The sequence below is a fragment of the Lolium rigidum genome, chromosome 5, assembly GCF_022539505.1.
Source record: "Lolium rigidum isolate FL_2022 chromosome 5, APGP_CSIRO_Lrig_0.1, whole genome shotgun sequence".
In the NCBI taxonomy this organism is placed as follows: domain Eukaryota; kingdom Viridiplantae; phylum Streptophyta; class Magnoliopsida; order Poales; family Poaceae; genus Lolium; species Lolium rigidum.
In genome coordinates, this window is record NC_061512.1 from 151,880,322 (window position 1) to 151,951,984 (window position 71,663).

Below are 71,663 nucleotides of genomic sequence, written 5' to 3' on the forward strand. Positions count from 1 at the left end.
TCACGCATCTGGCGGTGGAGTCTGGCGGGCGGCGTCGCAGGAGCTTGCCGGCGGCGCTGTCCCCGCGCTTCCAGCCTTTGCCGAGAAGCCTCGTAGCGCGAGATCTCGAGGGCGTGCTCGAGGTTAGCATCGTTGACAAACTCCCTCTGCTCCTCCTTCAACTTCCGGAAGCGCTGCGTGTTCAACGACGCTAGGATCACCGCCTGCTTCGGGTCGGTGGGGGCCTGTGGCTGCTCGCCCCACTACTCCGCCTCCTCCGCCGCATCAACTTCTGTGTCTGAGACGTAGGCCTCGTGCCATGCCGCGAACCGTGGGTCGTCGTCGTCGGAGTTGTATTCCACGTCGGGCTGCGGCTCCGGCTCCGGCTGCGGTGGTGGTGGAGGCGCCGCAGGCAGCGCGCGGCCGTTGAGGCCAAGCATGGAGTACGTCGTCTTAAGGCGGCGTGGAATTTTTGAGGTGGAGAGAAGAGAATGGCGTGGCGGCGATGGTGGAGATGAGAGGATAATACCGCGGTGGTGGATGCCATACGTACTAAATAGTGGTGCCAACTACCCGCATTTACGGCGGCGTAGGCGACTGGACGCCACGTGGCCAGTCGCTGCCCTCGTTGCCGCCTCGGCTTCCGCATGGGAGACCATTAAACGCCGACGACCAACCTTCCCGCGTCGCGGCAGATGCAAACCATCGCGTCCTCTCACTGACAAGGCGCCCCCACCCGTAAAAACCGTCGTGCCGCAAGGCGCCGGCGCGCCCGATTCGGCCCTACGCGAAGGGGCCGGCACAGGGATGCCGGCGATTCTATTGGGCTCGATGCCGTTTAGGGCGCACCGGTGCGAGCCCAAAAACCACGCCGGCCCCAAAATCGCTATCGGGGCCACTATGGGGCGCGCCGGTGGAGATGCTCTCATAGCCTTGTTTCAACAGCACAATCAAGATTCAAGCCCCCAATCTGAACAAGATAAAAAAGACTGAAAGATGGTGGCTGCATTTGGCATTGCGTTTGATTATTATATTCCCAATTGACCGTGCCACTTTTCGTATTTTACAGTTTGTCTACCTGGTTTGAAATGCTTCAGAGAAAATAAATTTGATGTCTGGCTATCAGACAAATACGAATTCTACCTTTGTAAAACACTACTAATTCTACCTTCAAGGTAACACAACATCTGTGACTAATTGTCGGATAGCACCATTACCACTGTTTTCCAACAGGGCGTCAACTTGTCACAACTACTGTTCCGTAGAGCTTACAAGATAAGTTTCAGCACAGCACAGTTCAACAACTGGAAACTGAGCCAACATGATGTCACAATTGTTTATCACATTTGATTAGTTGCACCCCCAAACATCATTAGAAATATTCTTCATTGGCAAAAACTATTCCTAGTCTTGAGCCACAACTAAAGCTCACCATCGCAATCCAAAAGAGCAACATCCAGTGCAGAGGTAGTAATGCATGCCATATTATCTTGAGAAGAAAAACATATTGCTCATTAGTTCATTACTCAAAAGCCAATTGAATTACTCTGGGATCATGGTTCTGTTGTGATGAACATATTGGCTCAGCAATGTTTCATGATTTCAAATGGTCAAAACCCCTGCCATATCATTTTCTCACAATTTGTACAAAGATGAGCATGCTAGTAAAAGGCCAAAAACCGGAACATGTGGGAACAGAAAAGACAAAATATAATGATATCGCTGCAATGAATTCCTCAATCTTGAATTGGTATCTCCTATGCATCTAACAAATCTAGAATGCAGCGAGATTGGCAGGCAACGGGGATGATCCTACATTAGTCTTAGTACTAGTGTTATGCGCAACCTGTTCCTTTTTCCCATAGTATCAAACAGTTATGATCAGTCGATCTCAAATATTTCAATCTGTATATCAACATGAACAATAGCTTTTCCTGGAAGCCTCAAGCCTTGGGCTCTGCACAAATATATCCTTTCCCACTTGAAATCAGAACCGGAAAAAATACTTATGTGCCAAAAGCAGGAAAATTGAGGAAAAATCAAACTAACTTGAATTCGCTCATGGATGAGGTTTTGTTATTGGTGTGACCAGTCAGACAAATAATGGGCCTATCCTACAGACTGGAATGTGGCTGAAACCTAAATGATACCTAATTTTTAGGTATCTGAGACCAACTAGAGAAAAGAATGAAGTCGAACAGAAGAAGTGAAGAACAACCAGGATAAAGTTGGAAGTTCGAATAAATGTTAAATCTTAAAAGTAACCTCACAGATCTTGGCAGAGTGGTAATGATGCAATCCGACTGCTAGTCGCAGATGTTATGTTTCCTTGAAGGTAGAATTCAGTAGTGTCAAAGCTGACATGCTGACATTTTAAATTAGTAGATAAGGAATTTTCCCAAAAATTAGTACTACATAGCAGCCTTGCTGCTGGAGATAACTGGATGTACTAATAATTGCATGCATAAGTGCATTAGCAACGTCTTCAAGTGAGACTCGGCGATTTGTCCATCTGTAACACCGATATTCAATTCAAAGGAACTGCCTGAATACCAATTGCCTAACTAACAAAAATACCAGTTTGATTGCACATGTGCAACGAACAAGAATGAGAAACAGTCAACAACATTGAAGTATGAGGGATAGAGTTCTGCTCAGCTGAGAAAATAGCAGATAGTTGGGCTCCATTTTTCCCATGCTGACCAAAGTTTAGCATGGAGACCCTGCTCCTCCAGAACACGTTAGGCCACGGCAGAACACAGATGGCTTCATTGAGGTCTTAAGACCCCACCGCACCAGAAATTTTGGGGGCGCCGAAATGACGGAGCCGAAGAATCAACTCAGCTCATCCTTAGCGACTCCTCCAGTGGTGTCTTGATTACCATCCGCACCGTTCAGGTCGGCGAAGGAGCAGGCGATGGTATCAGGATCGAATCCGAGATGAACAGAGACAAAAGTCCGGGGTGGGGGGGGGGGGGGGGGGCAGCTGGGACCGTCACTAGGAAGCTAGGACGATGCTAGCGCAGGAAGAAGAAGCAGGCAATGCCAGGAAGGCACGAAGGGGGCTCTTTCAGGTAATCAGGCATCACATTACGCAGGGTTCTGAGAAAAATGTGTGGAAAATAACAACCCTTTCCAGAGAGTTCAGACGCATATGACCCGTCTTCTGAACTGATCGCCGATCTAACCTTTTATCCTATATATGGAGGCGTTGAGGTTGAAGTACTCCTTCGGTCTCGCCAATTATACAAAGAGCTTAGGCCCGTTCCACAACTGTACAAAGAGCTCGTTCTTGCCAATTCAGTAATATTAGCACTTACTAATATGGTGCTAAATTGATGTCATTAAATTCATATGAAAAGTACTCAGCGATGCTTACGATCTGTGGAAATTATATCATAAAACAAGTTCCCACGATGCACACCTGTGTATTTGATTCCATCCTATACTTAGTGTTTCATAAAACAAGTCAGATCATAAGAGAAATTTTGAGCATTACCCATTTTCACGATCGCAGACTTCTATAATCAACTACATGGCATGGATCACAGGCAGACGTATTGGTCTATGCAGCCAAAAGAGCTTACCTACAATTATCCTATGTCTATGTACATACAAGAAAGAAGGAAAAAAAAATCCCTACGCACAGGAGTTAATCAACCTACATGTCCCACTGGCCACTGACCACTGCACATTTGGCTCCCTGAGATCAAAACTCACAAGAAATGTGGAAATGATGAGATGCGCGGCAGATGGGTAAGGAGATCCCCAAATGGTTCTTGCCTTGGAGGCAATGAGCCACTGTCCTCTTCTGCTCCAACCGAAGGCGCATAAGGTTGGGGCTTTCTCTCATACATCTCATTATCACCATGAACACCAGCATTTACCTGGCTTTCACCTGAATCTCTGTGGATCAATGAACACAGAGAATTGACCCTTGACATGAGCATCCTCTCATCGGCAGAGGCTGTGATTTGGGAATCATTCAGAAGTTGTCGAGTCACCTCATCAAATGCTAGTTCACCCGCTGAGTCAAGGTCACCGTTGATGATCTGAGAGTCACTCAGTAGGTACTTGGTGATGTCGTCTAACACAAGTTTACCCGATGTGCCAGCACCACCATGAGCTGTAGGCAGGTTCCCTGAATACATCTGTCTGTAGATGTGGTTCCCAATGTGGTTTGCTATCTCACTCTTGGACATGGATCGCCGGATCCCAGGCAACTTAAAACCGTTCCAGCTAAGGATGCTTGTTTGTGGCTCGCACATACCAGAAGCCCCGTCTTGTTTAATCATTTCACTGCCAGTAACTGGAATGGAAAAAAATGATGAGAAAAGACATTCATAGTACATGCCACAATGATCCTAGTGGTAATTTGTGCCATTGGTAGTACAAGAGAAAACAATTTCAAATTGGACAGCATCTTTGATAACATAAAGAACTTATTTGCTCCTAATGCACCTGAACATAGACCTCGTGAGTCAAGAATACACATGAAGGTTAACATGGATACAGTATAGATTGAGCAGCACATTATACCATGGTTCTGTAGCATAACTCGGCATAAATTAGAATTGCAATTTTTTTCTTCAGAAACCATTGCATTTTAGTGAGAATGAACTAAGAGAAACTACTTTTATAATTGTTAAATTCACCTGAATTCGAGAAATGTGGAGGCAAGCCATCTGATGCTCCAGCTTCCTGTCTTCTTTCCGCATCTAGCCTGCTGGATGCAGAATGGTGCGATAAAAGTTCTCTAAATCTTTGGGGTCCTAACTGATCATCATCAAGTCCATTAGGATCAAAATCTTGGCACTTTACATCATCTGGATCTTCAAATATAGAACACCTTGATTCAAAGTAAGGATTCTCCAAGGTGATGTCATTTTTCTGGCTTAGCGACAGTAGACGTAGGTCACAGTGAACAAGTTTCTCCATGTGCCTATTCATCATTCCTGGGGCACACTGAAGAAAGTGTCTCCTGAAACAAATAAACTTCAGAAGTTAAGGCACCAGTGTCACTTAGCATACTATCACAATTACTTGATTGTGATGTCAGTCTGAATCTGTTTTTCACTATAATTTCTCAAGAAATCGGGTTAAACTGCACTATTTTGGGCCAAAGAGTGGAATATTTAGATGTGAAATCATTGGGTCTAAGATAAAAAAAAAGATCATTTGGCACAAGAATGACTTCATGTACCTGTGCATGCTGGCCTGTCCAGCGGTAAAATCAGAGGTTGCCTGCCACAAAGTGTGCTTCCTTGGCTGAGGGTTGGTTTCTCTGAAGAAAAGTGGTTGCCTGGACAACTGGACAAAGCAAGAAAAACATGATGAGCAACAGGAACAGTGCCCCCAGAAGGCCAAAATAGACATAAATTTACTACTCTACAAGATCCTTAACACTCCTGTTAATACATGATGATGTGATTCCTTGTGGGCATAAACTATTTTAGCTTTGCCGTGAGTTGCATTACTGATTCAGTGTATCTACATGTACTTACTGCAATCTCCAAGGTTCCAGGTTCAGTTTCTGGACAAACCAGCTTAAGTGCACAGATATCAGACCACTGTATCTCAATTTTGCTCTTCAGACCACCATCCAGTACTTCCCACACGAGTTTGTGCTTTGCAAAATAACATTTCACTACCAAATCTCCTTCGTATCTTGATACCCACTGTGCATGTACGAAATAAACCTTTAGCATAAATGAACCAGTTGAACACAAATGAGAAAGCAACTGATGAATAATGACACGAACTGAACACTTATATTTATGAACACATTTACTGTGATTGTTGAAATGAACAGAGGATGTATATGCAGTGAGAATGAGCACATGGGAAAGTGCTAACCTCCCAAGATCCGATTCTTAGTACAGAACCGGGGAAATTAGAAGCTTTCAATTTCTCCGAGGCACTAACAGTGCTGCCATGCTGGGCATCTTTTGCCTTACCGGCCTGCACAAGCTTCATTTGGATCAAATCCACCAGAGACGGGCTCTTCTTGAGCCGCAAGCCGAGTGGGCTAGGCTCCTCGAGGAAATCATGTTGCGCTGGCTGCTGATTGGACACACTAGCACCACCTGTGCTCCATTGCTGTATGACACAAGTGAAAACACAACAAACCGAGATTAAAATAAAGCACAGTGAAGCATGATTTTATCTATATGACCTCCACTCACAAATACAACCCGTTTCTCACCTGCACACATTTTTTTACGATAATAGTATTGTGGATTGATACATAATCATCTAATGTGAAACATAATTTTATTCTTATTCCAAAATCCATGGAAAAAACTTGAAAGTAGTGACCGTACAGAGAGGACTAATTATTTTTGGCGAGGACGAAGTAGAATCTTGTGGTATACATTAAGGTTTATCAACATGCGGGTTTAGCATGTGTGGAAAGTGAAAACAGGGGAAATAGTGACCGTAGAGAGAGGAGGGTTTTTTTTTTTTTGGCCATGGACGAAGTAGAACCTTGTGGGATACATTAAGGTTTAAGAGCAGGAGGGGTTTAGCATGTGCGTGGTCGGGACAGTTTGGAGTGTTACTGAAGAGATAAGAGCACAGTTTCAGGAATCTGTCCATTTCTAAAGCTAAACAACGAAACGGATACGATTAGTTAGTAATAATATCTTTGCGAGCAGGGAAGATTCCAGGTGACTTGACTTCACCAGATCCTTTTTTTTTTGCTTTAGCACACGTATGGCATGTCTATCCTCGACAAGTTGCGTGCCTTTTGCACAGAGACGCTTTCACGCTGGCACAACAGTTGAGAATGCCATCACGCTGAAGCCATTCGTACGATTGGAAGCGTACCATCGAGTTGTAAACCACTCCCTTCCCCTCTGCTGCTTTTTTGCTTTTGTTTTCTGGCTTTTGAGCGCATGTGACGATGTGTTTCGTTATCTGATGATAATGAAATTCGATCCGGTGGGATCGCTTGGAAAAAAAATGAAATTAGCAAAAAAAAAAACATAGTTACGCGAAATCGACCGCCACATGGATTTCCGAGCAAATTAGAGCCAAAATGAAGCCAGAGCCGAATACGAATACTCCCTCCGTTTCGTAATTTGAACTAGAACCAACCACTGCAAGGATTAGAGAACGGAGGGAGTGGATTATAACTTCCTAGATTATTATCACTTCAACACGCTTGCTCGTCTGCTTCCCAATCGACCGCCACATGAACGGCCAGTCCGGATATTACGATGCAAAAACAAACTTCAGAATTAAGTTCATATCAAAAAGTTTTTTCCTGTCATCGCAAAGAACGGCGAGAGAGGAGGGGACGGGGAGACACACCTGCTGCTGCTGGGCGAGGCGGGACCTCTTGTGGAACGGCGACGCTTCGGCCCCCGCGGCGGCGGCGGGACCGTCGGCGTCGAGCGCCTCCTCCTTGACCTCCCGCCGGAGCTTCCCCAGGTGCGGCAGGTGAACCATATCCTCTCCCGCTCGCCGTCACCAGCGGCGCCGCTTCCTTCTCGCCGGAGGATTACTGCTGCTGAGGCGGTTGTCGTACGGATGCGGAGGCGTAGAAGGAGGAGGAGAGCTGTTTGCACAAGCAAGCGAGCGAGCGAGCGGCACGGATCGGAACAGAGATAAATATCTCGGGGGCCGCAGGAAGCAGGATTAGATTTCGCTGGGAGCACGTGCCAGCCAACTGGATCTGGATTGCGGCCACCGTGGCGCCTAAAACGGATCTGACCGTTTCACCCCTCACATCATCCAGCTAGGAATGGCAACGGGTCTGCTCCGCACCGGGAGTGCCATCTCATTTCCATCCCCGTTTATAGTAAGCGCATTTTCAACGGAGCGACGCAAACGGACGCGTCAGCCGTGACCGAAAATACGTTTGGGCTCTGTTCCAGTGGGACGATGCAAAGTGACCGGACCGTTCGTGACGACGCAAACCTGGTCCAAATATGCGTCAGGTTTGCGTCCGCGGTCGCGCTGAATGTCCGCCGAAAATGACGTAGGACCCACGTATCGTGGCAGGAGGCCGATATTATCCCGCAAGTGGCCATTCCTTGCGCGAAAAGTCAAAATAGACCGGCGCGAGCAGTCCAGAAGCGATGAACGTCCTCGTCGCCGCAGCCACCATCATGGATGCCGAGGAAACCCTGGCACCCGCCGCCGCCCCACACTCCCCCATAGCCACGACCATAGCCACAATGGAGGCTGCAGCTCCGGCGGAAGCAAAGCGGGCCGCCACCAGCGGCCGGGAGGATGGACGCCGAGGCCAAGACCCGTGCAGAGGACACAAGGATCATGCTAGCCGACTTGAGCAGCGTCGACGACAACACCATGCCCTGGTTCATGAAGAGGCGCGCCGAAATCCACGCGCGAGACGCCTGATCGCCGGCGCCATGCGCCCAGCACCTTGCCTCCTTTTGGACTTTTTTTATTGTTGTTCAAGCCTTGTTGTACTCCTTTTGGACTTCACTTTGCGCCCTACCAAGTGCAAAGTGTGATGAACTTATTTCAGACCTCAATTTGAGGCTGTAATTTCGTGAAAATTTGAGGCTACAACTTCTTTTCTGAATTTCCTAAAAATAAACTGGCCCGCGTCGAAAATCGTCGACCCGCTGGAGCCACCCCTTGATGCAAACGGACGCAGGACCATTTCCGCGTCTGCCAGGCGACGCCAATGAACACCCGCAGACAATTTGGGCGTCCGAAATGCGTCGCCCAGTTAGAGATGTCCTAATTGGGAAGACGTTTTTTCCATCCCATCCCACCGGGTTCGGGGAGAGGACCGGGTTCCCCATTAAGAAGCAAAATTCAAACGATCTTCTCGGGATGTTATATATTTTGCACATAGAAATAAGCAACTTTGTAATATGTACGAGATAAAATGACAACATATTAGTATAATATGTTTAATAATATTAAAATATACTACATTAAACACAATATTACAACGTATTTCATATAAAAATATATCAATTTACATGTATATAAAATTATAACAAGAGTTAGCGAGGAGCTAGGATGGGGAGACCTTTTAATCCCCATCCCCATTTTTGCTTATGGGGATAAAAGTTGCCCACACCCGTCCCCTAATAGATGAATTCCCCACGGGTTTACGGGGAACGCGGCCCCATTGACATCCCTAATCCAGCCGCGTCCACCGAAACTCCAAACGTATTTAGGGCGTCGGACAAACTTTCGTTCCCAGCCTCGTGCCACAGAGGCCCTTTCCATCCGGCGCGGCCCAATACGGTGTCCGGCGCTCCGAGTCCGTCCATGATCCACACGGGATGCTTCGGGCACGCCAGACACACGAAAAAGCGAGGCGGGGAGTGGTGGGCCCGCCCATCGCGTCAGCGACACGGAAGTCTAAAACCCCGTCGCCTACCTCTGGTCAAGCGACGTTCATGGCGCCCAGCTTTCCCAGGCGACGCAGTGACGCGTTTCGTCGTGCATGGCTGCGTGGCCATACGCGCCGGCGTTTATTGCGGCCAATGCCCCGATGTCGCTTCGCCTGCCATCGATGTACAATAAGAGCGCCCCTCCTTCTTTCTTCATTCCAATCTCGCCATTCCAATGTCGTCGCTCCCAATCTCCCGCCGCACCTCCTACCTCAGCGCTCCCAATGTCTTTCTCCCGCAAAAACGTCGCGGTGAACGGCTTTGGCCGCGGCAGCCTCAGGGTGGCAGAGGCGTGGGCGTTGTACCGTGCGAGGTATCCTGTCCCGGCGGACATGCGCTTGCTAAGCGGCGGCGGCTGGAGGATGGTCTTCAACGTCCCGCCGCCACCGCAGGGCATAGAGCGCTGGAGGGACGCGATTAGGACCTGGCTTGCTCGCCTCAGCGTCGAGGAGCGAGCCGATCCGACCTGGACCCCCACCGATAACGACGACTGGTGGGCGGACTACTTCCAGGCGCAGCACGACGCCGCCGACTGCGTAGGGTTGCACGCGGCGTTCGCGGCGTCGTTGAATGACAAGGACGCCTGGAGGGGCGACCTCGACGCGGTGATCGCAATGTCCATCCGCGACGCAGGGAAGCCGCTCGTCGACCTCACCGGCAACGGCGAGGCTAGGCAAGCGGCGCGGTGAAGGACGAGCCCATCGACGAGCCCGGCGAGAAGACGGTGTCGTTGACGACATGTACATCTTTCACCAGTACTACGACCTCTCTGACCGCCGCAAGTACTACTAGGTTTAGGTTTAAATTTCATCGTTCGAATCTATGTAATATAGCAAGTTTAAATGAATTCAACTATTTTTCTATTAAATTTTAAAAATCTTAAATTCTGTGGGGACGCGGGTGAGAGCGACGTCCCAAAACGCGACGTGATAAAATGCGTCCCTCGTACACTAAATTGGAGGCTGTTTGGAGCACTCTCGCAGGTGTACTTGCCTCGCTTCCAGGGGCAGAGCCGTCCGGCGAGACGGGTCGGCAGCCGCGCACGCGCGCGAGCACCTGGCGCACGGACGCGTGGGGGGCGACACGTGTCCCGGGCCCCGGCGAGGGCGGCGTGGGTGACGTGGTTGGTGCGCGTGTGACCTGGCCGCTGGCCGCCCATCCCGGTCCACACTCCACTGTACCGCCGCTATCCGTTCGCGTCACCATCGATCGCCCTTTTGTTTGTTTTGTATCTGCGTGCTTGTGGATAAGGCCGTGGGCTGGCTGTGCTGGATGCCCGCCCACCTCGCACAGCACAGGCACAGCACAGCGCAGCACGCCTAAAGCGACAAAGGTTTTTGTAGGTGAGGAGAAGACTTGACTTTGGATGGACCTCCCAGAGATTGCTCGAGGGTTCACACCTTTCGAAAATTTGATCCAGTTTTAAAACCAAACGGGGGCGTTTGTTAGCCAATCTTCCCTTGACACACTCCAGAGAATGTATCGTAGTACTAAACGCACCACTAGAAAGATCCCTACACGACAACAATAAAAAAATCACCTTGAGACCAACGTAATTTTCTAAGCGAGTTTAATTACTGAGAAAAACATAACAGATGCACCATCATACTTAACCTTACTAGTTTTAACCTTACTAGTCTAAGATGGAAGATGGGAAGCACGTACATAGCAACCGAGAAGATCGCTACAGCTAGGCGCGGACCTTACTTGGGCAAATTCGGGGGGTGTGGGGTGGTTGATGGGCTGGTTTTGGTCATAAGACAAGACTTTTCTATTTGTTGCTGGGTTTGGGGCGACGGCTCATTTCGCCCCCGAGAAGGTCCACTAGTGGCTCCAGCATTAAGGTCACCATGGTCATTGCTACTGTCACCCATCTTGTGGTCGGATTCGCCGGATCTGTCGATGAAGCAGACGGACAGGGGCGAGCAGTCGTGTCGAGACACTCCCCAGAAAAACTTGTCGCCCACCTCACGGTGCAAGATCTCGACTGACGAGGTTTTAGAGGCCTCTCTGGCCGGCCATGTAAACAGTCACCGGGATAGGGAAAAGCAGAGGACGGCGTAGCACAAGGAACTCGCGGTGAAACGAAGAGAGGGGGATAAGGGAGTGGAGAGCTCTAGATACATTCCTTGTCTCGTCACCTAGTATAGCATGGGCGCGGAGCCACGCGCTAGAAGATGGAGACGTGCGGCAAGCATGCACACGCACGGCCGACGCGTACCCCACTCAGTTGGTGCACCAAGAAAAAAAATAGGATTTCACAAACCGGTTTCAAACTCGAGTCGCCGATGCATGGCGGGTGAGAGGAGGATTGTGTGTCAACTCATCCTCTTCTCACTCACTAGGAGAAAAGTTCACCTTATAAACAACTTCAACTTTATCCCAACTAGGACCATGAGACCAAAGGTATTCTTAAGCTACCATGGTGATGAGTATTGAGATTTCAGAAATTATAAGTTATATGGACTACACACATAGGGTGGAGCAACGCATCTACATCCAACATATACAATAAATTTCAAATTTTGAGGTTCTAGATTCCGAAATTCCTAATAAAAACTACGAAATAATATAAGACGCACGAAATTTGTGAAATGGCTCTCGTATGGTGATGATATGGCTTACATTAATGCTTGGCAACTGTGGCATATAGCTATTCATTCTGGGAAAAAGAAATCACAGGTAGGATTGAACATGCTATATGACTTTCAGTAGCTACGTTTTTCTTATTCCCACTTTTTTTTCAAAATAATACGAACCAGAAACCCTTAGAAAGTTTGAACAAACTTGTGTGTCACTTTCCTTTGTTTCTTTCTGGCGCGGAACTGGAGAAGGTATGTCAAAGCAGCGTGCAGTATGTGGATGGTCTTCAAGGTCTTAAATAAACAGGATAATACACTGTACCTTGGAGAAACAGGTGATATGAGTAAAAAATGGGGCCATTTCCATTTCCTCGACACCTAATTTCAAGCTCAATAGCCATTAAACATCGTTGCAAGCTCATAACAGTAACAAATGATACACCAACCAATTTGTCACCAAGAAAAGAGTAACTGAATATATTAGCAACTAGGCATACATCTTTGGTGCAGAATAATAGCTCATGGATTCTTCATACTAGGACGACACAGAATGTCAGCAGCGTTTCTCAGAAGAATGACTTGATCCATTTGAATATGCCTCGGGAACTTTTACCCTAAACACAGAGTAATGGTGATTCAAACTCTTCTGCCCATGCAATCTGTAAACGCTGCCCAGCGCTCCAGTAATTGGATTGGGTAAAGCGTAGAAAACACGCTTGAACCTTTGATGTACAAGTGCCATAGCACACCTTCAAAATAAGCAAGCATGTCACCAAACTGAGCAGTCGGCGACAAAAGAAAAGTAATATCATAGTCTGATAATAGAGAACCTACATCGCGCATGGTTCCCAAACAAGATAGATGTCGAATCCTGTGCAAAGATATGGTCTGTTTCTTTCAGACAAGTCACTGCAGCATGCTGGATCTGCAGATTGTTCTTTATCCTGAAATTTAAACTTGAACTTGTTAGGGAAATCGGACAGAATAAATACACATCAATTCCAGTCTTCTGCTACAACACTAATCGAGTTATTAGAGGAGATGGCAACAATAGAAGGGTAGATATAAGTAAGAAGGCTCACTTCTGTAACTATCTTTAGCCGCTTTGCCGGTTCATCATCAGAACAGTTCTCCACGTCACCATTTAACTCTGGTTCATTTGTTGAAGTAGGGAATAACATTCTATCTCTCACAGCGGCATTTTCAATGGCAACTACTGCAGCGTGTCTCAGAGGATGCCAGAGAAAACCATCCTGAGAAGTCAATGGCTTCTGCTCAGTAGACCTTTGTTTCATCCACCCAAATGGGTTTATACATGAGACCTCCCTGTCCAAGCCATTGCAAAATCGGGAGCTTGACAGCAACAAAGCGTTGGCTTTATCCTCAAATGCTTCAGGTAACGAGCAGGACTTATCTGTTTCCACTCTGGCGCAATTGTTTGCTTTTAGAGAAGTATCATGCAGCTGTATTTGGTCTGTAGCCTTTGAAATTATTTGCATGTTTGATGGATCGACAACAATGGCAGCATTGCCAACCTGGCAAAAGCTCATCCATGTAGAAGTTAACCAAAAATGCCAAAAATGTTGATCCACACTAGATAACCAGCACATTGAAATCACATCAGGTAAACAGGAAAGAAAAACATGACAGGATTTAACTCGCTTTCACAAAAATGATGGCTGTCACTACTTGCCTATTTGTCATTAACCAAGTTGGTTCGCAGAGAAAAAATCACAAGACTGCAAGAAGGGTTATAGGCACTAGTCATATGAAATAAGTTTAATACAATATGAGGAAAACCTGCAGTAATTGGTGAGAATATTTCAACATAGCGTAACTTGTGCATTTACAGCTGTAATAGAAAATAGTCTACTACTACTACTACCTCCGTTCCGAAATGTAAGTCTCTAAAAAGGCTTACATTTCGGAACAGATGTAATACCATTTTCTGAACCTTGATTTACATTCTTGTTATCAATCATATATTGAGAAGCTGTGGATTGTGGTGTATTAGGCAAACGTGTGTTTGTCCATGACATTAATACTTCACTGCTAGTGCAAGACATTAACTTGATATCACAATTTTGTACTTAGGCGCTTAGGAGAATGGATAATTTTAAATTCTCCAGAAAGGACTGGATATTCCTTTTTATTTAGCCAAATATCCAAATAGTACGTCAATATTGAATGATCATGAGTAAGAATGTAACCATGTATCAGATGACAAAAATAAACAGGAAGCATCACTTCAATCCAAGTATATAGTCTTCCCGTTGCTGTTTATAGTGACAACCTATTTCCATTGCTTAAACTTCGCAGACGAAAAATAAGAAAGTGAAGAAAAGCTACACAAAACAACATTCCGACTATCTCTAAACAGTTAGTAAAATAACAATACTGACTAGCATCCGAAGGAATCATGAAAGTGTAGGATGTAGTACTCCCTCCGATCCATAATAAGTGCCATAGTTTTAATTCAAATTTGACTAAAAATGAACTAAAACCACGACACTTATTACGGATCAGAGGGAGTAGAATAAAATAACAATAAACAGGAGAGATCACCTGTGATAACTGCATAGCAGTCCTCATGCAATCAAATATTGCTGGTAATTCCTCCTCTTTGAATCCAGACACACCATCAATGCTGCAACATTAACAGAGAAATCCATTGGAAAAGCTTTTAGTGACACAACCGATACTGTATTCACAAGTTGCAACCAGAATTGCAACCTGTGGCAATAACCAATGTCACTAGTCCTAATTTTCTAGTGGGATGTAGATGGCATGTAATCTCAGTCTGCCCAAAATTCCCAAAAGGAAAGATTATAATTGATTGTTTGACTATAAGGCAGTTTTACAGTAAAAAGCCGGACAAGAAGAAAGTTGCTAACTATGTTTACACCTACAATCCCAAGTCATAAATTCTACATTGACATACAAGATCTAGATATTCTAACACAAAATGCAGTCAAACTTGTTGAGGTAATGGTGCACTGTGAAGAAACAGATTTAAAAGTATCACGAATTTCAACTTTGCTTTTGTGACACCAAACCAAGTACTCTCATAAATGTGATGAAACCGGAAAACATTCAGGCTAAGCGTATTTTTCAAAGCGCAGCTCATTCCTCACGAAATTGTATTTATGAATGATACTAATAAGTAAGAATCCATAAACTTCAAAATAGGCCTTCCCTTGAAGAGAATTACCCATGTTTGTGTATATCTCTAGACTCTAGGCTAGGCACATCCTTGTTTGGCAACGGCATTCAGTAGTTGTACACAAGGGAAGGTCTACGAAGAAATACTTGCCACGCGAGACAGGCTAGGTTCGGCATACATTCTAAATGAAGTCGAATAGTTCAACTCTCTAACTTGAACGTCCATAGCCTCTTATTTACTTGTGCATAGAAGGATTTAAGTAACCTTGAAAAAATATTCATAAAAGCTGGGAGCCAACAACTTCAAAAATTCCCGAGAACAAAAAAAATAGATAACATGATCCATTATGACTAGACGGAACATACTCATGAGGGGGATGATAAGATGTTGGCCAAAGCTTGCACTGTTCCTCCCACTCTTCTTTTGACGTAGCACAACAACTGGCAACCTGTTAAAGACCTTCGCCAACAGTCAACATTTGACAGGCTTGTAAATGGCTAGCTAAGCTGAAGTTCCTCCTATGGAGTTCCAAGTGATTCTTTATCCATCAAGAGTGAGGCATCTTCAAATGTTTCTTTTTTATGCATCAAGAGCGACAATTATCTCTCTTAAGTAACAGTGCATTCTGGGAGATGGAATGTGTTTCTTTCAGATTGTTTACTTGTGACACACTGAACATAAAGAAAACATGAAGACACTACACAAATTCGGTGGTAGTTGCCATAGAGCTGAAACCAGATATCGTGATTTTCATCCATGGTGGATGCATTCCAAAATTTACAGTGAGAGTAGAAAACAAGCAGTTGAAGCTTACATTTACTATTTTTATCTTAACACACAAGAGGAAAATATTACACTAGAAGGTCATAAATTATAACTATTATGCCTGGAAGCAGTGTTTTTAACATTGCCCCCAGGCCAACAAAATCAACAGATTTGAGTTAATTTCTCGAGGAACATACAGGAATACTTACTCTTGCAATGAAAGGACTCAGATGGTAGTTGTCCACTATCTTTTGTACTTCTTCAGGAAAACCTTCACTACAATTTTCAGGCCCAGTGGAAAGGCATAAGATGATTGATAACTCAGAATTTTCTGTCAAAGAAACCATGACAAAAAATTAGAACAGAGACAATAAACTGTTCCAATATGTTAATTACTGGTCTAATGGAAAACTTGGCTTAAAATACCGCAAGATGGTCAGTTTAATTTCCACAATCTATTGATTGTACTCTACCATTAGCTGATTATTAGGAGCTCATAGCATATATCTATGGTATGGTTCGCTTATATAAAATTATTGCGTAGTGCACTGCAATCCTAAGACAGACAGAAAATAACTGAGAAACAGATAACAATGCATATACCGCCACACCCAACACGCCGACGCACCCGCTTCACATGCCGTAGATTCTCAAGTGGGCATACCTGATTCAATTGCCTGAAAGAGCACCAGTAAATCACCGTGTCCAACAATTTGAAAATAATAACATGTAAAGTTTGTCAAAAAGCAAAACGACCCAGCAAGAACTGCATATTAATTTCGTACAAAATCTCAAAACAGAAGACCAAAACTTCAATTAGACTACATATCATTCAGACAACAGAAATTGAACTTGTAATTCTGAAAAACAAAAACCAAATTTCTATACAAAAGATATTAAACAGCCTTTAGTTTGTCTAAGTTCATACAAAAAAAAAAATCTTGGAAAGAACAGAAGCACTTCTCACACAACTAAAATGTAGAGTCACAGTTCCCTGGAAATTGCACAACTCCACTTTGAAGAATTACTTTGCCACTTAACAAATACAATTGTTTATTAACATCTAGAACATTTTCAAATTATTTTATTAACTTCTGTTAAATTTATATCCACAAGTTAAGGTTTTGAAAAAACTGAAAACCAGAAGATTATTCAAGTGTATTACCAAATATGATCTGAAATTGATGAACTCTGGATGTATGACGTGATGTACTAAACACAAGAACTACATCGTATTCAACAGAGCTGAGATCTCAACACAAACATCTGCTAAGTTCTTGGTACCAAACACAAGAAATATTTCATATTTAACAGAGTTGAGATCTCAATACAAACATCGGTTCAGTTCTTGGTACACCAGACTCAAGGTAAAGCAATCCTCAAGCCTCCTTATGCTCTTTCCAACAATTTATCCACGAAAAGAACAAGAAATGGTTTGTGCTACTATTGACTTTAAAACCATGTTAATTGCAGTTCAAGATTCCTAAACAGTAACAAACCATTTGAATAAAACAACTAAGAGAAGAAGCTATTTACCTGATGAGTGCATTTGCTAACTTGGGTACAATGTTCGCTGCCACCACATCAACTAGCAAGAAAAATAAACGAAAAAAAATGAAACAAAAAAGTAACAAGATCAACAAGAGCACTTAAACAAGATACCTGTAGAATGTTGGGGAGGAGATGGATTGCCAGGCACCTCAATAAGCTCCCACACCATGGCGATCAATTTCAACGGAAGCTGAAGTCCAAAAAAAAGCAGACATCTTTTTAAGACAATAATTCGATTAAGCTTAATTTGCAAGTTGCATGAAACAGAACAAAGCTGCCAAGAAACAGGTAAGAACAAGAAAAGTTATAAATTAATTAATAAATCTGGCAAAAAAAAAGGAGGCAAGGAACAGCGGTGTAGGCGTGGAGCTCAGAGCCAAAGAGTCATTGTAGGTGTTGGGTGCGAGCATCAGCTGGGTTTGCAGTGAGAGGGGGAGCCAGGATTCGGTTGTGCCTCAACCTGCAAAACTACTTGCTGCAGTAACCCTACGAACAACCAACACTTGGACACTTGTAAATTCTAATACAGGCTGAAACTACTTTTCTGTATAACCATGTTTCAGGAATGAAGCTACGCCAGATAGGATCACTTTTCAGAAGAAAAAAAAGAGAAGATAATCAGTATATCTTCATCTCCAAATTGCCTTGTTGTCTAAGTTAATCAGGTATGTGGTTTGCAGGTTTACAACATTGGGATCTGCGGTACACATCTACTGCAGATTCGCCAGGTCTCAAGTGACATGCAGCCATATTCAAGGAACATCAAACTAAGCAAAACCCATTTAGGACATTCTCCCAAGTATCACAGGCTAAGATTGGGCTACGTCTTTCTACAGAAACGTTAACACAAATGCAAGCAGCCTACAGGCATCAATCGATAGAGGTTGGAGCACTCTCTCCTCTTCGACAAAAGCACAGCTAACAGAAATATATATGGCACCATAACTGTATATGTACCACTATTTCGTTCAGCACAAAAATATACGCTTCAAAAAAAAAGCGGGCATCAAAGCAAATGTACTGTAAGTGAATTGGCATGCTGATACTCACGAGGTGAGGAGAGGAGAGGCGGATGGTGGAGAAGCCGGCAGGGGGCGAACCGCTGATGGAGAAGAGGACAGCGTCCTCTAATCCGACGAGCTCTGGCCGCTCCGGGTCGCGGCGTTCCGGCGGCTTGCACTGCTGCAGCGGGCAGCGGCGAGGATGACTTGAATACCGGCGACAAGAGGATAGGAGAGAGAAGCCGACAGGGGGTGAAGCCCTACAGGCGAGCTCCGCGGCTGCGAGCGCCTCCAGCGCGTCCCGGCGGCGGCGTGTTCTGGTTGAGAGGGGCGGGGGATTTGTGCCAAGATTCAAGTGGTCCGGTTCGTCCCGCTGGACCGCCCCTCTCTTTTGGCACCAATAGGGTAACCGTTCGGCCCGGAAAATATTAGGCCCGTTCCGTTGGACCCTCTCTGTAGAGGATACGCCGCCTCAGGAACCGACCAAGCCGCCGGCCGCCGGGAAGCGCTCGCAGCCGTTGAGCGCCTAGGGCTCGTCTAAGTATAGCCTCGCCTTCCTGCCGTCCCCTTATTCAGCATCTCCTCGCCCTCCGGCGGCTGATCACCGCCCCTGCGGTTCCCGCTCGTATCTAGGTCGCTGGAGCAGGGTAAGATGCCGGCCACCGGAACGCCGCGTGCTGGAGGCGCTGGCAACTGGCTGGATGCGTACAAAGCGTCAAAGCTTGATGGAGATTGGAGTGTTTTTTATTCAGAATCGCTGCTGAAGAGCCTGCCGGCCACACCGGAGAAGCGACAGGGACGAACCTAGGATTACCCGTAATCCCTCCAGCAGAGGTGCGGTCCGAACCTTGACCCCCGAAATTTCGTATAGGTGCAGCGGTCCAGTAACAGGGCCGCGTCGGACCGGACCCCTTGCATCTATAGATTTGTGCGTTTTTTTTTTTGTTGTTGTTGAGACCGCGACGATAAGTGCATCTCCAACGCGGCGACCCATCCTGCGCCCGCGTGTCCGAATGGATCCAACCGGATAAAAACAAGGTCCAGCGCGCGGACCCATCCCTAAAACAGATGGCCGCGGCGTTCGGGACGACCCAAACCCGGCCCAAATCTGGGACGAGTTTGCGTGGCCGCGAACGCCGAAGGCTGGTCGCTCGCGTCCTCCCCTTGTTCGCCCCTGGCCCGCCTATCTATCTCCCAAAACACAAACACTCCACTCCACTCCCAAAACCTAGAGATGGCCGACGAAGCGACCGCCACCGCCACCACCGTCACCATCGGAGACGAGGCACAGCTCGCGGCCGTTGCCGCTCCGCCCGTGGAGGCGGCTCCTCAACTGGACGCTCCGGTGGTCGTGGAGCCTGGGCCGCCGACGAAGAAGGCGAAGCCCGAGCTCACCGCGGAGCAGAGGGCGATGGAGACCAAGAAGCGGGGGACCGGCGCAGGGTGCTCGAGCAACGGAAGAGGGACGTCGCCGCCGCGGAGGAGCGGCAGCGGGCGGCGGAGCAGCTCCTCCAACTCCAAAGTCCAAACGCAGGCGAAGGCGAGTGTCATTCAAGAGCAGGCGCAGGCCATGCTCTTTTACGGCCACGCAGCGCTCGGCCAGCACATGATCATCCCGGGCACCGGAACGGCCTTGGGGGGAGCTCGGCCTCGTTCGTGACCCGGCCCCTTCCTCCAAGGTCAACTGCCCCGCCGACTGCCCCGTTTGCGTACACGCCCAGCGCGCACGAAATGGGGGCGCAGTCAGGGCGATACGCGTACCCGTCACGTGATGGGTCACCGGAGATGGGCGAGTCTATGACGGGGCCGTCACCTTCGTCCATTGACCTCAACCGTGCGCCGGCGAACTCCAAAGGCCCCAAGCACCTGGGAGCAGCAGCGATGGCCGGTGCACGCAACCTGCTCGATGATTTGTCGGCCGAGCGCGCGCAGCCACCGTTGCAGGCACCGTCCACCGTGCAGGCCCCTCCGTCTTTCCCGTAGACAATGCCGACGACCGTGCCATATCCTTCGACACAGCAGGCTCCCCAGCCACCTCCCATTGACACACAGGAGAACACCACTGCCTGTCCCGGCATCATTAACATCGAGGAGGAGCCGTTATTCGCTGAGGAGCTCACACAAGCCGCAGCTGCACAAGCTCGAGGTCACCGGGTAAGCAAAAGAACCACCAACTACACGGAGGAGGACAAGGTGCTCGTCGAAGGATGGTTGACCATCGGGCAAGATGCATTGACGGGTGCCGAGTAGAACGGGACCGCATTCTGGCGCCGGATCTATGATTACTTCCATGAACTTCACAAATACGGACAAGAGCCATTTGAGAGCGACCGCAGCGAGATATCGCTCCAAAAGAGGTGGGGAGCAATTCAAACGGAATGCAACAAGTTCCAGGCGGCGTATGATCACGCGAAGCGGATCCCCGTTAGTGGCATGGGTGTGAAGGAGTTGGTATGATTCTTAACCTCAACTTATTCATCCAATGTTTGCACATATGTTTATCATTGTTGTCTCGCTTTGCTCTAGGTGTGGCAAGCTTTGGAATTCTACAAAACCAACAATGGAGAAAGGACCTTTGCCTTCCCTCATTGTTGGAAGGAACTCCAAGGCACCCCCAAGTTCCTGGAGGGGTACGAGGGGTACATGGCGACCTTGAATGGCAACAAGACCGCCAAAGATGCCACGGTCATTGACCTTGATAGTGGGCAGCCTTGCGGTAGCTCCGCTTCGCGTGCAAGTCGTCCACGCGGCCACAAGTCAACCAAAGCCGACATGAAGCGTGATGCTTCTTTCATGCTATTGTTTGACACTTTGAAGGAGATGCATGCGGACAGAGATGTGTCCACGGACAAGAGGGATGAGAGGAGGCGCCGGGAGAAACAAGAGGACAGGAATAACTACTTTGATGTCCAAAAGAAGAAGCTTGAGATTGAAGAGGTCAAGACCAAGACCAAAGCTAGAGAAATTGAGCTCAAAGAGAGTGAAATTGAGCTCATAGCAATGGCAAGGGCCAAAGAGGTGGAGTTGAAGGCGAAAGAAGTTGAGCTCAAACGGCAAGCCGAGGACAACCTCATCATGAACGCCGACTTGACCACCATGAACGAGGCGAAGAGAGCTTGGTTCGAGAAGAGACAGAAGGATATCCTAGAGCGCCCAAATTGAGTTGACAATCTCAACTGTAATTTTTATATTTTTCTCAAACTATGGCACATTTTAATTTCTTTATCATGCTACATTTGATATTATTTTATGTTATTCGATATTATTCTATATTTGTTAGATATTATTCTATATTAAGATATTATTTATAAGCATGTGTGGCCAGAAATAGGCCATATGGGCAAATGGGTGGCCGTTGCGTTGGGCCCAGCGTGCGACTCAAACGGACACGCGGACTCGCGACGCTGTCCGTGTATCCGCGCGGCCACCCAAACGGCCCAAAACGAACGACCCAACGCGTTCGTTTGGTCGCTCGGTTGGAGATGCCCTAAGTTCTAGAGACCAAAAAAGACAAGTCCCAAGTGCGTCGCGCGTCCGCGTATCCGCGCGGCCACCCAAACGGCCCAAAACGAACGACCTAACGCGTTCGTTTGGTCGCTCGGTTGGAGATGCCCTAAGTTCTAGAGACCAAAAAAGACAAGTCCCAAGTGCGTTCCAGTGGGCCAACAGCCAGAATCGAGCGCCCTGGTCCACAACCCTATCCCATCCAGCGCCCTGGTCCTCCTTGTTCTCCTCGAAAGAATATGCAGACGTACATACATGCGAATTAAGCCAGGGAGAGGAAACCCGGAAGACGATGAAACGAGTCAAGATTTGGGTTTGCTTTGCGTCAGTGTAATATTAGGCGTCATTTTGATTTACGAGTACATCTGAATTGTTTTGTGCAAGGTACTTACATCCCTTTTGTTTATGGTTCAGTAGCTGGTAGGATTTGGAGTCTGCAGATAATTTTGCATTGTCTTCGGCCAAAGGTAAACTGATGCATGTGCACTGTGCATTCTTCCAAATGGTACGTTCTTTGATATCAAATAATCTGGGACATCAAGGCAGTAGAGCTGTGCTACTGATATGGTATAAATATGACAACTTCCTCTACCCTAGTCATAATCTGACAATATTTACTTACTATCAAACTAGCACTTTTCAGTCTTTGCACAGAAAACAGCAAGATCAGCATGCATTTTATCTATCAAAAGGAATTCAAGTATGAAAACTGAAATGACCATAGTCTATCGACTTACAGTTCTGCAGCTTGGTTGTGAATTTGGACTTACAACTTCTTTTCTACTGGATACTGCTGTCGAAACTTTGGTGTTAGATAAACCTAGCATAACAGCTGAAATTCCATCATTGTTTCTCTGCAGTGCAGCATCATGTTTCTGATGTTCTGTTGTTGGACGAATTAAATATAAGAGGTTAGAGCATACAGCTTACCTCGTTAAATACTTCTGGTTAGATCTTGTGGCTGCTGTTCAATACTCAAACTTAAGCTATACTGCTGTTTATCTAATCAAATTCGATCATAGGAATATTGCTGCTGCTGCTGCATCTGAGACACCTTATAGTTTGAGACGGTTCAGCTTTGTTACTTGATAGTTATAGTTCATCTTAAAAGTGGAAGAGAGAGTATTGTTCTAGATGATTCAGCTGTTAATGTTGTTTGTACGGAAACAGTGAAAATTTGATCGTTTGTCTTGTCTTTGTAGGAGGGCTGTGGGTTGCACGGCTCTGCAGGCGCAACGGAGCGATGACACCAACGTGCGCCCCGCCACGTAGCCTCCGCCAACTTTCTATCTGCTTCTGCATCCATCCCTCTATGCCGCCTCACCTTCTTATCTCCCCAAGCTGATGGAAGTTGAAGCCACCTTGTCTCTGATCTAGCCTTTGCCTTGTTTTATGTGCTGGTGATCAGAGTGTAAAAATCAAACTTTTATTCGAATTACTATGACCATCCTGGGCATTACTGTGTAAATTGAATGTTTGGTGCAAAACTATCCCTACCTACTCCTACCAAACAGATAAATCAATGGAGAGTATTGATGAGGAAGTGGTTTGTGGTGTAAGAGAGTGTTTTGGGTGACAGGAGTGTTTTCACCCAATCCCCTAGGAAATACCCACAAATACTCTGTGATACACTTCTGCCAAACAAGGCCTAAATAAAGAAATACAATGCAGGGTTAGATTCTCCCATGGATTGTTTTCGCGTGTGCCGCTATGGTGGTCAACAGTCAACCAGACCCCTTTCGGCGTTTACTCCACCACTAGGAAAACTAACTATCCCATCCCAGAGTAGTCAAACAAAAGCTCTAGGGCAGAAGGTGCGGGCTTGTTGTGCCCAAGAAGAATGCAAGAAATGTTATGCAAGCCACATTTTATGTCGATTTTTCATACGTTGAGTGGCCACTGAGAAGAAGGTGTGGAAAAAGACAAGAGTCAAGTCAAATCACTACAAAACCACTGGCATAGAAGGGAAATCTTGGTGCTGATTGCCCCGCGCCTAATATGATCATGCACAGAGGAAACTTTAGAGTGTAATACTCCCACAGTTCACAATTACCCTGGGTTCTAGGTTCAGTCAAAGTTAAATTTTACAAAGTTTGACTACAAACATAGAAAAAAATATTAATATCTAAAATATAAATTTGTAGCATTAGAATCATCTTGGAATGTATTTTTATATTATGTAGCTATGCAATTATAGATGTTTATTTTTTTTTCTATATCTTTGATCAAATTTTAGAAATCTTGACTTTGACTAAAGCCAAAACACAGGGTAAATAAAAACGGAGGGAGTGTAGATTATTTATTTACCTTGTAGGGTTCTTTCCAAATTGCTCGGGCGGCGGTCTTACACATTTCTTTGTTTGCATGCATATTGTCTAAAGTTTGAAAAAACACTACTTTGTACTAACTCAGCAGATTCCTATTGACGCGTTGCATTCCTTCTAGACGAGTTCTTAGAAATACACTAATACAGGGCGTCAGTTGTATATCAAATAAATTAATGGAAATGGAGACCAAATTGTAAGCGGAAACATACCTTTTTATTACTAGAAACAAAATGAAGATACTAGTGGGGCAAATCGAAATTCCATTGCCATACTTCGTTTGTTTACTATAACCCTTGCAAAACTAATCAAAATGTTTAATGTCTGCAGACAAAAAGTTGCTTTGGTCGGTGCTGTTTTTCTTTTCTTATCTTAAATTTACCTATGTGAGACTACTTGATTATTGAGAAAAAATATAACGGTCAGATGTTTGAACTAGAGATTGTCTTGGAGCAGCTCCATAATACAAGTCCAGGCTGATGACTGATGAGCTACTCTAGAAATGATGCATTTTCTTGTTTTGTACTTTTTTATTTGCTGAGATCACATAACTCGCTCTATTTCTAGTTATTTAAGTTTTATTCCACCTAATTAGTATTTAATTATATGCAACACTGCAGCCAAAATCCAAATCCGGTTTCTCAACACGAAGTATCTGTTTCCACGTTGCCTAGGTTTCTTATTAATTTTAGAAAGTCCACATATTGGCACGTTGCCTAGCTAGGAGTAGTAGCATACATATATGACTGCTATTCAGAGCTGATAGTAATGCGCAGCTATCTGAATCTTCTTAAGCATTTCAGTGAAGACTCATCGCGCGCACTACAATAACTATACCGTGGACTGATTTTTCCAAGTCGTCTCTTGGCTACACCGGCGTACACGCACTTAAATTCCAAGTCGTCTCTTGGCTACACCGGCGTACACGCACTTAAATTCCAAGTCCTCCATTGATCGGATAGCGCACGCATCAGCAATTCTCCCCAGCTACAGACCTCCACAGCATTAGCCAATATTAATCCTCCACCGATCCGTTCTTCTTCCCACTCCTTCAAGCTTCAACTAGCTAGCCATGGCTTCCAAAACAACCTCATGCTTTACTTCCATAAAGGAAGCCCTGCTAATCCACGCGCAAAACCCGGCCAAGCTCTTTATGCTCGTGCTCCTCCTCTTGGTCGTCACCGCTTTCCTTGTCCCCTTAGACACGTGTCAGCCGAGGAACCTTTTGCACCGGTTTGTGTTACGAACCGGTGCAAAAGATACCTCATTTGCACCGGTTCGTAACACAAACCGGTGCAAAAGGTCCCCAGCCCTATTTCAGCTGAGCTACCCGGCCAAACAGCCCACTCACTTCATTTTTGCTAGGAGAAGGTGTGTGTGTTGAGTGCTACCTTGCATTTCTTTGGCATGCACACAAGGTGCTCGATGAAATGTCTGAGAGAATGATTTCGCTTGATTTTACACAAAATAAAAATGAGATGAGGTGCCGGAGCGACACTTAAGCTTTCTCCTCTTTCTTTCCCTCCTCGATCAAGGTTAAACAACTTTACCCTTTCATTTGTACGGTGCTAATATCCACTATATATATTATGATGTTTTGTAATGGTTTTTTGATAAACTTAATATTTGATGCGGATGAACCGGCGACAATGGATGTACGTTGACCGACGTCTGCCCGAGTTCACTTCGGGCCTGAAAGAATTTTTCCGTGTGGCTGAGGAAAACCCACAGGCGGATGGTTATATGTGTTGTCCATGTGTTGATTGCCGGAACTTAAAGCAATACCCTGAATGGCAAGTCATTCACTCCCACCTGCTTTGGAAAGGTTTCATGCCCAGCTATAATTGTTGGACCAAGCATGGAGAAAGAGGGGTTATGATGGAAGACGACGACGAAGAAGAAGAGGATGATGATATGTACCCTAACTACGGTGATACTGCAACAGGGCATGATGAAGATGAGGAGGCAGGTGGAGGTGATCAAGATGAAGAGGCATCAGATGAGCCCGTTGATGATGATCTTCGTCGAGCCATCGCTGATGCACACAGAGATGCAGAAACTGAAAACGAGAAGCGAAAGTTAAAGGGCATGTTAGATGATCACAAAAAGAAGTTATACCCAAATTGCGAAGATGGCAACACAAAGCTCGGTGCCACACTCGGAGTTGCTGCAATGGAAGGCGGAGGCTGGTATATGTGACAAGCCATTTGAGAAGTTACTGAAAATAATGAAGAGGAGGTTTCCAAAGGATAACGAATTGCCTGACAGTACGTACGAAGCAAAGAAGGTTCTCTGCCCTCTAGGATTAGAGGTGCTGAAGATACATGCATGCATTAATGACTGCATCCTCTACCGCGCTGAGTACGAAAATTTGGAAGAATGCCCGGTATGCAATGCACTACGGTATAAAATCAGGCGAGATGACCCTGGTGATGTTGAGGGCGAGCCCCCTAGGAAGAGGGTTCCTGCCAAGGTTATGTGGTATGCTCCTATAATACCACGGTTGAAACGTCTGTTCAGAAATAAAGAGCATGCCAGGTTGTTGCGATGGCACAAAGAAGACCGCAAGAAAGACGAGAAGCTGAGACACCCCGCCGATGGGTCGCGAGTGGAGGAAAATCGATAGAGAGTTCCCGGACTTTGCGGATGACGCGAGGAACTTAAGGTTTGGTCTAAGTACGGATGGAATGAATCCTTTTGGGGAGCAGAGCTGCAGTCATAGCACCTGGCCCGTAACTCTATGTATCTATAACCTTCCGCCTTGGTTGTGCATGAAGCGGAAGTTCATTATGATGCCGAGTGCTCATCCAAGGCCCAAAGCAACCCGGCAACGACATTGATGTTTACCTACAGCCATTATTTGAAGAACTCTTACAGTTGTGGAGCGAAGGTGTACTTGCATGGGATGAGTACAAACAGGAGTCATTCAACCTACGAGCGTTGCTTTTCGTGACCATCAATGATTGGCCTGCTCTTAGTAACCTTTCAGGACAGACAAACAAGGGATACAATGCATGCACGCACTGCTTAGATGAGACCGAAGGTGCTTATTTGAAGAAATGTAAGAAGGTTGTGTACCTGGGGCATCGTCGATTTCTTCCAAAGAGGCACCCCATCAGAAAGAAAGGCAATCATTTCGGAGGTGAGGCAGATCACCGGGAGAAGCCTGAACTCCGTACCGGTGATGCTTTACTTGATATGGTCAAGGACATAAAAGTAATATTTGGAAAGGGTCCTGGCGGCCAATCTGTTCCCAAAAAAAGGCTTCGAAGAAAAAATCTGTTCCCAAAGACGTTGTTACCGGACACGCACCCATGTGGAAGAAAAAATCTATATTTTGGGATCTACCCTATTGGAAAGTCCTAGAGGTCCGCTCTTCAATCGACGTGATGCATGTGACGAAGAATCTTTGCGTGAACCTGCTAGGCTTCTTAGGCGTGTATGGGCAGACAAAAGATACACCAGAAGCAAGGGAGGACCAGTATCGTATGAAAGTCCCAAAGAACAAGCAAGAACTGAATTACAAGACGGATACAGAGAGTCGCTTAAGTCCTGGCAGCTACGCTCTTACCAAAGCAGAGAAGGAAATCTTTTTTGAAGTCCTTTACAGTATCAAGGTGCCGTCTGGATTCTCATCAAATATAAAGGGAATTATAAATATGGCGGAGAAAAAATTCCAAAACCTGAAGTCGCATGACTGCCACATTATTATGACGCAGCTACTTCCGGTTGCATCGAGGGGCTTACGCGGAAAATGTTCGAATACCCATTGTGAAGCTATGTGCATTCCTTAATGCAATATCTCAGAAGGTAATCGATCCGGCTAGTCTTCCAAGGTTACAGAAGGATGTGGTGCAATGTCTTGTTAGCTTTGAGTTGGTGTTTCCACCATCTTTCTTCAATATTATGACACATCTCCTGGTTCACCTTGTCGAAGAGATTGCCATCCTCGGTCCTGTCTTTCTACACAATATGTTCCCCTTCGAGAGGTTCATGGGGGTCTTAAAGAAATATGTTCATAACCGTGCTAGGCCAGAAGGAAGCATCTCCAAGGGCTATGGAACGAGAGGAGGTCATCGAGTTCCGTGTTGACTTTATTCCCGACCTTAAGTCGATTGGTGTTCTCGAATCGCGACATGAGGGGCGACTAAGTGGAAAAGGCACGCTAGGAAGGAAATCAATGATATGTAGGGACGGCATTTCTTTCACTCAAGCACACTACACAGTCCTACAAAGTTCCACCTTGGTGGCCCCGTATATCACTGATCACAAGAATATTGTACGCTCCGAATATCCGGGGCAGTCTGAAGACTGGATAACACATAAACATATGCAGACATTCGGCGGTTGGCTCCGAACACATCTCATTAATAACAACGCTATTGAAGATCAGTTGTACTTGTTGGCCGGGTCACCATGTTCGACTATACTGACTTTCCGGGGGTACGAGATAAATGGAAATACCTTCTACACGTTCGCCCAAGATAAAAAGAGCACCAACCAAAACAGTGGTGTCCGCATTGATGCAACAAACACTAACAGTGGGGAAAAGGACACATATTATGGTTACATAGAGGAGATATGGGAACTTGACTATGGACCTTCTTTTAAGATCCCTTTGTTTCGGTGCAAATGGTTCAAGCTTGATGGAAAAGGGGTAAAGGTAGACCAGCTGTACGGAATAACAACAGTGGATTTCAACAATCTTGGTTACAGAGACGAACCATTCGTCCTAGCCAATGATGTGGCTCAGGTTTTCTATGTGAAGGACATGTCCTCCAGACCGAAGAAAAGAAAACAGAAGGAAACGAGCTCATCCGATGAGCCAAAGCGTCACATAGTTCTTTCGGGGAAAAGAACCATCGTGGGAGTCGAGGACAAGACGGACATGTCGGAAGATTATAATAAGTTTGCTGAAATTCCGCCCTTCACGGTGAACATTGATCCAACCATCGCGTTAAATGCTGAAGATACTCCATGGTTACGGTCGAAGCGATCATAATGTATTAATTAATTATTATCTTGTACCTTGATGAGCTCATATTGTGAAGCGTTTGTTGTGATATGTATCAGTAACATTGGTTGTTTCAACTAAATGCTCTTTCCTCCGAGAAGCTCCCGGAAGCCCTATTTAATTACCCTGAGGTACTAGTTGTTGGGTGTATATATACTAGCAGCTTCCGAGCGGGACTTGCGGGAAGAGTTACTCGGGCAAAGCTTCCGAAGATGTCTAAGATGGCCAGCCATCTAAGACATCTTCGAGAAGCTTCGCCGGAGAGGCTCTTTCCTTCGAAAAGCTCCTGGAAGCCCTCCTTACCCTGAGCTAGCTACTGGTTGTTGGGTGTATACTAGCAGCTTCCGAGCGGCACTTGCGGGAAGAGTTACTCGGGCGAAGCTTCCGAAGATGTCTAAGACGGCCAGCCATCTAAGACATCTTCGAGAAACTTCGCCGGAGAGGCTCTTTCCTTCTTGGTCGTTGCCTCTCAGGCTGCTCTCTCTCTACTCTCCCCGGAGGGGGCTATATATAGCAATGTGTCTCCAGATAATCCCCCCCAGATGAGGCCACCCCAGATAAGGCAAACACCAGATAAGCCTCCCCCAGATTTAGCCCCCCATCTTTAGCACCGGTTCCAGCCAGGAACCGGTATAAAAGGGGTATATAAACTAATCCACCATCTTTAGCACCGGTTCAAGCCAGGAACCGGGATAAAAGGGGTATATAATCTAATCCACCATCTTTAGCACCGGTTCAAGCCAGGAACCGGGATAAAAGGGTATATAATCTAATCCACCATCTTTAGCACCGGTTCAAGCCAGGAACCGGGATAAAAGGGGTATATAATCTAATCCACCATCTTTAGCACCGGTTCAAGCCGGGAACCGGGATACAAGGGGTATATATATAAACTAAAGACAACGACTTTATTGAAATTTAACAAGATACATTAACTAAACTTAAACTAAAACAACGACAACGACTTTATTGAAATTTAACAAGATACATTAACTAAACTTAAACTATAACAACTTCTACTAGTTCTTCCGCGCATCCGTTGCTGCCCTCCTGGCTGCCGCCTCCTGCCGCAACTCCTCCTCACGACGACGCTTATACATCTCCTCACTATCCGGATCCGCCACACGCGGCCGCTTATGCAGCTCCTGGAGACTCTGCCTCTCAAATGCTTCTATGGTAGCTGCTAGCGCCGCCTCCTCCCACTCCTCTATCTCTGCGAGCTGCGGGTCCACCTCATCCTCTGCTGCCCTCCTTGCTGCCGCCTCCTGCCGCTGCAGCTCCTCCCACTCCTCTATCTCCGCGAGCTGCGGGTCCACCTCCACCGGCGGCGGGTGCGGCTTTGGAGGCATTGTGCAATGGGCTAGGGTTTGGTGATGATCGAAGTGGGAGAGACGGGGACGTACTATTTATAGAGGGAAAATATCCCGCGCGGCGCCGTGGAGAGAAAATATCTCGCGCGTCGTTTGCGTCCTGGCGGGGAAAATATACCGCGCGCCGCTTGCGTCGTGGCGGGAAAATCACCCTCGCGTCGTGGCGGGAAAATCACCCTCGCGTCGTGGCGGGAAAATATACCGCGCGCCGCTTGCGTCGTTTGACGGGAACCTACCACGCGCGCGTCGTGGCGGGAACCTATCCCACGCGAAAGACGAAAAAAAATGGCGGGAAAATACAAAAGGCAGTGAAAAAAGGGGCCTTTTGCACCGGTTGGTGGCTCGAACCGGTGCAAAAGACCCTTTTGCACCGGTTCGAGCCACCAACCGGTGCAAAAGGTCCCATGAATAAATTCCACGCGCGCGCCCTTTCTTCTCCATTCGCGCGAGGACCAAAATACGGGGAGACTCGCCGAGATTTCGCCCGCCCGCGCCGCCGCCGTCGACCGCGCCTCCCCGCCCGCCCGCGCCGCCGCCGTCGACCGCGCCTCCCCCGCCCGCCCGCGCCGCCGCCTCCCCCGCCCGCCCGCACCGCCGCCTCCCCTCCGCGTCCGCGCGCCCGCGCCGCCCCGCCCCGGCCTGCGCGCTGCGCCGCCCCGCCCGGCCCGCGCGCCCGCCGCCGCCCGGCCACCTCCGCCCGCCCGGCCGGCCCCTCCGCCCGCGCCGCCCGGCCGGCCCCCTCCGCCCGCGCCGCGCGCCTGCCCGCCCGCCCGGCCGCTCGAGCCAGAGGTGAGGCGCCGCGCCCGCCCCTGCCTCCTTTTTTTTTAGTTTTATATTTAGTTAGGAAATTTTAGTTAGAAATTTGTATTGGAAATTTTAGTTAGGAAATTTTAGTTAGAAATTTGTATTTGGAAATTTTAGTTAGGAAATTTTAGTTAGAAATTTGTATTTGGAAATTTTAGTTAGGAAATTTGAATATGTAGGTTTTAGTTAGGAAATTTGAATATGTAGGTTTATTTAGATGGAAAATTTAGTTAGAAAATTAGTTAGATTTTAAATAGTATGTGTTAGAAAAATGTTACTTTGATTAGTATGTGTTAGATGGAATATGTAACTACTTTATTTAGATGTGTTAGAAAAAATTTAGATGGAATTGTTAGAAAAATTTCTATGTTAGACATATTTGTTAGAAAATATTAGTGAAATTTATATGTTAGAACTATTTGTTAGAAATTTCTATGTTAGAAATATTTGTTAGAAAATATTAGTGAAATTTATATGTTAGAAATATATGTTAGATAAAAATGTATGTGTTAGACAAAAATAGTAGTATTTGTTACTAAGATATATATATATATATTCATAAGTAATTTATTCAAATTCAATATTAGTTTGCATACGATGCCGCGCCCGCCGCGTCCTGGAGCTAGGACAATTTTAGATGAGTTGCGGCAGTTGGGGGAAGTTCGGGACTGGGCTCCGCCGGGGTGGCACTGGGAGGTGTTATCTTCCGGGGCGCGCACCTTGGTGCGGAATCCGGGTCCCGTCGTCGACCCGGATATTCTATGGTGGAGGTCTTATGGGCCACGTTCGTTTCGAGAGGAGCCGGCCCCGCCGGAGGTGGTAGCTCGGCGCATTGCAGCGGAGGATGAGCATGTTCGCCGTTACATGTATGCGTTAGACACCATGTATAGGACCGGATGGTCGATTATGCGGGGATCTCATGTTAGCTATGCTCCCGTTGCTTGTTCCGTGGCTTTGGGTGTTCACCCGGCGTGGCTCGGGACCCGGTCGGCGCCGTTGAGAGCTTGTAGTGTGATGTATTAGGGACCGATCGAGCTATATGTGTAACTCAGATCTTTGATTATGTATTCAGCATTATCCTTAATTTGCACTTATATATATGTGTAAGCTGTAATATTTGATCATTTATTTATATCATTATCTTGGTTAATTACTGCTTCGTTGTGTTTATAGCATTAGAATAACTTGTAAGTCTTTGCAGAAACTATGGAACGAGACCTAGAAAAAGAATTCCTCGTCGAGGAGATTATCCGTGATGATCAGGATATCACCTCTCTTTACCTAAACCAATCCGGCGAGGGAGACGCGATAGATGGCGAACCGATTTCTCCCAAGGCTCACGCAAAAAAGTTTGTAAGTCAATGCGGAGTTATTGTTAGGGACACCGTCCCGATCACCACTCAAGAATGGAAGAAACCTGGAAAGGGGGACGAAGGAGTTACTTATGTCGACACGAGATTAAAAAGTCTGATGTTTAGGAAGCTGCTGGTAAATTTCACCTTTCCGCAGCCAAGCGACTACGATAGTGAGAATGACGAGGCCAGACCACGAGGATCCCGAGCTGAATAGCGTACAACGAAGAGTTAAGAAGTGGGCTCTTAAGAAGATGGCAAGTACAGTTCAACGACTACAAGAAGAAATTGGACGAGCTTCTTTGTCAAGAAAGGGAAGACTCCCGATTTCAATGGCCCCTATGAGAAGATAAAAGACCACTCGGGAGGAATTTGTGAAGTTAAAGAAATCGGACAAGGCAAAGAAAAGGTCTGACACCAATACGAAAAATGCTTCTAATAAGATGTACTTCCATACCATGGGGCGAGGAGGCTACAATGCTGGCAGGCCTAAGTGGGAGAAATGGGAGAACGAGCTAATTAAAAAGGGGATCCAGCCAGAGGTACTGAAATGGAACCAGCGGTCAAGGGATTGGTTTTACGCGCATGGGGGCACGTTGGACGCACAAGGGTTATGCATATATACACAAAGACATAAGGAAAACCCACTTCCCATCGAAGCCTTTAGAAATGTTGCAAAGGAAGTTGAAGAGGGGAAGTTCCGTCCCGAAAGAGAGAACGACCAGCTCACACGCGCCCTTGGGAATCCCGAACACTCGGGACGAACACGAACCACATCGGGTGGCAAGCCGTGGTGTATTGGGTTTCCTGCGAAACGAAGAAATATCCCGATAGAAGCCGTCGGAGGCAAAAGGATGTGGTTCACGAACGCGTTGCTAAGCTAGAGGAACAAGTGAGAATGATAATGTCAGGCTCAGTCACAGTCACCCAACCTTAAGCTAATCCGCAGATAGAAGAAGTTGCATTCGATGCTACCGGCCAGGGATCTCAGCGGAAAAGCAGCGTGGCTTCCACGGAGCTGCATGGTGATGATGCACATGTGGATCCGCGAGATGGCTCCTCCCTCCCCTGTGGAACCGCAGATGGATCTTGATCTCTACCCTGTAGACTTTATCACAGAGTCTACACCTTGTGAGCTACATTTCCAAACGATGGGCTACTTAACGCTCAAGGCGGCGGTCGGCTATGTCTTACCGCCAGTACCCGATCAAAGATACCACTTCAAGCCGGTTCCACCTGGCTACGCTGTTGCCGGGGTGGATCAAGTTATGGATGGGTATGGGCCGCTGAGGCTTGACCACCCAGCCGGTGAAGGGGATTTGGTAGAGCTGGGAGAAGCCAAGAACACTACAGTTCTATGGCGAAAAGAATTCATTGTGATTCCGGGTTGGAAGGCGCCAACAAGGTCTCCACCGAGGCAGCATTCTCCACCGATGCAGCCGTCTCCGGTGCGTGAGCCTTCCCCGCCGGCGCGTGAGCCTTCCCCGCCGACGCGTGAGCCTTCTCCGCCGCCGCGTGAGCCTTCTCCGCCGCCGCAGCCCAAGTCTAAGAGCAAAATTAGGCGGTCCGCTACGACACGGCTGAGTCGTAACGGATCACCGAGACGCAAACAAGAGCCCCTCCCAAGAGTGCCTAAGGTTCCTCCCAAGAGACCTTATGACTATACAGTTGAGGAAAATGCCAAGATCGTAGCTGAACAACACAAGCAACAAATGTTGAAATTGAAAAAGCCCCAGCTTGAGCCGGAGCCAGCTATATCTCTGGAAAAGAAGTTGAAAATGCTGAAGAACCTTCATCAACCTGAGCCAAGTCTTTCATCGAACTATGACCGGTCTATTCGCAAGTCAAATGTGTCAGCAAAAGATCGGTGGGAAAAAAGTAAGGTAGAAGGGAAACCAGTTCCCCTACTTGGAACCCAGAAAAACTCGTGCCCCCCGCTCCAAGTGTATCCCGATGTCCTATCGTGCCTTGATCCGCAGATGGTAAAACTATACAAAGATGAGGCGGATGCGGCCGGTATGAGTATTCCCGAGTACTTAAGCCGCATCGATGCAGATTTCTTGTTCAAGGGTGAGGATGTCCAAATAGCATACCGAGTACAAGTACGGGCAACCTCTTGTCGGAGCTGAGGAGTTGCCTAATCTATCAACACAAGCTGCGAAGACTGCATAATTGGTACATGGATGCATGTAAGGATGGTAAGAACTGGATCATGGTGGCAATCACAGATGATCACTACGGGCGAAATGACGTGATGAACATCGAATTTTGTGAATTATTTCAGTTATTCAACCAAGACGCCCTCGACAAATCTCTGCTGAGTGCCTACTGTCTGTAAGTATTATTTATGTAATTAAGTCTCTACCGCGGCTCGTCCATTGCATGCATATAACCATACTCTCACTGTACTATGCAGAATGAAGATCCGCGAATGCCGCAAGGGGCAAATCTATGATCTTGGGTTCGTTGACCCATATACCGTGAATGGGTATACTGTCGACCACTCTCCCAAGGACACGGAGAATAACTTGGTATATGTCTTAAGGAAAAACTCATACAAAAGGGCAATACTATTTCCTTACAACTTCGCGTGAGTGTTACTGTCTTCACACATTAAATCTTTTTCGCTTACTCCATGTGTTAAGTGTAATTGATGAGTTATGCATATATATGTGTGTCCGCAGGTTTCACTATATCCTGCTAATCATTGAACCCGACACCGGGATAGTAGAAGTCATGGACTCGAAGAGTAAACCCCTTGAGGCGTGGGGGGACATGGCTGATATCCTCCTCAAGGCTTGGAAACGGTTCACCAACAAGTCTCCGGGTTTAAAGAATAAAGAACTTCGAATAAAACATGTACCGGTAAGTACTACTGGCTAGGCCGCGCATCTCTTTGATTCTAGTTTCAATATACCATTATTATCATCCTTGATTATATATATATTATTTTGATTGAACTTTGTTCTCGTAAAGTGCTTGAGGCAGGAGGACGGGAATAATTTATGCGGGTTCTACGTTTGCGAGTTCATCCGCCGAATACCCACCATAAGAGGGACATTTTGGAACAACTTGATGTAAGTAAACAACATTCATGGCTTTATATTATCACCTTCTGTTTCATTCACATACACACACATATATATATTGACCACCGTACCTTCTTTAAATTATTAGATCCAACGGTTGCGGAACGGTCTTCTAGCAACCGAGCGTGTACGAGCAATTCAAGAAGAGCTGGCGGGATTCTTACTTGAGCAAGTCATAGCTCCGGACGGAGAACACTATGTGGCCGACATGCAAAATCACCGTTGATGTAGACATATATATATATGCATGAACTCGTGTGTCACTTTGATCGATATATATATGTAATATAATGGTTTGCTATATATATATATATATTTGAATTGTCTGCATTAATATTATACCGTGTTTCGAATGGGGCAGAGTCTCTGCCGCGACAGCGTTTTAGTGCAATTCCCTGCCGCGGCAGACTCTGCCGCGGCAGGGAAGGGCACTAAAATGCTGCCGCGGCACAACCCTTTGCACCGGTTCGTATTACGAACCGGTGCAAAAGCTCCCCGCCCGAGCGCCCCACAGCCGGCCACGTGGAGATCCCTTTAGCACCGGTTCGTAAGACAACCGGTGCAAAAGGGGGGGGCCTTTTGCACCGGATGGTTTGCACCGGTTGCCCATCCGGTGCATATGGCCTTTAAAAACCGGTGCAAAAGGCCATGTTTGCACTAGTGACTTCTCATTTGACCGGTGAGCACATCAGCCATTTCTCCCCAGTACAAAGTACAAACCTTCATAGAGCATTATCCAACTAAATCCACCATTCGTTTTACCCACGCCTTCAAGCTCAACGAGCCATGGCTACCAAAACCAAATCATGCTTTACTTTCCTGAGGGAAGCCCTGATCCTCCCCACGCGAAACCCAAAGCTCTTCACGCCGGTGCTCCTCCTCTTGGCCGGCACCGCCTTCCTTGGCCCCGTGGTCCAAGTCGTGTTCGTGCAGCCTCTCGCCTACGACATGATGATCCATTTCGTCGAGATGGGCAACATGGATCCCTCGAGCCCTGAGTACGCCAAGATCCTTGAGGAGATAAAGCAAGACGCTGTGAAGCTCGTCCTCATCGTCATCGCCCAACTGATCGTCACGCTGGCGCTCGCCTTCCTCAACCAGATCATCGCCTTCTTCGCGGCCTCCACAACATACTCTGGCAGCCGCTACTCGCTCGCCGAGCTCATCCATGAGATCCGGAAGGGGAGCACTCTCAAGGGCCCCTTCATCACCCTGGCCGTGGTCACCACGCTTAACTTCGCGTGGATGGCGGTCCTGACCGCCCTGCTTTCCGCCGTAATGCGTGGCGGCGGGATGCTCTCCGTCGAGGGTCTCGCCTTCGCCCTCACATTCCTCGCCTTCATGTACTTCACAGTCGTCGCGCTGGTGGGCGTCGCGGCGTCGGTGGTCGACGAGGAGTACCGCGGCGTGGGAGCGCTCCGGCAGGCGTGGAGGCTCATGACGCGGGTGAAGAGGAAGGAGGGTCTCGTGCTTGTGCTGGTGACACACCTCCTGCCCACCGTCGTGACACCCTTGTACGGGGTGGTTGCTCTTCTATATGCGAAGAGCATGGCGGCGGCTTTGTGCATGCTGGCCGTGTATGGTTTTCTGTCTGGTGCCGTGCAGGTGTACTACTTGGCGGCAGCCACGGTGTACTACTACGAAGCCATGGATAGCAAGGAGGAGGCGCCTTGTGGATATGCCAAGATCCCATCGGGGGAAGGAAATGTCTGATTCATGATCCAAGTGAGCTATACAAAGTGTTCTTATTTTGTTGAAAGTTGAAACTGCTAGAGGAATGCGTTTGTTTCTCGTGCAATATATCTTCTTGGATTATATGTGCCCGGTGGAGAAATATTTCAACTTCAATAAGACAAGGGTACGATAATTGGTCATGAGAATCTAAAAAACTTCATTACAGAGTACTACAAAAATTTATGTGGGGCACCAGAACCAAAATATTTCGCCTTAGTATCTTCTCTGCAGCAACCTTCGTTTTGGTGTTTCTGTCTTTATGCGACGCTCTCCTCCCGAGAACTCTTCGTGGCCATATATTTAGTGGTTTTTAATACACCGCAATATGCATCTATCAATACATCTCACAATATAATAAGATCAGATCTCATAAAACAATATCATGGAACAAGGATCCAACACATAGGTATTACAAATATGACCATAATCATAACATGCAGCTCATATGGCACTAAGTACTATGAAGAACATGAGAGAAATTGATCAAGCTAATGCCACAACTTCGTAGTCCAGAGGTGGACTACTCCCTCCTGGTCATGGTGATGATGATGAAGACGTTGGAGAAGGTGGAGATCCCTCCGGCGATGATCCTGGCGGAGTTTCCACCACCAATCTTCTCTGCAGCAGCCTCCATTTTGGTGCTTCTGTCTTTCTGCGGCGCTCTCCTCACGATAACTCTTTGAAGCCATATATAGTGATTTTTAGGGCAAAATACGTCAGTTCGCGAAAGATTAGGGAAAACGGGCGATCAATGGCTGAACGGAGGTGGGTGGCGCGGCTAGCGGCTAGCCTTTTAGGCCGCGCCACGTATGCTCTTTCAGCCCTCGGGCCTCTCCAGGTGTGCTTCAAGGGCCCAAGCTGTTCCTCTCGATGAAAAAATGATGCTCTAAAAATTCAAGGTTAAATTGACTCCGTATAGGTCTCTCAAAGTGAAAAATACGCGAAATAGGGTTTTACTATTCTGCAGGATTATAAACCAAATAAAGGGGATCATTGATAAATCCCCATAAATCAATGTAAAACATGGTATTATCATCATATATGTTGCAAATATGTGAGAATTCAATATGATAAAGGACAAATATCATGTATACATTTTACATGCGTCACCAGCCGGCCCCCTTGGGCCCAACCCCCTTAGCCCATGGGGTGGCCAGCCGCTTCGGATTTAGGGTGCAACCTTTTACTATTAAATAAATGATTATATTTAGTATCGATTTAATTAATTAATATATAATACATATTATATAATTTCCATTGATCCGAGACACCTCCCGAACCACTCCGAATAAACTTCAGATACTCCTGGAACCCTTTCCAGCTCTCTCTCCCTATTTCCGATGAATCCGAAACTATCTTAAGTTTGGTTGAACTCTTAAGTGTGTTACCCTATGGTTCGAGAAGAACACGACTCTCCAATCAATGATCATTAGGTGGGTTTGGATAACCATACTGATCCATGTGTATTCTACGGAGATATGATCTTACGCTAGGTCTCATTTTCTTTGTTACTTCGATACCGACATTCATCCGACATATAATCGTTGGTATAATCTTACCAATCTTGTTACTGACAAGGCTATTCAACTTGTTCCGTGTGATTCCATCCCCATGACCTAGTCATACATTACGCAACTTATGGATGTAATATCACCGAATGGGCCCAAACTATGTTCGTCACGCGGGTAACAAATCCTGCTATTGATACATACGCCTCAACCCATGCATTTTGAATACCCAACTAAAAATTTATGACAACCCTGTTACGGTGTGACGGTTGATGCAATCAAAACAGCCTCCGGTGACAGTGATAGAAATGATCTCACGATCTAAAGATTTGGTCACTACGCTTTCATCAACATCGTAACATTGAACTTTGTGACTTGGCCACGTTACAGTACTTATATATTAGTTATGTCCATCATATCATTCACCAAATGATATGACCCCATTGTCAAATGACATGTATGTCCATGACCGGTCATCGAATAACCATAATGAGCTAATTAGCACATATATGCTTACTAGGGACCCTGGTTTGTTTACAATACCACACATGTACCAATATTTCCGATTAATACAATTATAGAATGGCACGAAACTATTATGAAAAATTGAAATAATAATAAATACTACTTAATATTTGCCTCTATGGCACTATCTCCAACAGTCTCCCACTTGCACTATAGTACAAATAATCAATTTACATTTGTTATTAATCATAACACCATACACTTATGTGCAAATGATCATGCCTGCTCGTGGAAGATGTTGTTGACAACCCGAATCGTTTAGATACATATGTTATTTGCAAATCTATAATGTCACCTTGTTTGACATTATTCTATCATCAAAATGATAAATTCATGATTATATGTTTGGTTTTAGAGTGATACTTTTCTTCCCGTCTACACAATGACGTTTTGTTTGGTCAAAACAGACTTCAACATACTTTTTCATTTACACTAGAAAACATGCTCAGATGAAAGTTAATCTTTCTCAGCCAAATTATCAACGTAGATTCAAATGGCAATGCATCCAATGCAACTTCAATGTTTATCCATGCTTTATTTCAACTCTAAGGTTGTTATTAATGCGATGTTTCCAATCTTCTAAATAGTATTCTAATTTGTACTAGTGTAACATCTTTACAGTTCAAGTTCACTATCCTTTAGAGATAAGAATCATATTCTCAGTTCTCACAAGATACTCGAGAATCACCATATCTTAGGTGCAACGATTTTCTCAGAAATCACTCTAGAACACGTTACTTCTGACTAAGAATTTGGATCACATTATGTAATTTACACAATATGGCTTGATGGAATAACTCTATAACCAAGACATCCCTTTCTTTCATTCAACCATTGTTGTAACACCAAGAACATCTTTATGCTCCACCTAGTTATACAAGATATAACTCTTCTGTTCTTGTTTTATTATGAAAACTCCTTCAGAATCTCATCTAAGATGGTAATTCTGACTTAATTTTTATTAAACATGATGATCTATCTCGATAGACATTTTTAATGTTTTAGTACTTTCAATTTCACTCATAGAATATTTATTATCTTAAATAATCATAGTACCTTAATACTCACAATATGTCATCTACATATTAGAGAGCTTAATTAAACTCCCATTAAAATATGTTAACACATATATGATGGAGGTTCTCATAGTTCCCACTCAAAATATGTCATCTCATATACGACTTAGGAAAGCTATTTAACTCCCACTCAATTTCTTGCAATTCCAGGTTTTCTCTTTATTTGAGTAATTCAAAAATCCTTTGATCATTTATGAAATTGAGAATTTCAGCTACAATATACTAGCATTCACATGATTTACAAAACCCACGGATTGTACAATTACAATTCTTCTTCAATTTAGAAATTCGAAGGAGATGCAGTTTTGTCAATCTTTCATCAATTTTCATAATTGTAATAATTGCTCGTTAAATCCTCATGATTCAAGCATCTCTATATAAATGTAGTCAACTCTTTGAATTTTTCAAAACATGCTTTGTGACAAATCGAACTTTATGTCTTTCATGAATTTTCATTTCTACTTAAAAGAAGATTAAGAAACATTTTACCTAATAGTATCAAATATCAAAATACTTTGCAATCTTAAATGTAAGTCAATATATAATTTCATGACTCTTAAGTCATTTCTCGTACTTGGGTTTTTCATCGCTTCCTTGTAGTTCGTAGGTTATGTCTTTATTCCAAGACAAGTGAATCATGAATATTATCCCGCATCGTGGGACAACATGTTCTTGAATCCTACTTTGTTTAGGACAACTCAAACATGAGATGTCAGGATCATCATCATTAATCTCTCCACTATAGTGGAGTTTTCCCACGGAACATTTCATTGCGCTACTCTGATATATGGTGATATGCTCAAATACCTTAATTTAGTTTTATTTTCTTCCATCGGTGTCATTGAGAATAACTTTCTTAGAAAACACTATGTTTGGCAATACGAGCTTTGCCTCTTTGGTTTCGTGTAAGATGTATTCATAATTCATAATTACTCGAGAATACATTAAAAATTCTTTATTCATCTTAATTTCAGATTATTCTATAATTCAAAGTTCCATGGTTGTTAGAGGGTTTTTATTTTATTTTAAATGAGTGTTTGCTATTTTATTTCAGGTGTTTGCTCTAAATAATATTGGTAACATGCTAAGACATGATATAGACCATGCACATTTAGTGTTAGCTGACGTCTCGAGGGATTGAGCACCCCACTACACAGACTGAGTCATCTTTGACACGCCAAGAAGGCCGTCACAATCAGGTTTAACCCATAAGAATGAATCTGCCAGTGAGAATGGTTCAAGCTACTTTGCACTGGTATATTTCCTGTCTCCTGCCGGCCGGTGTTGGCCTTCATCTGTGATCCATGTTGGATCGAACTTATGCCTTATGGGGGTGTCTATTTTTATAACTGACTATGTTGTGGGAGCGTTTGTGCCTTTATATATAAAGTCGGACATATGGCCTTATGTATTAAAAAGGTTGTTGGTATAAAGCACCCACTTTGTAGGCTAAATATTAATTTTGCTACCACTTTATGTTTTGGAAGCAAAAATCTACCATATTTTGTCGAGGTTTTCAGAAAAAACAATAATTTTACATTGAGTATGAATTGACACCATTTTTAACCAGCGAGATCCACTCGTAGCTGACGACGTGACACTATTAATGATGGACCAAATTTTAAAAGTCAAATATATCTAATAAAAGAAAATACAGATTGAAAAAACCTAGCATCTCTCCTATCCCCGTCGCCACACACCTCCCATGCCCAACCCCACCGCCACGGCACCAGTGTCACACCCTCCCTCGGTAAACTTGTTGTTGCCTCCCTTGTGAACATGTCACCATACGTTAGTCGAGACCCTCCCTTCTCCCTTACCCCGCGCTCCGCCATTCCTTTCGCGACTTGCCTGCCACAAACCTCTCCCATGAGAGCGAGGTGAACCACCACCTGGCCAATCAGCTCATAGAAGGTCGGCATGGCCCGACTAGGCGGGCGCTCACACCCAATCAACGGCCCGAGCGGCACCGCGCCCTGGCGTGTCGACCACCCATCCCGCTCACCATGGACGTGATGGAGGGAGCCACAGACGAGCTTGGAGATAACGAATTTGATAGGGCGCACGTCATCCGGATTCGACGAAGATGGAGATGCACGAGTTGATGCAGGGCTTCCGCAGCAGATTCATTAGTCTATGATAATTAGGGCAACAAGGTGTGCCTCGGTTGTTGGGAGACGCCGGAGCTCTGATACGAACTAGTCGAAGCTCGGGAGGCGCCAGAGATAGGAAGGGACGACGAGTCCTATTTTTTGTTGATTTTATTAAAAAATAAGTTGTTTTGATTGTTCTAGTTGGACTGACAGGTGGCTCTGAGTCCACCTCGGCAAATTGGTTCTGCCAACTAGGCCCCACATGCTATAAACGGTGTCAATTTGTGCTGAATGAACGATTAGTTTTTTCACGAGAACCTCTACAATGTGGTGGATTTTTGCTCCCAAAACATAAAATGATATCAAAGTTGACATTTAGCACGAAAAGTGGTGGTTTTATGCTATCAACTCGTTTTAAAAGGAGGTTCTAGCGCGAAAACTTCTGTTTGTGATATCTATCCATCACAAACTTTGTAAACATAGGTGCTGTAAAAGAAACTTTGCAAACATAGGAAACCATTTGTGATATGCACTTTTCACTAACATGTTACATTGAGAACGCCGTCCAAGAGCTCCAGGGGTATCTCACTTGCTTTTTGCCGATGATACCATTTTATTTTTCAAAGCTACCCAAGAGCAAGCGTTGAGAATACATCAAACAATTGATACATATGCTGAAGCGACGGGGCAGTTGATCAATAGAGCTAAATGCTCAATCTCTTTTAGTGAGAAATGTCCAGTTCAAGTTCAGGAGCAAGTAAAAAATGTGCTACATGTGCAAGCGGATGGGATGCAAGAGAAATACCTTGGGCTCCCTACACCTGAAGGACGTATGCACAAAGGTAAATTTCAGAATTTACAAGAAAAGCTTACCAAAAGAATTATGACTTGGGGTGATGGATACCCGTCATCGGCAGGGAAGGAGATGTTAATCAAGGCCATTGCCCAGGCTATACCTGCGTATATAATGGGCGTGTTTAAGCTCCCGATGTCAGTTTGTGATGATCTATCGAGAATGGTTAGAAATTACTGGTGGGGTTCAAGTGAGGGGAAAAGGAAAACTCACTGGATGGCATGGGATCAGATTACCAAACCCAAAGCTTGTGGTGGGCTGGGCTTCCGCGATTTTCGAAAATTCAACCAAGCTCTTCTCGCTAGGCAAGCATGGCGTCTTCTATCTAACCCTGATAGTTTATGTGCGAGAGTTTTGAAGGCGAAGTATTATCCAAATGGACAGCTCCAAGACACTGTTTTTACAGGCAATGCCTCGTCGACTTGGCAAGCTATTACTTATGGTCTTGATCTTCTTAAAAAAGGTCTTGTGTGGAGAATCGGCAATGGACATCGAGTTAGGGTGTGGAGGGATCCTTGGATCCCAAGACCGCACTCGTATAGGCCTGTAACCCAACAGGGAGAGTGCCGCATTCGGAGGGTTTCAGAATTGCTAAATGAGCATGGCGCCTGGGACATAGACCTGCTCAGGCAATGGTTCTTGCAAATGGACGTTAATGAAATAATCAAGATCCGGCCTTCCCCGCGACAACTTGATGATGTGCTTGCATGGGCGCCGACAAAGAATGGCGTCTTCACGGTTCGAAGTGCGTACTGGTTGGCGATGGAGGAATGCCAACGGCCTTTAATAGGCGCCACGAGCAGGGCACCGGATGGCCATCGTGCTATCTGGAAGGCAATTTGGGGGTGCCCTGCCCCCCAAAAGGTACGCATATTCGCCTGGAAATTGGCCACTAATACACTTTCAACATGGGATAACAAATATAAACGAAACCTGGAGATTTCTAATGTCTGTGTACTGTGTGGTGTTGAACGAGAGGACAACTTCCACGCCTTTTGCAGATGCCCTATGGCGATATCCCTTTGGAGAGCAATGGAGGATACATGGAGGCTACCTGACCTCGCTAGCATCGTCAACTCGGGGGCGGATTGGCTCCTGCAGTTGCTAGCTGAGAAGACGGAGATGGAGTGTGCTAGAATTCTCATGCTACTCTGGAGAATCTGGCATGTTCGAAATGAAGTTACCCATTTCAAACCGGCGCCACCTGTGGAAGTTTCATGCCGTTTCCTTTGCAGCTACCTCGACTCCATTGTGCAGATCAAGTACTTCCCACAGGCGGACTGCATTAAGGGCAAGACACCGGTGGATCAGGTTACACATGGATGGAGAAAGGGAAAAGGGAGGATAGTAGAAGAAAGGTGTCGGCAACGGTGGACTCGGCCACCCTCGGGCTGGGTAAAGCTCAATGTCGATGGGTCCTTTGATGCTGAATCAAGGACAGGTGGAGCTGGTATGATCCTTCGTGATGACAACGGTGAAATTATTTTCTCGGCATGCCGGTCCCTGAATGCCTGTTCGTCCCCTTTAGAATCGGAACTAGCTGCATGTATGGAGGGTATTGCTCTGGTCCAGCAACGGAATGGCCTGTCACTTGTGATAGAGATGGATTGCCTGGAGGCAGTGGCCATGATCAGGTGTGAGATGGAGGACCGTTCAGCCTCAATGTTCATCCTCAGGGAAATAAAGCACCTTCTTCAAGGTGTCTCGGAGTTCAAGATCGAGCATATTAAGCGAGAACAGAACTTGGTGAGCCATGTTCTTGCTAACAAAGGCCGAGTTGAAGCTATGACAAACTTATGGCTTTGTTCGGGTCCAGTAGAAATTCAGGAACTCTGTAGTAAGGATTGTACTCTTGTGCCTTAATTAATATATTTTACACTCGCAAAAAAAAAAAAAAAAGAGAACGCCGTCTGAAATGGGCCCTTTTAGTGATATGCACATATAGCAGTAGATTACACTTTCGCCAGTTTGCAGCTCTATTTCAGAGACACTTGTGAATTGTAATTTCATTCTGCACCCAACAGGCCAACACCAAAGTCACACAATAACCCACAATTCTGTTTGTGTCTCCCTCCATTTCAAATCAATTGACGCGAGACTGCGTCAATCAATTTGGGCCGGAGGGAGTACATTCTTTGGTGTGCTCTTTCCTCGGTGCTCAGCTAAAAAAATATCCAAAGTGGTGGCATGCTTATTCAAAAGGAGTAAAGTAATATTTGGCATTACATATACTAGTATTACAGGTCGAAATTTCCATGGCAAGCAATCGGTGTGATAACAAGTTGAGCTAATTAATGATCAATTAAGCATTTGCTTCTTCCGTTGATAGCTTGGCGTATCCAGTAGCCCCCAGCTGGCTGTCGACGCTCTCCCTGCGCTCGTAGTAGAACGCGGCCATGGCGCAGATGGTGAACAACTGCACGAGCGCCAGCAGAACCGCGTACACAATACCCAGGAGCAACCCAAGCGCCACGCTGTTAACCGCGCACGTCGTTGCGAGCGTGCGCACCGGCGATACGGCGGCGGCCAGGACGGCGGTGACGGCCACGTACAGGACGACCTGCCACTTCTTCCCCTTGACCAGCCTCCACGCCTTGCCTAACGCAGCTGCGCCGTAGCATCCGGGCTCGGCCACCGCCACGACGACGCTGAAGGAGCAGATGAAGGAGAAGTACACGAGGCAGACGGAGGCGGCGATGACGAGCAGCGAGGCCACGAGCAAAGTCACGAAGTACTGCTTCACCGCGAGAAAGCTAACAAGTCCTACCATGGCCACCAGAAGCGCGACGTAGACGATCTCCAGGACGTAGATGAAGGCGAGCGTGAGCAGGGGGCCCTTGATCTGCGCCTTGGCTTTGCCCAGGAGCGCGCCAAACGTAGTAGCGGGCTGCTCGCCGGAGTACGTTGAGACGGCGGCGAAGAGGACGACGATGCGGACGGCCGCGCCGACCACGAGGGCGAGCAGGAGGTACCCTGCGCCGACGAGCAGGAGCTCCCTGGCGTCATTCCGGATCTCCTGCACCAGCTTGGCGTACTCGAGGCTTCCGGGCTCGGTGGTGTTGAGCGCCTTGATGTCGACCTTGATCTCGTCGGCGAGGGGCTGGAGGCCGAGGTCGTTGGCGAGGACGATCAGCGCGGTGGCGGCGAGGATGAAGGCAGAAACCGCTGTGAAGAGCCTCCGGTTGCGGCTCGGCAGGAGGAGCCCCTCCTTAAGGAAGTTGAAGAACGAAGGCGCATTGCTTTGACTGGTTGCCATGCTTGTGGTTTGAGAAACTTTCGCGATGGTGCTGTGAGAAGAGAGAGACACAGACGATGGGTATATTAAGGGAGAACCGGCGACCGCGTATTGGTCCGGCAACAAAATTAATTATATTGGATATAACGCGTAGCGAGTAGGAAGTAGGATATACCAACAAGTAACATTCGGTATGGTTTTGTTCTATATAGGAGACTCTGAAAAGTCTTGTGACGGAGTCAATTGCCACGAAGGAACGTTTCCTGATTACTTAACCGGCAATGATATACCTTTTTTTTTCAAAATGGGGATTGCTTCAGCCTCTACATCAATCGATGCACACAGCTTTTTTTATGACAAATTCATCACTTTCAGGGTTTACAAATGATGGATCATATAGGGTGGACATAAAGATCAGCCAGCGAAAAAAATAAAACAAGTCGCCTTATGCATCTTGTAATCTTCTAGAAAGTTGCCAGCCACCCTGGTTGAAGATATCCCGTGCGACCATCACCGGACGGACACACCTAGAATCCATATGCGCCCGTTGTGCCTCTGGCGGTAGGATTGACCACTCTTGGATCCAATGAGTAGTCATATGGATAACCCGTAGAAAATGAGCAGTTCTTTTTTTTATTAAAGATAATATTATTTCTGCAATTTCATAAAGACCACACAATAGCACAAGTTCCTACTCGGATCCGTGCCTTTGTATCTTTATCAATCCCATTCAACCATTACCAAATATATTTGTGCAATTAGTTGGTGGTGAAATGTTGAAGGTAAAGAGAATTACTCTCCAAACAAGACGACCAAAGGAACAATCAAAAAATAAATGGTTAATGGATTTATCATGATCACAAAAAGCATATTTCTTACAACCATGTCAATTTCGTTTTGACAAATTATTCTTTGTAAAAATTACTTCTGTCTGCAAGAACCACATAAAAATCTTAATCTTTAGTGGTACCTTGAGCTTCCATATATACTTCTTCAAATAGACCGTATGTCCATTCATAAGATCAGTATACATAGACATGATAGAGAAAGGGCCAGAATCATTAAGCTTCCAAACAAACCTATCCTCATCATTATTCAGATTTATATCCATAAGACGCCTCGCCAAATGAATCCACATATCCCATTTATCATTGGAAAGAATCCTTCTAAACTCAACATTTAAAGGATTGTTTGCTAATACATCAGCCACCAAGACATTTCTTTTGCGTGTAATTATATAAAGCAAAGGATATTGTTTAGAAGGTGGTGTTTGACCCAACCAAGTATCTTCCCAGAACCTAGTGGATCAGCCATTCCCAACAACAAAAGAGCCTCTATGGAAAAACTCATTTTTTACTCGCATAAGGCCCATCCAAAAGGGAGAATTAGAGGGCTTTGCCAGCACTTGTGACAATGTCTTATTATAAAGGTACTTGTTGCGCAATATCTCTTGCCATACGCCTTCTTCATTAAGTAGCTTAAAAAGTCATTTGCTTAATAAACATAAGTTTTTTTTATCTCAAGTACTTCAATACGTAACCCTCCTTGATCCTTGGATCGGCAAATAATATTCCACTTAGATAACCGGTATTTTCGCTTATTTTGGTCTCTTTGCCAAAAGAAACGAGAACGGTAGAAATCCAACCTTTTTAATACCCCTTTAGGTATCTCTAGGAAGGACAAGATGAAAATAGGAAGACGTGTCAAAATTGAATTTATAAGGACCAACCTATCTCCGTATGAGAGAATTTTTCCTTGCCAGCAACCAAGTTTCTTTTCAAACCTGTTCTCTACTGGGTTCCACTCTTTGTTTAGTACCCTCCTATGATGGATCAGTATATCCAAATATTTAAATGGTAGAGCACCGGTCTCACACCCAAAAATATTCTTATTTTGCTCAACCGGAAGTTTTGCATTTCCAAAGGAAAACTTTTGTGGAAATTTATCTTTAGCCCAGCTAGTTGTTCAAAAATACGAAGGATTAGATTCATGTTCGCTGCCTTCTGAAGGTCGTGTTCCATAAATAAGATTGTATCATCAGCATATTGCAAGATGGAAACCCCCCTCAACTAGACGAGGGATGAGACCTCGAACCTTCCCATCCTCTTTAGCCCATGCAATTAGGATTGCAAGCATGTCCACATATTAAAAAGAAGTGGGGAAAGAGGGTCTCCTTGGCGGAGACCCTTCTTAGTCTGCAAGTAGTGGCCAATGTCATCATTGAATTTAACACCAACAGACCCACCCTCCACAAAGTTCGAAATTAGGTCACACCACTTTTGGTCAAAACCTTTCATTTGCAAAGTTTGCTGAAGAAAATACCACTTCACTTTGTCGTATGCCTATTCAAAATCCTATGGAATTTTTTTACAAGATAGCGTACGGATGCAGGCATGGCCTCACTCAATTGGTGTAGGTAGAAGCGGTTGCCACGAGAATTGAGGGCACAGTATGCACAGCAGTGCACTACATATGCCCGTATCCAGCAATGCTACACCTACAGAATCATCTTACGGAATTACCTTACGGACGGAACATGGGCCATCATTGTTGGAGAGTTTGCAGCAGTTGCTTCGAATATTACTCATCCAGATTCATGGCAGATTGGCACGTCGTCCCGTAAGGCTTCTTCGTAACAATTTGCCCCATAAGTACAACATTCTGTTGTCTGTAAACATAACATTATTGTTACTTAACCGTTCATCGCCGGCAATGGTAATATTTTGTCATGTATACTAGCTTCGGTCACAACTAGTTAGCGATCACCCGTGGCAAGCGCACACGGTGACTTTCAAACCGGCAAATGACAAACTTGCCGACGCTGAAACCCTAATCCTATATTCCACTTCCCCACCTCCGATCTGCTTTCGTACACCGGTGAAACCGCCATGCTCCTGGCCACTGCGCCATGCACCAATCTCATCCTCTGCCGGTTCACAACCATTCCACCATGGAGCTTCTTCTTCTTTGTCCTCAACGAGTGCACCTACCATTCAGAATATTGAAGCTGCGTGGAATAAACACAAACATGAACTTATTGCTGCAAATGACTGACTTGACATCTTGTCTAAAACTCAAGTTTTATTGCCTCCTTCTAAGAGTAGAATGAAAAGTATTTCTTCTGAAGTTACTTATATCTGGAAGAAATAGGAGATAAATGCTAGGCAGCGATCGAGAGAGAGGCAAATCCTGGGGAAGGGATAGAAACACTGCTTTCTTCCATTCAATTGCTAATCAAAGAAGATGGAAGAAAAATAGTGCCTGTCTTCAGGGTCCTAATGGAAATGTTGAGGACAATAAAGTTATTCTAAACCTTGTTGTTGATTTGTACAAGACTGCGTGTGTGCGTTCATAGGGGTGAGTGTATGCGCGTGTATGTGAGCGTCTACGTTTGTACTGTGTTTCTAAAAAAAAAAGACTTTATTTGGTTTTGAACACAATTTAGAAGTTGATCTAGCTGCTGATTTTTTGGAAGAATCAGAGAAAGTTATAGAGGTTCAAAATACTTTCCTGCATTCCAATTAATGTCATATTCCAAAGGGGGCCTGTCCACGATGGTCTTCATTTTCTTTTTTATCACTAGTTCTAGGATTTGATTAAGGGCGATTTGTTAGCTCTGTTTGATGCTTTGAAAAAAGAAGATTTAGAATTTTTTAGATTGAACTTTTCACTCATTACACTTATTCCAAAAGAGTCTCATGTTGTAACTATACACAAATTAAGATCTATTGCTCTTGCTAATTGCAGTTATATCTTTTTTTCAAGTGTGTAACCAATCTGTTAGGAGTGGTTTGTGAGGAACTTACTTCTCCCAACCAAACTGCCTTTATCCATGTAGGTATATTTTAGAAAGTGTGGTTGCCGCACATGAAATTATCCATGACATGACACATAGTTATTAGGCCAGGTTTATCTTTAATCTTGATTATGAGAATGCATATGATAAAGTTAGTAGCATTTTTTTTAATTAGAATGATGGGGTCTAGGGTTTTAGTCCCAAGTTTCTATATTTAGTCAAATCACTGCTCCATCAATCGTTATGTTGGTGTCAGGATAAATGAATTAATAATAATTACTTCATAACAAGGAGAGGGGTCCAGCAGGGTGATCCTACATCCCCTCTTTTCTTTAATTAGGTTGTGAAGTATTTACTAGGATGTGGTTAAAGCTTACTTGTCTTTTGACTAGCTTTAATAGAGCATGGGTCATTAACATGTAATATGCTAATGATACTCTAGTTTTTCTTAAGAAGGATTATATGGTATTATGGACCTTAAATGGATCCTATCATATTTTGAGAAAATATATGGCCTTAGAATTAATTTCCATAAGTGTGATTTGGTCCCAATCTAAGTTGTAGGATTGGGAAGTTCCCTTTGAAATATTTAGGAGTTCCTTAAAAAGGGAGGATCCACATCCTATTGTAGACTAAATGGGAATCACAATAATTTGGTGTGGAGGGGGTTACTCTCTCATGCTACAAAGCAAGAGGTTGTGTGTAGTCTTTTAGCAAGTATTTCTTTGTGTTTGGTGAGTGTTATTAAATTTCCTAAATGGGCATCACAATAATTAACTCACATATGGGTAACTGTCCGTGGGACAGTTATGCAGGACAATTTAAATATCATTGAGCCAACTGGGGGTTAGTGACTCAAAAGAAAGAATATGGAGGGTAGAGAATCCCAAACCTTGGTCAAATGAACTTTTTTTACTCACGTCATGGATTAAAAGGTACCACTTAGATAAAAATAAGCTTTGGAAAGAGATCATTGACCACAAATATGACGTTAATGATTCTAATATTTTTTTCTGCCTCTGCTAATGGGGTCTCTCCTTTCTGGAAAGGAGTGTTATGAGCCGATAAGGCGGCTAAACTAGGATACCAGTGGAAAATTGGGAATGGTGGAAAGATAAAATTTTGGGACGAGCATTGGCTTGGTCCTTCCAGTTTAGCTATTCAATACTGGGAGTTATATGTATTATGCAATAATCATAACTCTACGATTGTTGAACTCTGGGGTGGTGAAAATTTAAGAGTAACCTTTGGCAGATGCTTCAGTCATGAATTAATGGTGCAATGGTACCAGGTTTTGAATATTGCGCAAACTATTAATCTCCCTAATGAGGCGGATTGTTTGAGTTGGAAGCTAGATTCGAGTGGTGCTTACACTGTAAGTTCCCTTATGTTGTGCTTAACTTTCGAGGGGTAATGCTTGTAAATATCCATGAAGTGTGGAAAATTAATATCCCACCGAAAATGCAGATTTACCTGTGGCTGGTTGCTCATAACAAAGTACTAACTAGAGATAACCTTTTTAAGATGCAAACAGTCAATGATCTTTCCTGTTTTATTTGTACTAAATCAGAATCATGCGCTCATCTCTTTTTTGATTGCAGTACGACGACTTTAATTTGATTGAAAATATAATTTATAACTAAGGTGCAAACTTCTCTTTTAACTTAGAAAGGTTCATGGATCGGATGCTATATGGCAGGATGTGCCGGTGTCCATGTGTCAGGCGGTGCCGGGGATCTGCAGGTTGTTGAGGGCGGCGATGAGGGCAGGGTCCATCTGCTGTTGCTATTATTCGTTGGCTCCATGGGGATCCTGAGCAGTGTAGGCATGGGGCATCATGACAGGGCATGAGCCGAGGAGGCCGCGAGACGGCACCTGCCATGGCGTCAGCGCGCGAGGCTGCCAGGGAGTTGGTGGCGGTGGCTGCCACGGAGCCTGCTGAAGCTGAGCACGTGTAGGAGTCCCGGTCCAAGGGTTGAACCGCCAAAGATTATCGTGGCCGCGCCCTCGGCCGTGGCCTCGTCCGCGGCCTCCGCCGCAGAAGATGTTCGTGAAATACCTAGGATCGCCCCCGAAGGGGCCAGGCTTGGAGCGATCTCCAGGAGGGGGTGCGCGAACACCCCCACTGTTGCAGCACGCTCTAGCCCATGGCCAAGAGTGTTGTGGAGGCGGCGTTGCGAGCATCGGTGCGCCGTTGTGTTTCTTCAAGGATGAGGGCCGGCGGAGCGCCTGTGAAGGAACGAGGGGAACACCACTTGAAAGGGGAGAAACAAACGCAGATGGACGTAAGTGTCATTGAGACCTCGAAGGAGTGTTAGAACTAGTGTCTCGTCGTTGATGGGTTGTCTGAGGTCGATGAGCGAGTCGGAGAGACTCTTGAGCTTGGCGCAATACTCGTTGATGGAGAGATCGCCATGTGGTGTGTTGCGGAAGTCGGGCTCATGCCGGATGGCGCGATGCTTCTTGTTGTCGTAGAAGAGGTTCTCGATGGCCTCCCAGATGGCAAGCACGTAGGAGCGGGGGCGCATGACGATGCCGAGAAGGTTGGTGTCGATGGAGCCGTAGATCCAGGAGAGTACGGTGTAGTCTTCGCGGCCATAGGCAGAGGTGGGGGACGTTTCATCGCTACAATAGTCGATGAGACATGTGGTCTCCGTAGCCTTCTCCAAGAGCTACGGTAACCTATTGACAGTGCCACCATTGACAACGTGAGCATTGTTTACCTCTCTGCCAACCCAGTACAACATTGTCGTACTAAGCACATTGAGCTTGACATTCATTTTGTGCGTGAGAAGGTGGCTCTTGGTGCTCTCTAGGTTCTCAATGTTCTCTCTAGTTCTTAGTTTGCTGACATATTCACCAAGGATCTGCCGTCTGCATTGTTTCACGAGTTTCGATCTAGCCTTCACATCAGTGAAGCACTGAGTTCAGATTGTGGGGGCGTGTTAGGGAGATATCCTCCCCGCGTGTGTAACAACATTTAACTAGGATTATTTCTTGCGTAACACTTCATGTAATAATGACTTGGAGTCCAAGTCCTTGTGCATATAATAAATAGATTAAGAGGGGGACAAGGTGCACCATTGAGCATCCCGTGTAATTCATTATTGCAATTCCCAAATCAATTAACACATTGAACTCTCTCCATTAACCACAAGTAAGTTCCTTAGGTTTTAAACATTAGGGGTTATGAATGCAGGTACAATAATCCTTTTTCTACTACTTAGGTGTCATTTTCCGTTCAGCCAAGTGGAAGCAAACGGGGAATTGAAGAAAATAAGAGAGAGAAAGAGTGGAAGAAAGAAGAATGGGAGGGGAAAAAACCACGTAGACTGGTGTTGACCAGTTGGGGTTACCTTCCTTCGTGGCAACTCACTTTGTCCGTGAATTTTCCAAGTCGTTAATTGGTCGCTCGTACTAACGCGTTATAGTCGAGGAATTCTGTTGGCCTACAAATATACCCGGTTGCCGGTCCTCTTCAGTATCTCTGGTGGTTTGTGCGCCTCATTTCTCAAAGCACCACTTGCTCACTGCCATAGTTAATTTTCAGCTGCTCAAAGCCATGGAAACCAGTCAAAACAAAGCACCTTCCTTCTTCAACTTCCTAAGGGAGGGCCTCCTCCTGCCGAGCCGCAACTGGAGGCTCTTCACATCGGTCTGCGCACTCATCCTCGCCTCCACCACGCTGATCGACCTCGCCGGCAAACCTTTTGCCAACGAGACCAAGCTGGACGTGAAGGCGCTCAACACCACCGAGCCCGGCACCGCCAGCCCGGATTTCGCCAAGATCCTAATAAAGGAGATCCAAAATGGTACCAAAGAGCGCCTGCTCGCCAGCGCGGGGTACAAACTGTTCCCTCTTGTCGTCCGCTCCGCCGTCCGGATCGTCGTGCTCTTCGCCGCCGTCTTCACGTACCCCGGTCAGGAGCGTACTATTACTACCTTTAGCGCGCTCATAGGCCAAGCTAAGGAGCAGATCAAGGGGCCCTTGCTCACGGTCGCGTTCGTCTACGTCCTGGAAACCGTACTGTACGTCATGTTTGTGGCCACGACATCACTTCTCATCCTTCCCATGGTGAGCCCATACGTCGTCACTTGGCTTCCTCTGCTCTTCCTCTTCGTCCTGGCCATGCTGCTCATCTTCGCTTCCCTCGTCTGCCTCCTGTACTTCAACTTCCTCGGGTCTTTCAGCGTCGTCCTGGCGGTAGCCGAGCCCGGCTGCTACGGCGTAGCAGCGTTAGTCAAGGCATGGAGGCTGGTCCAGGGAAAGAAGAGGCAGGTCGCGCTGTACTTGGCCGTCACCGGTGCCCTGGTCGCCGCCGTATCGCCCGTGCGCACGCTCGCGACAAAGTTCGCGGGTAATAGCGTCGCGCTTGGGTTGCTCCAGGGTTTTGCGTGCGCACTTTTGCTGGCGCTCGTCCAGCTCTTCTCCGACTGCACCATGACCGCGTTCTACTACGAGTGCAGAGACAAGGGGGCTAATGGATACGCCAAGCTATTGTAAAACGGGTGAATAGGATGGAGTTGAGGGTAACTGTCTCAGCGCAATAGCGTGGCCTCCAGATTATATGTATAATTGTATATCAGGAGTTCTACAAACACAGTGCATACAAGTATAACAACAGATTATATTGGACAGGAGCTAAGTACATACATATATCTAGCACCCTTCGACGGTCTTAATTGTGCTCAACAAGTTAAAATTACTCGGGGGCATGCATCAAATAGTGGCAACGACAACGATTTGGTAAAATCGTCCGCAAGTTCACTCTGTTGAAATTGCATGTTCTAGCCGGTTCAACTAAAAAAATATCTAATAAAATATGCTAGGTTATGTTCAGCACCTCCCCTCAGATCTATGCCGGTGGGATAATCTCACCACTACAGCAATGTCTCGAAACACTGATGGCTGGAAACCCTTGGCGTAGCCACAGTGGGCCATTAACATAGGCTACGACGAGGGCAGCCCTCGTCATATCTCCTCGGCAAAGATCCACCTCGACAGAGCCACGTGCATCGTCAGTGTAGACCCGGCCCTCGGCGTAGCCCGTATATGCCGATGGTGGCTGTCAGCATCTAGACCCTCGGCGCAGGCCACGCCGTCCCGTCCGTTAACTTCAAATTTTTTGAAATTTTTCATGATTATTTTCAAGTTTTTTTAATCTCTCACATAGATCATTTTAACTCTAACTACAATTAATCTTAGGTCAAATTACACTCATGGTCAAACTTCCACTATAGCCATCTATCCTCTCACTACTCCACTCCTAGCATGCTTAACATCTTCGTTCCTTTCGGTTGAGCTTCCCAATAAGAAGCAAAACATTATTCATAATACTACCATATTAATCCCATTAACCCTTAGATCGTGGTATCACAACTTTTTATTATTTTGAATTTTAAAAATTATTTAAATAAACATCAATGATTTAGTAATAATAACCTTTATGCAGGATGCAATTATTAATTTAATTTAAAAAATCTAAATTTCTAGCAAAAACTAAAATATTCCTGCTTTCATATTTCCATTTGGGTCTAAAACATGCCAACCGGGTAAGTACTCGTGAATTCGGATGTAACTTTTTCTCACAATCATTTTAATATATTATACATTTTTTTCGACTTCCAGAAAAGCCGTTTTACCGATGCATGACACAATTTTGCAAAAAATGTCAAAATTCATTTTTGTTAAATTATCTTGCAACTATATAACATAACACATGAATATCTCGAAGAATTTTATATTTTGAATTTTTTATTATTTCCCATCATTCAGTTGAAATTTAAAAATACGATCTACAGGGGAGGGGGTGGAGAGAAAAAAAGTTCAAGGCTACGCCGAGAGTGGTTGTCGTCGTAGATTAAGAATAGGGAGGGAAAGGCTATGCCGAGGGCAGCCGTCGGCGTAGCTGTGACGCCATGATAGCGCCGTCACGGCCTAACTTTGGTGAGCGGCATGCACATGCCTATGACTATGGCCCGCGATGCGCCGAGGCCAGTCATCGGCGTAACATTTCCTGCGCCGAGGGCGTTGCTACGCCTACGACCCTTTTGGCGGGCTGGCTTGGCCGCCCATACGTCAACGGCCCCGAGTTTTGGCCGTCGGCGTATGAGAAGCCGTCGACACCTTACGCCATTCCTGTAGTGTGCACCTTATAGACATGACTCGTTGAATTTTAGTTATGGATGTCTTATATATTTATTTGTAATATTGCCTTGGTTAAGATTTGAACCAAGGACATTATAGGTCCAATACCATGTGAAGTTGCATACTCTAGTCAATTAAACCCAGAAACCGATATAATGAAATAGACTAGGCAATTATATTCAAGACACTATGTGAGAATCTGGATTTTCCGAGTGGGCGAAATACTCAGCAAAGGCACGGTGGAAGTTGGCAATAACTTTACCAAGTATTTACACTCAGCACACATTAGAGCAAGCATCTCCAGCCGCGTCCCCCAAAGGGATTTGGGGTGCGCCGGACCAAAAAACCGTGCCAGCCGCGTCCGCCAAAGCCCATTTTTGTCCGGCGCGCCTCGATACGGTGTCCGGCGCCCCAAGCCCGTCCCCATCCCACAGGGGACGCACCGGGGACGCCGGACATGCCGAAAAGCGAGGCGGGGAGTGGCGGGGCTGACTCGTCAGTGGCACAATAAATTTTAACCTAACCGTCGCCTACCTCACGACGGTGCAGTTCCCGCAGCGACGGTGCAGTTCCCGCAGAGCCGCAGCGACGCGTCCCGTTGATGCGCGTGGTTGACGTATTGTCTTTTCGTTCGACACGCGTCCGTTGGGAACCCCAAGAGGAAGGTGTGATGCGCACAGCGGCAAGTTTCCCTCAGTAAGAAACCAAGGTTAAATCGGACCAGTAGGAGTCAAGAAGCACGTTGAAGGTTGATGGCGGCGGGATGTAGTGCGGCGCAACACCAGAGATTCCGGCGCCAACGTGGAACCTGCACAACATAACCAAAGTACTTTGCCCCAACGAAACAGTGAGGTTGTCAATCTCACCGGCTTGCTGTAACAAAGGATTAACCGTATTGTGTGGAAGATGATTGTTTGCAGAGAAAACAGTAAAAACAAGTATTGCAGCAGATTTGTATTTCATTATTAAAGAATGGACCGGGGTCCACAGTTCACTAGAGGTGTCTCTCCCATAAGATATAAGCATGTTGGGTGAACAAATTACAGTCGGGCAATTGACAAATAGAGAGAGCATAACAATGCACATACATGACATGATAAGTATAGTGAGATTTAATTGGGCATTACGACAAAGTACATAGACCGCCATCCAACCGCATCTATGCCTAAAAAGTCCACCTTCAGGTTATCATCCGAACCCCTCCAGTATTAAGTTGCTAAACAACGGACAATTGCATTAAGTATGGTGCGTAATGTAATCAACAACTACATCCTCGGACATAGCGCCAATGTTTTATCCCTAGTGGCAACAGCACAACACAACCTTAGAACTTTCGTCACATCGTCCCGGTGTCAATGCAGGCATGAACCCACTATCGAGCATAAGTACTCCCTCTTGGAGTTAAAAGTAAAAACTTGGCCAGAGCCTCTACTAGAAACGGAGAGCATGCAAGATCATAAACAACACATGTATAATAACTTGATAATTAACATGACATAGTATTCTCTATCCATCGGATCCCGACAAACACAACATATAGAATTACAGATAGATGATCTTGATCATGTTAGGCAGCTCACAAGATCTAACAATGAAGCACAATGAGGAGAAGACAACCATCTAGCTACTGCTATGGACCCATAGTCCAGGGGTAGACTACTCACTCATCACTCCGGAGGCGACCATGGCGGTGTAGAGTCCTCCGGGAGATGAATCCCCTCTCCGGCAGGGTGCCGGAGGCGATCTCCCGGATCCCCCGAGATGGGATCGGCGGCGACGGCGTCTCGGGAAGGTTTTCCGTATCGTGGCTCTCGGTACTGGGGTTTCGTCACGGAGGCTTTAAGTAGGCGGAAGGGCAAGTCAAGAGGCGGCACGGGGGGCCCACACCATAGGCCAGCGCGGCCAGGGGTGGGGCCGCGCCGCCCTAGGGTTTGGCCACCCCGTGGCCACTCTTCGTCTCGTCTTCGGACTTCTGGAAGCTTCGTGGAAAAATAGGCCCCTGGGCTTTAATTTCGTCCAATTCCGAGAATATTTCGTTACTAGGATTTCTGAAACCAAAAACAGCAGAAAACAGCAACTGGCACTTCGGCATCTTGTTAATAGGTTAGTTCCAGAAAATGCACGAATATGACATAAAGTGTGCATAAAACATGTAGGTATCATCAATAATATGGCATAGAACATAAGAAATTATCGATACGTCGGAGACGTATCAAGCATCCCCAAGCTTAGTTCTGCTCGTCCCGAGCAGGTAAAACGATAACAAAGATAATTTCTGAAGTGATATGCCATCATAACCTTGATCATACTATTTGTAAACATATGTAGTGGATGCAGCGATCAAAACAATGGTAATGACATGAGTAAACAAGTGAATCATATAGCAAAGACTTTTCATGAATAGTACTTCAAGACAAGTATTAATAAGTCTTGCATAAGAGTTAACTCATAAAGCAATAAATCAAAGTAAAGGTATTGAAGCAACACAAAGGAAGATTAAGTTTCAGCGGTTGCTTTCAACTTGTAACATGTATATCTCATGGATAATAGTCAACATAGAGTAATATAACAAGTACAATATGCAAATATGTAAGAATCAATGCACGGTTCACACAAGTGTTTGCTTCTTGAGGTGGAGAGAGATAGGTGAACTGACTCAACATAAAAGTAAAGAGAATGGTCCTTCAAAGAGGAAAGCATCGATTGCTATATTTGTGCTAGAGCTTTTATTTTGAAAACATGAAACAATTTTGTCAACGGTAGTAATAAAGCATATGAGTTATGTAAATTATATCTTACAAGTTGCAAGTCTCATGCATAGTATACTAATAGTGCCCGCACCTTGTCCTAATTAACTTGGACTACCGGATCTTTGCAATGCACATGTTTTGACCAAGTGTCACAATGGGGTACCTCCATGCCGCCTGTACAAAGGTCTAAGGAGAAAGCTCGCATTTTGGATTTCTCGCTTTTGATTATTCTCAACTTAGACATCCATACCGGGACAACATGGACAACAGATAATGGACTCCTCTTTTATGCATAAGCATGTGGCAACAATTATTATTCTCATATGAGATTGAGGATATGTGTCCAAACTGAAACTTCCACCATGAATCATGGCTTTAGTTAGCGGCCCAAAGTTCTTCTCTAACAATATGCATGCTCCAACCATGAAGGTGGTAGATCTCTCTTGCTTCGGACAAGACGGACATGCATAGCAACTCACATGATATCCAACAAGAAATAGTTGATGGCGTCCCCAGAAACATGGTTACCGCTCAACAAGCAACTTAATAAGAGATAAAGTGCATAAGTACATATTCAATACTACAATAGTTTTTAAGCTATTTGTCCCATGAGCTATATATTCCAAAGGTGAATGATGGAATTTTAAAGGTAGCACTCAAGCAATTTACTTTGGAATGGCGGGTAAATACCATGTAGTAGGTAGGTATGGTGGACACAATTGGCATAGTGGTTGGCTCAAGTATTTTGGATGCATGAGAAGTATTCCCTCTCGATACAAGGTTTAGGCTAGCAAGGTTATTTGAAACAAACACAAGGATGAACGGTACAGCAAAACTCACATAAAAGACATATGGTAAACATTATAAGACTCCATACCGTCTTCCTTGTTGTTCAAAACTCAATACTAGATGTTATCTAGACTCTAGAGAAACCAAATATGCAAACCAAATTAGCAAGCTCTAAGTATTTCTCCATTAATGGGTGCAAGGTATATGATGCAAGAGCTTAAACATGAGCACAACAATTGCCAAGTATCAAATTATCCAAGACATTTTAGAGTTACTACATGTAGCATTTTCCAATTCCAACCATATAACAATTTAACGAAGGAGAAACTTCGCCATGAATACTATGAGTAGAACCTAAGGACATATTTGTCCATATGCAACAGCGGAGCGTGTCTCTCTCCCATAAAGTGAATGCTAGGATCCATTTTATTCAAACAAAACAAAAACAAAAATAAACCGACGCTCCAAGCAAAGTGCATAAGATGTGGCCGAATAAAAATATAGTTTCAGGGGAGGAACCTGATAATGTTGTTGATGAAGAAGGGGATGCCTTGGGCATCCCCAAGCTTAGACGCTTGAGTCTTCTTAATATATGCAGGGGTGAACCACCGGGGAATCCCCAAGCTTAGAGGTTTCACTCTCCTTGATCATATTGCATCATACTCCTCTCTTGATCCTTGAAAACTTCCTCCACACCAAACTCGAAACAACTCATTAGAGGGTTAGTGCATAATAAAAATTCACATGTTCAGAGGTGACACAATCATTCTTAACATTTCTGGACATTGCATAAAGCTACTGGACATTAGTGGATCAAAGAAATTCATCCAACATAGCAAAAGAGGCAATGCGAAATAAAAGACAGAATCTGTCAAAACAGAACAGTCCGTAAAGATGGATTTTATTAGGCCACCAGACTTGCTCAAACGAAAATGCTCAAATTGAATGAAAGTTGCGTACATATCTGAGGATCACTCACGTAAATTGGCATAATTTTCTGAGTTACCTACAGAGAATTAGACCCAGATTCGTGACAGCAAAGAAATCTATTTCTGCGCAGTAATCCAAATCTAGTACTTACTTTTCTATCAAAGACTTTACTTGGCACAACAAAACATAAAACTAAGATAAGGAGAGGTTGCTACAGTAGTAAACAACTTCCAAGATACAAATATAAAACAAAGTACTGTAGGTAAAAACATGGGTTGTCTCCCATAAGCGCTTTTCTTTAACGCCTTTCAGCTTGGCGCAGAAAGTGTAACTCAAGTAACATCGAGAGACGAAGCATCAACATCATTACCAGCATTGTTGGGAGTTTTATCAATTTTAGGCCTATAGTAATTCTTTGGTTTAGGCACCTTAGAGGCATACATGAATTTTTGCTCCTTACCCACATAAGCTTTTTCATTAAATTTAAGAGAAGAAAAAGTTGAACCCAATTTTCTCATTGCTTCTTCAAGTTTACCAATTCTATGGGTTTGATTATCATGGATAGCACAAGTTTCTAGAGTAGCAATTCTTTCATTAATTCCTCCTAGGATTTTATCAAGTTTATCAGTATTATCAAGTAATATTTCCAATTTAGTTTCAACGCTACAATTTTTCTCTATGGTTTCCAATTTTTTCATAACATCCTCAAGGGAGGTTTCACTTTTAGTTTCATTAACAGGTGGTGTTCCAAATAAACTCTCAATAATGCAACTAGCTTCTAAAGCGGGAGCACCTAGGAAGTTACCTCCCGCGAGACAATCAAGAACATATCTATTACAGCTAGAGATACCAACATAAAAATTCCTGAGTAGGATAGTGGTGGAGTGTTTCTTAGTGCACCTATTATGGGCATCACTAATTCTATACCAAGCATCTTTTAAACATTCTCCCCCTTGTTGTTTAAATGAACGAACTTCAACTTCGGGATTACTCATTTTAGCGGTAGTAAATAAAGCAAACTTGATAAAGTAAATGCAAGTAAACTAATTTTTTTTGTGTTTTTGATATAAGTGCAGCAAACAAGACAGTAAATAAAGTAAAGCTAGCAACTAAATTTTTTGTGTTTTGATATAAGTGCAGCAAACAAAGTAGTAAATAAAATAAAGCAAGACAAAACAAAGTAAAGAGATTGAGAAGTGGAGACTCCCTTGCAGCGTGTCTTGATCTCCCCGGCAACGGCGCCAGAAATTTGCTTGATGCGCGTGGTTGACGTATTGTCTTTTCGTTCGACACGCGTCCGTTGGGAACCCCAAGAGGAAGGTGTGATGCGCACAGCGGCAAGTTTCCCTCAGTAAGAAACCAAGGTTTAATCGGACCAGTAGGAGTCAAGAAGCACGTTGAAGGTTGATGGCGGCGGGATGTAGTGCGGCGCAACACCAGAGATTCCGGCGCCAACGTGGAACCTGCACAACACAACCAAAGTACTTTGCCCCAACGAAACAGTGAGGTTGTCAATCTCACCGGCTTGCTGTAACAAAGGATTAACCGTATTGTGTGGAAGATGATTGTTTGCAGAGAAAACAGTAAAAACAAGTATTGCAGCAGATTTGTATTTCAGTATTAAAGAATGGACCGGGGTCCACAGTTCACTAGAGGTGTCTCTCCCATAAGATATAAGCATGTTGGGTGAACAAATTACAGTCGGGCAATTGACAAATAGAGAGAGCATAACAATGCACATACATGACATGATAAGTATAGTGAGATTTAATTGGGCATTACGACAAAGTACATAGACCGCCATCCAACCGCATCTATGCCTAAAAAGTCCACCTTCAGGTTATCATCCGAACCCCTTCAAGTATTAAGTTGCTAAACAACAGACAATTGCATTAAGTATGGTGCGTAATGTAATCAACAACTACATCCTCGGACATAGCGCCAATGTTTTATCCCTAGTGGCAACAGCACAACACAACCTTAGAACTTTCTCGTCACTCGTCCCGGTGTCAATGCGTGCATGAACCCACTATCGAGCATAAGTACTCCCTCTTGGAGTTAAAAGTAAAAACTTGGCCGAGCCTCTACTAGAAACGGAGAGCATGCAAGATCATAAACAACACATGTATAATAACTTGATAATTAACATGACATAGTATTCTCTATCCATCGGATCCCGACAAACACAACATATAGAATTACAGATAGATGATCTTGATCATGTTAGGCAGCTCACAAGATCTAACAATGAAGCACAATGAGGAGAAGACAACCATCTAGCTACTGCTATGGACCCATAGTCCAGGGGTAGACTACTCACTCATCACTCCGGAGGCGACCATGGCGGTGTAGAGTCCTCCGGGAGATGAATCCCCTCTCCGGCGGGGTGCCGGAGGCGATCTCCTGGATCCCCCGAGATGGGATCGGCGGCGACGGCGTCTCGGCAAGGTTTTCCGTATCGTGGCTCTCGCATCGGGGGTTTCGTCACGGAGGCTTTAAGTAGGCGGAAGGGCAAGTCAAGAGGCGGCACGGGGGCCCACACCATAGGCCGGCGCGGCCAGGGGTGGGGCCGCGCCGCTCTAGGGTTTGGCCACCCCGTGGCCCCTCTTCGTCTCGTCTTCGGACTTCGGAAGCTTCGTGGAAAAATAGGCCCCTGGGCTTTAATTTCGTCCAATTCCGAGAATATTTCGTTACTAGGATTTCTGAAACCAAAAACAGCAGAACAACAGAATCGGCACTTCGGCATCTTGTTAATAGGTTAGTTCCATAAAATGCACGAATATGACATAAAGTGTGCATAAAACATGTAGGTATCATCAATAATATGGCATAGAACATAAGAAATTATCGATACGTCGGAGACGTATCACCCGTCGCGCCTAGCTCTATGTGCCGGCATTAATGAGCGCCACCGCTCCTCCGCCTCCCTCCGGCCTATAAAAGGGCCGCCTCTCATCGTCCCTCTCACACACAAACCCTAGCGCCTCTCTCCCAAACCCTAGCCGCCACCATCTCAACAAGACTCGACGCTATGTCTGGTAGAGGCGGAGGCCGACCTCGCGGCCGTGGTCGTGGCCGCGGCAGAGGTGAACGCTCGCCGTCGCCTCCCACGCCGTCGGCTTCATCGTCGGAGATGGACGTGGAGCCGGACGTGCTGTTCGAGTTCGTCCTCGTCCTCAAGGGCGACCCGTGCGGCATCCAGAGGCTGTCGGACTCCTTCGCCGGCTACGTCGCCGGCGACGACCTCCCGCGCACGATGCATCTGCGGGAGGCTGCGTGCGGCTACTACCGGTGGATCGTCGACGTGATCTACGACGCTCGCGGCAAGATGTACCTCAACATCGGCTGGGAGAAGTTCGCGCGGCACCACAGCCTCGGAGCCAGCTTCATCCTCCTGTTCTCCTACTTCGGCGACAGGGACATGAGCGTCAAGGTCTTCGACGAGACGCGCTGCCGCCGGGACTACCACGGCGACAGCACCGATGAGGAGGACGACTGAGTGGTGTTTCTTCGCAGCGAACACGTGCACGGAAGTTTCTGGATGTTCGCCTCATCGGTAAAACCAACAAGGGCACCATCCTCCCGCTGGATTTTCCAGTTTAGGTGACTGGGTGTGCCCTCGAGTGTTCTTTCTTAGCAGCGAACACAGGAAACCTTCGATGCATGGCCTAGCTAGTTAGGTTTAGTTTCTTTGCAAAATTTTATATTTGTGTCCACGACGGTTCAAACTATGTATTAGTTTGTGGAAAACCATGTTCCAAACTGTGTCTTCGTGTAAACCACGTTCCCAATTATGTATTAGTTTGTGGAAATTGAAATAAAAATATCAAAAAAAGTATTTTAAATATTTGGGGACGGCGTTTGGGGGACGCGGCTGGGGAGCGACGTCCTCCAAAGGCGACACGAACAAAACACGTTCCCCAAACGCTCAATCCGGCGCGGTTTGGGGGACGCTTTGGAAGGCGCGGCTGAAGATGCTCTTACACGGTAGCGGTTCCCTCCTGAAATAGGCTTTGCCGGGTGTATTCTTTCCGGATCTCACTTAGCAGTTAGCAAAGCCTTTGCCGTGTGCCATATCCCGCTCTGGGCAAAATAAAGCTACCGGCAGCTAACGGAGGGCAAACTGCACAGCAGCGATTTGAAGGTGACAGGCGGCTAACAGAGGGCAACAGTTTGCCGTGTGTTTTCTCAATTACTGTGGTCGCCGGAGCCATCGTTTACGGTCCTGTCTGATGAAGTCGTCGAGGGAGTCGTGAGGGCAAAAGCATGATCATTTGCTTAACTTATTATTGTCACACCGATTGCTGCCATGGCAATTTCAGCTTGTAGTATGTTATGATAACTAGCAAACGCACGTGTAGCAATAATCAGAGAGAAAAATATGGGAGATACCCAGATAAAAAATTATAAGCTAAAATCACAGCGTCTAGCGGATAACAACCAACTTCAACATATCCACCGGATGCTCCACACTGTGTCTCATTCTCTCCCAGCTGTTGTAGCCAGGAGGAGCCATGCCTTTCTATCGCCACCTCACCGCACTCTACAAAGACCTTGGTCTCCCGCCGAGATGATCTATATTATGAATTTAACACTAGTAAGAATATAGCTATAGGCAGAACCTTATTAGTAGGACATCATATTTTTTTCTACGTCGGTGCTATATACTAGTGGGGTAGAGGGAAAGGATGTGCTATTACTATTTAATTACCGACGGCGTACTCGCCAAAAAATTATGCTACTAGTATACACGGTCCAATTGCTGATAACATACATTATTTGAATACACTATCAGTATTTGAGATACTAGCAACGTACTGTATTTGAGCACCCCACCCACAAATAAGTGTTTTTTTAATGCTAGCATAGGAGAACTCCTAAATCCATTGAACAAGAGACCCACACTGCTTGGTAAGAGAAACACACAACACACACACAGTCGGGCACCCGAGCTACTTCCACTACTAAAGTGCGCACCGAAAACCACCGTATCGGATCTGCCATGAGCATATTCACCAAACTCGTCGACACTGAAGGGGAACAACATTCCCAAAGGTAGAGAACATGTGCCTCTCGACCAATGTGGATCATCTGGCACTCCTTGGATGTGGAGGGGGCTCCAACTGCCCACCGTCACCGAGCACATCCACGAACCACGGGCCCCTCTAGCAAACTACATCTCCAAGAACAATGTCATCAAGAGAGAACAAGATGCAAACTAGCCCCACCATCTCCCGATCTGGGTGACTAAATCTACAATTTCCGTTAGAGCATGTTGAGAAGGGAGTTGAGAGCTGTAGTTGATGCCTCCAACAAGGTAACGACGCATGTAGCTGCCGCCATCGACGATTCTCGTCACAACTGGAGTGCGTCTTTCGCCGGCAGCCTCATGGTTCATGCAGTGGCGATGAGTGTAATTCCCTTCGATTGGAGTGTGTTGCTCCAAAAGCAATGTTGTCCACTAAAAGGTAAGCCCCAAAAATCTTTTTCCAGGCTACGCATAATTTCCCACGTAATCTGTTTGTCCTCATATATATCAGCAGCTAAAAAAATTCAATCAATATCCAATATGATATGAGTACGTCTGAAATTCCTTGATCTGAGCAGAGAACCAGAGTAATTTCCACTGTGATAATTCGGTTGGTGCAGACCTTCCAAGTAGCCAATCCTTTTTTTCCTTGTCGTGTTTCATGGTTCATGCAGTGGATTAGCCACGAAACAAGCTAGAATTTTGATCGGTGGTCTAATAAAATAAATTCAAATGAACGATGCTAGCTAGCATATGCATTCAGCATTCAGCATTTCTTCTCTGTCAGCAGCTCGCGCAGGTGAGTGACGTTCTTCCGGCCGTCAGGCCATGCACTTGGCATAGTGAAGTGCAACAAATAATTTCCCTTCCTAATCTCAGCGAGTTGACGATCTCGGCAGGGTGACACTCATAACAATGTACGGAGCAGGAGTGCTTGACTTGGCCGCGGTCACGGACGGACGGTAGATGCGACAACGGCAGTTCGGGGCACTGCAGTGCGCGACAACGTCGGGCGTCGCTTCCTGGACCCGGCGTGGGCGCGTGGCAGGAGGCCAGTTCGTCGGGGCACGGACGCGACGACTTCGGCAGGGTGGAGGCCATGAACGACACCTGCCTTTTTTTTTTTAAATAAACCAAATTATATTAAGCAAATAGGCCGCCTCACTAAAAACCTTCCAGTTCCCTTAGATGCCCTGGTAAGGAAAAGAGTACGTAAGAAATCTGTTGCCACAGTCAAATAACGGTTACATATCTATGAGTTTAGCTAGGATAGTACCAGGGGGTTCATCGATCTAATTACAACCCACTTTGGACATAAAACCCTAGCTAACTCATGAACAACCTCATTAGCTTCTCTTGGGCAGTGCTGGAATTTGGGATTTCACATGATCAATAGTAGTAGAAATACCTATACAATCAGCAAAGACCGCAGCAGTCTCGTTCCACCATGAAGACACCTGCCTTCTTAAGGCTTCCTTGATTCAAAAAAATTACTTAATAAACAATTTAATCCGGTTGTAAACTCTGCGCCCTCAGCGCTCAGCCGCTTCTCCGTCTGCCTGTGGGTCTAATAAATTAAACAGTCCGTAAAAAATGCTTTACATCAAGCCACCACTGGTCTACCATCCACCGTTCCTGTCCCTTGTTCCCTCACCTCACCATTATCGACAAATCGAGTCCGCCATGGCGGAGAGGAGGTCAACGAACAGCGAGCGGGGGTTTTATAAAAAAATGTAGGATTTTATTCTTACGATTTTTTTATGAGCATCGTTTGATTCGTAGGATCCTTAGAAATGCATAGAAATTTTTCTATGGAATTACATTGCACTACTTTTTTGTTGAGAAACACAGTACAAACACATACGCTCACATACACGTGCATACACTCATCCCTATGAATGTACACACGCACATCCTACCCCTATGAGAACCTCCGGAAGACTGAGCCGGCGGACTGGATCTTGCAATTGACGAAGTCACCACACACGTCTCGTTGTCGATGGGAACATCGCCTCCCACCGAATGGATATTCCGCCTTTTATGAGACACAGAGATGTCAAACCTAGGGTTTGAACTCCGGTGGGCTGGGGTAGAACCACCCTCCTAACCACTCAACCTTATATTGGTTCTCAATTACATTGCACTATGTTTTGAAAAAAAAATTATCCACTCAAACCTCATGTTACAGTTCCTCTGATTTCCTCTGAATCTTAAATAAAAAAATTATAGGTTTCAAATCTTATATTTTTTACTGGACATGACATTCCAATTCAGCAATAACATAATACCTTAATAGCAGTACGGATGCACACAACTAAAAAAGAGAAAATAATCTAAGAAATAAAAGTCCCGCTACGGTATTTCAACCTTAAGAGCAACAATATATCCACCACCAAGACAACACTTGAACTACAAACTCTCTAAAAGTGGCGCCTCTAAGAAGGGAACAGTGTACAATGTTATCATAGCTTGATCCAAAATGTTAGGTTTCCACTCTGTAGATAGTCCCTCCTCTCAAAACAATGGCTTCAACAAGACTATTGCCAGACACATCAATTAAGGCTAGACATTAAATTTCCATCCCGAAAGGTAAGACCCTGAATTTCACTTGTGATTCCGCTCAACTTGCATACTGCTGCTGCGAAAACCGAAACGCCAAGCAAGTTCCTAAACAACACTCGAACGAAGCGGAACAGTGCCCGGAAACAAGCGGTAATTGATCGATACGCAAGGAATGGATATAAGCAGAATCGGAGACGACCGACGATAGAGTACCCAACTTAATAGTGCATGCATCGCGGAGATGACCGACGATAGAGTACCCACTCTATATTGTTTCCAAATATGATTCCATCATATTCATATATTCGGTGTTCTAGTACAGCTGTACCAGCTTCTTTAAGTATATTGTCTCAAAGCACAATTCCACATCAATTATTCACTATCATTTTCATGAATAATTTCACATCAGGTTTTGATTGCGGGAGTATAACAATGTAGTGAAGAAGTAAAATATTGAAAGCCATAAATTCCTACAGTGGATAAGACCCACAGCCCAACCCCTCGAAGGGACTTCACTGAGTGGTGATGCTACGATCCACACCCTGACCGATACGCAAATGAAATTCGTCGCTGATTATTCCGACAACGTGGTGGATTTCGAAGCATCAAAATGAGGTCTGTCTTCGACAACGCTAGCCGCTTGATATGGTGTGGTGTTACTTCACTCCTAAATTTGTACATATATCTTCGATTCTACCGATGCATCAAGACATAATGTTTTTTTGTATTTTTGCGAAAAAAGTTCAGTACACAGGCGGAGTTTGTTTTTGTTTTAAGCAACAGCTCGTTAGCTTGAAAGGACGACAACTTAGATTAATATAACTAAAATTTAAACTATGACATTTATGATCTGGCATGGAAAAAAAGTCCTATAATTAGAGGACTGAATCTTGTGAAGAGATGAAGAATTGGATATTAACAGAAATAACCAATGAAGCTTTCAGTGGGTATTGAAGCAGTTTGTGGAGGACTGGAGATGATAGAGTACGAGGGAGAGGCATCTTTCTTGTCATGCACTGGCATACTGCCGATACCCCTAAAATATTTTTGGTGAGGCATCAAATAAGATTGGAATTATGGTTCGAACACATCGTTATATACTACAATAGGATAGGCATACATTTTATATATGGCTCCATAAGAAACTGGAAAACAAAACATCACCTCAAATCCTGAGGTTCTAATGGTTATGTTATTTATCCTGCACCAAGTACTCCAGCAGAAAAACACTGTCAATGTCAACCATAGCATCTGATATCTCAAAAAAAAAAAAATCAGAATCCTTTTGAAGGTTCTACTTGTTTGCTAAAAAAGGAATAAATAACCAATTGGAGCTGTAGGAAATTAGTCACAGACTGGGTACATTTTATTGACGCACCCAACAACAGTTATATACAACATACTCTTATGGATGCATCTCTCAGACTTGATGATGCCATAACAGATATTAAACCACAACAATACAAATGTTCTCCATTTAATTAGTGAAATATCATGTATTTAGGAATAGGAATCGATGGGGTGGTGGACATGGTTATTTGCTTTGCTCACATGTATGTTTCATCTGGCCTCCACGAACTGATTAGAATAAACATGAGAAAAGAACAGCAATTGGACAGTACACAACTCTCAAACGACTCCCGTGGTGCACCGAGACAAAACTGAACTGGAAGAAGAAAAAACTCTGGATCAACCTATACTACCATAAGAATGGAAACAACCGTAACACAACCAGTTGGCAAACCGAAAAAAATTGTTCATGTCAAAGGAAATAATTGGACGTAAGAAGATAAAAGGTAAACTATGCATACTTTGACTCATGCTGGACAGCGCAACACAACTGAGTTGATCTCGTCCTAATCATATTGCAAAGACCTACTTCACGAAGATTACTAAGCAAGTTGTATTGCCATTCATCAGCAGGAATATTTGAGGCTTTTGCGTCGCATAAAAGAATGTCCAAATGGCTAACTGGAAAATAGAAGAGGATCATACGCGATGTCCTGCTGCGTAGTGTTTAGCATTTAGCTGGCCGGGCCACAGGATCCTGGCAACTCGTGCTGCAGTTAAAGAGAAACAGATCGGGGAAGGAGAGTGGAATCAGCAATGACTGAGAGAAAAAGAGAATAATCGCCCGCCTTGGTTCACCCGCCTCATGTGCTCGGTGCTCCCTCCCGCCGCCGTCCCTAGTCCATGGCCGTCGCCGGCTAAGGAGGCAGACTGTAGGGAAAGATAGAGATGAGGGGAAGCACATCGACGTTCGTGGTCGACCGTTTTCCATGCTAGCCTCCGGCCCTCGCTGAGTAGGAGGTGAGGCGGTGTGGACGGAGGAGGCCGCAGTTGCGGCCCAAGGATGTGGATCTGGGGGAGGCGGTGTGGACGGGGACGGCTAGACAGGAGAAGGAGATGGTATAAATACCAAATTATCGTCGAGGCCCCTGCTGCTTGCCCGCCGCCGCCGCTCCTGCTTGCTCGCCGCTGCTTGCTTTCCGTCGCGCGCCGCCACGAACGAGATTGGGGGTGGGGTGGGGTGGGGGAGGGCGAGCTCGTGGGTGGAGGGACAAACAGAGCGTCTTCCATGGCAATGTGCGGTAGTATGTTAATTAGTGGGAGGGCAAAATAGTAAAAGATCCGACGGACGGACGAAAGGACGACCAAACTGGGGGAGAAGGGGGAACACATTCGTTCTTTTTAAGTAGTAGAGATAGAGATGGCACGACGGAAGTAGATTGAGAAAATCAACCGTGTTGTGAA

At 45.4% G+C, this 71,663-nt stretch overlaps 5 protein-coding genes across 9 annotated transcripts; 2 read left to right on the forward strand and 3 right to left on the reverse strand.

Annotated features, from left to right (window-relative positions):
• Positions 1-3,456: 3,456 nt before the first annotated feature.
• LOC124658142 lies at positions 3,457-7,553 on the reverse strand. The gene is made up of 6 exons (XM_047196563.1): positions 7,264-7,553; positions 5,836-6,078; positions 5,484-5,657; positions 5,183-5,289; positions 4,635-4,960; positions 3,457-4,288 (listed from the first exon to the last, which is right to left on the reverse strand). The coding sequence occupies exons 1-6, from the start codon at positions 7,429-7,431 to the stop codon at positions 3,696-3,698; spliced, it is 1,611 nt and encodes a 536-aa protein (XP_047052519.1). The 5' UTR covers positions 7,432-7,553; the 3' UTR covers positions 3,457-3,695.
• Positions 7,554-12,267: 4,714 nt separating this feature from the next.
• LOC124653398 (tRNA-specific adenosine deaminase TAD3-like) lies at positions 12,268-18,588 on the reverse strand. Of its 5 annotated transcripts, none has more exons than XM_047192464.1 (10): positions 18,474-18,588; positions 17,535-17,613; positions 17,409-17,445; positions 16,476-16,549; positions 16,082-16,203; positions 15,473-15,555; positions 14,510-14,591; positions 13,027-13,479; positions 12,779-12,888; positions 12,268-12,693 (listed from the first exon to the last, which is right to left on the reverse strand). In XM_047192464.1, the coding sequence occupies exons 2-10, from the start codon at positions 17,590-17,592 to the stop codon at positions 12,498-12,500; spliced, it is 1,215 nt and encodes a 404-aa protein (XP_047048420.1). In that variant the 5' UTR covers positions 17,593-17,613; positions 18,474-18,588; the 3' UTR covers positions 12,268-12,497. The 5 variants fall into 5 exon arrangements, with proteins under 5 accessions (XP_047048420.1, XP_047048417.1, XP_047048419.1 ...); XM_047192461.1 differs by having other exon boundaries at positions 17,409-17,460; positions 18,474-18,587; XM_047192463.1 differs by having other exon boundaries at positions 17,409-17,460; positions 18,479-18,526.
• Positions 18,589-36,638: 18,050 nt separating this feature from the next.
• On the forward strand, positions 36,639-37,709 carry LOC124655217. The gene has a single exon (XM_047194151.1). The coding sequence runs from the start codon at positions 36,668-36,670 to the stop codon at positions 37,592-37,594; it is 927 nt and encodes a 308-aa protein (XP_047050107.1). The 5' UTR covers positions 36,639-36,667; the 3' UTR covers positions 37,595-37,709.
• Positions 37,710-45,841: 8,132 nt separating this feature from the next.
• LOC124654881 lies at positions 45,842-46,972 on the reverse strand. The gene has a single exon (XM_047193857.1). It carries the CDS (start codon positions 46,924-46,926, stop codon positions 45,973-45,975), a length of 954 nt encoding a protein of 317 aa, XP_047049813.1. The 5' UTR covers positions 46,927-46,972; the 3' UTR covers positions 45,842-45,972.
• A 7,228-nt stretch (positions 46,973-54,200) lies between these two features.
• LOC124658385 lies at positions 54,201-55,270 on the forward strand. The gene has a single exon (XM_047196729.1). The coding sequence runs from the start codon at positions 54,264-54,266 to the stop codon at positions 55,203-55,205; it is 942 nt and encodes a 313-aa protein (XP_047052685.1). The 5' UTR covers positions 54,201-54,263; the 3' UTR covers positions 55,206-55,270.
• Positions 55,271-71,663: the final 16,393 nt, after the last annotated feature.

Excerpts from the sequence above, each read along its gene's own strand:
- LOC124654881 (XM_047193857.1), bottom strand. The coding sequence starts at position 46,926 with ATGGCAACCAGTCAAAGCAATGCGCCTTCGTTCTTCAACTTCCTTAAG.
- LOC124655217 (XM_047194151.1), top strand. The coding sequence starts at position 36,668 with ATGGCTACCAAAACCAAATCATGCTTTACTTTCCTGAGGGAAGCCCTG.
- LOC124653398 (XM_047192461.1), bottom strand. The coding sequence starts at position 17,592 with ATGGTGTGGGAGCTTATTGAGGTGCCTGGCAATCCATCTCCTCCCCAA. Across the intron at positions 17,461-17,534 it reads TCCTCCCCAACATTCTACAG|TTGATGTGGTGGCAGCGAAC; the intron begins GTATCTTGTTTA and ends TTTTCTTGCTAG. Across the intron at positions 15,556-16,081 it reads TGAGTCCTTTCATTGCAAGA|GTTGCCAGTTGTTGTGCTAC; the intron begins GTAAGTATTCCT and ends GGTCTTTAACAG.
- LOC124658142 (XM_047196563.1), bottom strand. The coding sequence starts at position 7,431 with ATGGTTCACCTGCCGCACCTGGGGAAGCTCCGGCGGGAGGTCAAGGAG. Across the intron at positions 6,079-7,263 it reads CCGTCCCCTCCTCTCTCGCC|CAATGGAGCACAGGTGGTGC; the intron begins GTTCTTTGCGAT and ends TGTGTCATACAG. Across the intron at positions 4,961-5,182 it reads GGACAGGCCAGCATGCACAG|GAGACACTTTCTTCAGTGTG; the intron begins GTACATGAAGTC and ends TATTTGTTTCAG.
- LOC124658385 (XM_047196729.1), top strand. The coding sequence starts at position 54,264 with ATGGAAACCAGTCAAAACAAAGCACCTTCCTTCTTCAACTTCCTAAGG.